This window comes from Lygodium microphyllum, chromosome 3 (assembly GCF_053477565.2).
Source record: "Lygodium microphyllum isolate KBCC chromosome 3, Lygodium_microphyllum_v1.1.10, whole genome shotgun sequence".
Lineage (NCBI taxonomy): Eukaryota > Viridiplantae > Streptophyta > Polypodiopsida > Schizaeales > Lygodiaceae > Lygodium > Lygodium microphyllum.
Window position 1 is genome coordinate 93960855 of NC_141137.1, and position 72089 is coordinate 94032943.

At 40.9% G+C, this 72089-nt stretch overlaps 1 protein-coding gene across 2 annotated transcripts; it reads right to left on the reverse strand.

Moving 5' to 3' along the window:
* Positions 1-12722: 12722 nt before the first annotated feature.
* LOC148038625 (gamma-secretase subunit APH1-like protein) lies at positions 12723-40213 on the reverse strand. 2 transcript variants are annotated; one of them, XM_087673852.1, is made up of 7 exons: positions 40063-40213; positions 39771-39956; positions 24580-24732; positions 24353-24438; positions 13637-13777; positions 13412-13539; positions 12723-13038 (listed from the first exon to the last, which is right to left on the reverse strand). In XM_087673852.1, the coding sequence occupies exons 2-7, from the start codon at positions 39881-39883 to the stop codon at positions 12877-12879; spliced, it is 783 nt and encodes a 260-aa protein (XP_087529978.1). In that variant the 5' UTR covers positions 39884-39956; positions 40063-40213; the 3' UTR covers positions 12723-12876. The 2 variants fall into 2 exon arrangements, with proteins under 2 accessions (XP_087529978.1, XP_087529979.1); XM_087673853.1 differs by having other exon boundaries at positions 13652-13777; positions 40063-40211.
* Positions 40214-72089: the final 31876 nt, after the last annotated feature.

The window sequence follows — 72089 nt, forward strand, 5'->3', positions numbered from 1 at the left end:
CGGTGGCATTTACATTGTATATTTTTGGGAACTCATATCTGCCATAGATGGCAGGGTTGAAGTCCACCCCTACCCTTCTCAAATATGGCATGTATGTGGGGTTGTTTCTCCCAAAGGGTAGTGTGTTGCCATCCCAGATTCTCCTCCTCCACTTTGGTTGGGACTCGTAGCCTTTCAATGTCCTGGGCACCTCCATGACTTTGTTTTCCCAGTAATCAGGTGCTTCCATTTCCCACTACATTGGATTCCTCTCTCTCTCTCTCTCTCTCTCTCTCTCTCTCTCTCTCTCTCTCTCTCTCTCTCTCTCTCTCTCTCTCTCTCTCTCTCTCTCTCTCTCTCTCTCTCTCTCTCTCTCTCTCTCTCTCGGTTCCACGTATCATTGAGCCTACCTCTTACACTTATCACCTCCTCCACCACTTTGGTTGATAGTACTTTGCATAGTGTTTTGGAAAATTTGAAGGTGAATTCAAAGGGTTGCCGACCGTTCTCTTTCTGCTCCCACACTATGAGCTCCACATTCTAATTCACTAGGAAACAATCTTCTTGTGGTGGAATGGGCGCTTCTGGGGCTACGACGACTGGTTGGGCTTTTAATCTTCTCCTTGCCTGCTCCAACATCCTCATTCTCTTCTTCTTAATTTTTTCTTTCCGCTCATAAGTGGTATCCACCTCTTGCTGTGTTTTTGGTTGTGGAGAGGGAGGTTGCATGACTAGCTCCTCGTTTGGCTACCCCATTTTGAATTCTAGCCCTCCTTTTGGAAGTGGCCTTTGCATTTCATCTTCTCTCTTGGCCTCTTGTGGTTCTCCTTCCTTGAAGCCTAGCAGGTCCACATCTTGGACCATTAGCCCTACCTTTAGCAAATAATTTCTTTGATCTTATTGCCTTAGGCTGGTCCCTTCTCCTTGTAGTTGAGCACATAGCCCATGCCTTATGGCCCTGAGGGTGAGATCACTAGCTTTTCCTTTAGTGTCTCAATGGCCTCCTCCTCTTCTGATTGTGTGACGTCCAAGATAGTGTTGAGGAAGGCACGTTGTTGGGCTTCCAATCTTGTCTGTGTGGGCTCTGCCATGCTTTTCGCTAGCACTATGTTCCCTTCTACAAGGGCCAGGTGGTTTGCCGGGTCTTTCACTCTTCGTCACCCATTTTTCAGCTCTATGTCTCATTTCCTCTAAGCTTTTATTCTATCTTTGAGTATGGTTGGTTCTTGCTCTTTCCACTTTTCAGTTATTTTCTCCTTCTCCTTCTTCTTCAAGCATTCGATCTCTCTCTCCAATATCCCTTACTCTTCCATCTCCATCAGTAGTCTACCTGTCATTTCATCCATCCGTCTTTGATGCTCTTCTCCTTCTTGAGCTTTCATTGCTTCTTTTGGTATGAGCCGATCCACGGCTTCTTGGATTTTGTCCATCCACCCTATCAGCTCTTCATTTTGCACAATGAGGAGTTTGTTCTATCTTTGTAGGCCGATCAGCTCCTAATGCTCTTTCTCAAGCCCTTTTCTCCACTTATCTTCTTATCCTTCTTTTGCCTTGAGCTTTACCTTCAACTCACTTATCTCTTTTTGATAGCCCACCACTTGGCATGTTCTCTCGAGTTAGTAGGTTGCTAGTGTCTCGTTCTCAGCCTCCAACTCAGCTACTACTATCTTCTTATCCTCCTTTGCTTTCTCTAGCTATGAGAGAAGCTCTTTGTTCTGTTCATCGTAGTTTATGGAAGGTGGCATGGCGGTGGGGATGGAAGTGGTGGAGGCCTCTATATTTTGCCTTTTGGGGTCTTGTCTCGACTCGGCATCTACAATTGTTGCTAGTCTCTTAAGTCCGGTAGGGTTCTGCACTCATATCCCAGGGTTGTCTCTTGTGCCCTGCCCACTAGGAACTGCACCCACGCCATGAGGTTGCTAGAATCTAACTTGGGCGTAGTGCTCCGGGTAGTTGTGGTAGCTGGGGCAATCGACACAAGAGTCCGTGAGATTAGGTGAAGCAAGCCCTTTCCCTTGCCTTTTTCCACAGAGGGTGGTATGATGTCTAGCACTTGGGCACTAGTTCGTAGGCCTTCTTCTCTAAAAGGGCTCATGGTATCCAACCCCTCCTCCCTAGAGCATTTCTCTACCAACACGCAGATGGCCATGGCCAGGTCCTCATCTACTTTCCTTCTAATCTCCTTGGTCTCTTCATCTGCCTTTGTTTTTCTCTCCTCTTCGGCCTTCTTGGACTCCTTTTTTGTGCCCTAAGCAAGTCAGCTTTTTCTTTCTTCATTCTCTCTTCTTCAGCCTTCTTTTGGGGGGTCTTCTTCTTCTGCTTCTTAGTGCCTCCTTAGCTAAATTTTGCCTCATGCTCTCCTTCATCATTCATAGTTCTCTTGCTAGATTGTTCTCAATCATGGAACGGTGACCTGTCGTGTGTCTCTCCTACTTGTTATTTGCCTTGCACCCTCCTACTGTCTCCTGGATGATGGCCATCAATACCCCACCAAATCCTATGGTTGAGGCCTTGGAGGATGACTTCTTTATTGCCTTGGAGGCTGGGGGCTCTCCACATGCTGGTCTTCCACCTGTGGCCAATGCTTTTGCTAAGGTTTCGATCATTTTTCGCACGAAGCCATTTGGGTTCACTTCATCGAGGGATTTGGCTGCAATGCTTTCTAGCATCGATACGTTGATCCAACTCATTAGCAAATTGTACCTATGATTGGAGAATAAGGCATGCACCATCTTCGCTTGCAACTAGACTTCTGGATCTAGGATGTCGGTGAGGCTGATGCCATCTGGTGTGGATCAAAATCTTGTCCATTCCCAACATGTTATACACATCCATTTTGGGCCATCTCTCGACTTTTTTGGCCAAGCCCAAAACTCTCTCCACCAACTCAAGGCTCAGCTCAACCTCCACCTAGTGGGTGTCCTCTTCTTGCCGCATAGTTACAGTGTCACGGTTCCTGTTAAAGGTTTGAAGGAATTTCAAGCACTTTTCATAGTCCACTACTTGCCTAACTTTCTCCATATGCTTCTGTAGATTGCATTGTTCCACAATCTGTTTCACAGTCTATTCTTCCATGGTTACATTCTCCAAGTTTAGGACATGCCCAAACCTGAACTGGTTGAAGGCCCTTGTCTCTATTGACAGCCCATACTTTGCTTGTTCCTCTTCTGAGAATGGAAGTTTGTTCTTTTCTCCTGACCTGCCATTGTGGTTTCCTGTCATAATACCACAACTCACCATTAGTTTTCTTAAGATAATTAGGAAGATGAGTAGAGAATGATTGTGCACTTTTAGAAACATGAAATGCTAAAGTACGAAAGAGATTTTTTCTTCAAGAAATCCGCAGAATCCAATAAAAAATCTATAAAAATGTTCTTAAAGTATGTTTTTCCAATTTTCCTTAAAGTGTGTTCTTCCACCTTACCCCCTCCTTCCTTGGGAATGAGGAGAATCCTTCCTAGGATAAGAGGGTGAAGGGTTAAGGCAGTTAGCAAGCATTCACATTGCTTTACTTCTACATAAACCGAGTGTAGAATTGCGGGTTGTATTCCAAGTAGGCATGGCAGTCCATGTCAAAAGGTCGAATGTCGACGCATGTTGTGTATTTCAAGTCATCCATTAGAAAGTCACCAGAGGCGATCTGGCTAGTAATATGTAGTTCCTCCTTAGTCAGGACACGGTCTAGGTAGGGATGGGTGAGTTCATGATCATCTAAAGTTTGACACGGTCTAGGTAGGGATGGGTGAGTTCGTGATCATCTAAAGTTTGACTACAAGTGATGGCTAAGACTTTGAATGAGGTAGGAGCTACGTAAGTCAAATCATACTGTAAGGTTTTGATTGCACATCTTTTCTTAGCATTGGTCATGATGTGGCAGCCCTCTTATTCCCATTGGAGTTGGAGAGCATACCATTTACGCAACAATGTAGACTCAGTGCTAGTTAGGGCTTTTAACAGTTCAATTTCTTGAGTCGTGGCAGAGATCGTGCATGTGTCATAAGATGTGATGAGTCATCATTTGCATGCTTGCTCGTAAGAGATTTCATTATCGATTAACTCTTCAACTACCGTCGGAGCCTTAACAAATACAAATTCAGATTCCTCCCAAGAGCAAGGTAGTGCACACACTTCAGTTGCTAAAGGCTTGTCTAAAAGACCTAAGTCTAATCAGTCGTAGCTTTAGCAAGTGTGGCGAACGTAACATCTATGCAAGTGACCAAGTCATCCCTCGTATTCTCAACTAAGTCCAAGGCCAAGGTAAGGATAGATCGTTGCTCGTAAGAGGGTTTAAGGCATGCAAGAGGTTGGGGTTTGACTGGGCTAGATCTCCCGACCGCTGCCGCTGATGTCTATGGCTTATGTGGATTTGGAGAGGTTGGGTTAGATTCTTGTGCGATAGGCATGGTTTGTGATTTTGTTGTTGTGCTGCTAGATGCTTGTGAGGCTCTTGAAATGCTAGCAGTGCTAGGTTGAGGCAATTTGGGAGCAGCAAGTTGCGTGTTCGGTTGATAGACTTGTTGAGGCTTTGTAGGTGTAGTGGGTTTGGGCTCTATGGGCTTTGTAGCTTGAGTCTTTTGTGGTGTCAACTCCCTAACTATTGTGCTATCCTGTTGAGACGAGTTTGAGGGTTGCACTTGAGTAGTGCCCTTGGTAGTTTTGGCTTTAGGCACCCATATCCAGGTATTGACCTCATAATAGTATTGTGCTTGCAATAGGGTTTTGGGAACCCATCAGGCTTAACCATGTGTTGATGCTTACAATGCCTTTTTTGCATTCTAAGGCTTGAGGATGAGCCTTTAGCATTGTGAGATTGTATTTACTTATTTCTAGGTGGCGGTCCTCGGTATTTAGGTATTCATTTGAATTTGGGCTCATTGACTTTGATTGCACTCTCATTCGCATGCTGGCCTGGAGGATTAGTGGGTTATGACACATCATGACCCCCCTCCTTAGACTTGGTTGTAGGTTTCTCTATCGGTGACTTTGCATCCTTTGGTGTGGCTGCACTACCCTTGCTGAAAGCTGTCACTATGCGTACATTGCCGATGGCAAGGTGAATGTGCTGTGACTCGTAATTGACATTGTAATGTGTTTGCTCTTTAAATGCATGTCCTAACAATCTTTTCTTGCTGGCATCCTTTGTGTTTGGCAACACATAAAAGACCATGGGTATGCTCTAAGACTTGATAGAGACTATGACTTTGCACTTTCCCAAAAGTGTATATGATTGATCCCCAAATGGTCTAAGTTTAGCATGCGTGGGTTGTAGTTGCGGTTGACCAATTAGAGTCCAATGATTGTGAGTTAAGATATTAAAATTGGCTCCCTCATCGATCAAGGCATTGAAGGTATGTGTCTGTTGGATAGTGACCATTATGCGTAGATAAGCATATGCTACTGCTTCCTCATCTTCGTCCTCAATCTCTGTGATTGTGGCAACTCGTACATTCACATGGGACTCTAGCATCAAAGGTTCATATGATGGATGCTTGGGAGGGTAATACTTCTTTATGTGGCTATCGTTGAAGAAGTCAATATCCTTGCCATCTAGGGTCTCGAGGTCTACATTGCCGGTTCGGCTGATGGTGTGGACTCTGAAAGGCCCCAATCCCCTAAACTTCATCTCCTATTTATGGCCTTTCACTAAGTATAATAGCACTAGGTCGCCCTAGTCAAAATCTCACTACTTGACATGCTTGTCAAACTAGCTCTTACGTCGTGCCTGTTCACAAATCATTGCATGAGTTGCTAGAAGTCGAGTGGCATTATAGCTCAACTAGGCATTCCATCCATGCCTCCTTTCCATCCCATCTGTCTTGGATGGCCACTCTCAGGCTAGGGACAAAGAATTCTACTAGTAGAATGGCTTCAGTTCCATAGGTCAGCTTAAAGGGGGACTGTCCCAAAACCGTTTAATAGGCTATTTGATAAGCCCACAAAGTTGCCATTAGCTTGTTATCCAAGTCGATGCGAGAAGAAGAGACTCCCTTGGTCAGGACATTGACTAATCTCTTATTTGTGGATTCAGCATGGCTGTTAGCTTGAGGGTTGTAGGGTGAAGATTTTCTATGGATGATCAAGAAGGTAGACATGAGGTGGGCAATCACTTCATTGATGAATTATGTGCCTTGTTTGCTAACTAGTTCAATGGGGCATTCGAATTGTGAGATTACTTGCTCCCAAAGGAACTTGGTCATGATCCAAGTATCGTTTTTCCTAGTGGATCGTGCTTCTGTCCACTTTGTGAGGTAGTCTGTGGCAACTATGATGTACTTGGTCTGTGAGTATTGTGTTGCAAGACTAATCAGCCCAATGAAGTCAATCCCCCATTTTTCGAAGGGCTTGTCTTGTGATGATTGGGGTGAGCTCCATCTTGTCCTTGCAAACAGGGGCCTTGGTCCATTGGTACTCATCACAGTGCTTCACGAATTGTGCTACATCACGAAAAAGTGTGGACCACCATAGTTGAGACTGGAGCACCTTGTGTGCTATCGTATCTCTGCTAAAGTGTGCTCTTGCAATTCCGCCATGTGCCTCCGCAAGTACATCATGCATATCATATTCGCACACACATCGTCGTAGTAAACCATCTTGTCCTAACCTATAGAGTTGACCAGCTATCAACTAATAGGGTTGTATCTTGAGGATAAATCACCTAAACAACATGCCTTCTCAATAGGTCTTTCGGGTTTGTGAGACAACTTGTCACCCTAAGACATCACCACACAACAAAACCATATACTAATTGGGTCCTCAAGTCACCCTAAGACGTCACCGCACAATAAAACCATACATTAACTAAGCCCTCAAGAGTTGACAATACGCCAAGCATGCTTGGAGCTAGACCTATCTCCCAATTACACATGCACAAGTAGAAGCACTATAGAGTAAGGTAAATACACCCCCAAGGGAAGGGTTGTGATTTCTAATTGTTGAAGATCTAAGATTGCTGAAGAATCCTTCAAAGATCCTATGACATGGGTGACCAATCATCTTCTGTATCAATGCTACATGCATAAGCCTTCTTCTTTTTGTTTTTGTATTCAATATATAGAGCCACATCACCATCACATGTGTGTATGTTAGAGAGAGAGAGAATGACGGCCTCTCCTTCTTCTATGTAGGCACTTCAAGCAGCAAAGAGTCTGTCATGACTTCCGTTATGAATGAGGATATGCACCAAGTCCCTTTGGGGGAATTGTCTCAAGGACCTTCCCTTCGACTTACTTATCAATCGCAAGCCATCCGCACCAAGCCTGCTTATGCACGTCATCGTCATGCGTATTTTCAAAGTACTAAATTTAGGCCAAGAAGCAAGCGGCAGGTGAAAGAAGTGACCAATGTGCTCTTTGAAGGTGCAGCAGAGGCCGAGTGCATGCCCATTCGTTTTGCTCTCCTCCCACCACGAACGAATGTAGGAACATAGAATGGGGCAGACCATGAAACGAATGCAGACATGTGGAATGGGACCAGAGGAGAGAGAGAGAGAGAGATGGGAAGGGGACTCGCCTGGGTGGCCGGGTGGGAGAGAGAGACAAAGGGGAGGTTCCGTCGTCACTTTGCTTCGGTGTTATTGTCCCAAGCTCTATAAATGAATTTTCGATAACTTTATCAATAGAGAACATGAGTTAATGATTATATTATTAATTATTAATTATTCACATTTTATTATAATATTAACAGATTATAAATATTTAACATATAACATTTGACTATATAAGATCTAGCTATATGTTAAATATCTAACCATATTATTTAATTATGCAAATAATATACAATTAATAATTAATATATAATATTTAAGTATATAAATAAATATTAAAAAGAGATGCGGATAGAGGGGGAGAGGGGAGAACTAGCGATTACAAGCGGCACACAAAAAGAAAGGCCCGGAGAAGTTTCTTTTTCCAAAGGAGGGGGTTGGTTTTGACTACAAGAGTTTGCCACGTGGCATGCACACACACACACACCTCCCCAAGGGGCAAAGCTTTTGTGTAAAAGATAAATTTGATTTTTTTGTTAAACACTCACAAATTTAAAATCCTTAAAAATTGAACCTATTAAAATTTGATTTTAGAAATTATATATAATATAGTAATATAAATAATAACATTAATAAGAAGGGAGACCACACACACATAGAAAAATAATTAAAAATGAGATACATGTATTCTAAAATTATTGAAAGTAATAATGAGTAAAGATCATTCAAATTATTTAAAATAAAAAAATGATTATGTATTTAAAAATAATACTTTACATGAAAAAAAGTTAGTATATAATGTGTAAAAGTAAATGTTACTATATATTATGTGAGGCAAAAATAATTTTTATTTATTTAAAATTTATTTTTTAAAACATGAGAGAAAGATAGATAAATAGACACACACACACACACACACACACACACACACACACATAACGATAATTAAGAAAAACAAATAATTCTTAAAAATAAAAAATAAGATAAAATAAAAATAAAATGTTATCGCGAAAATACACTATTATGTATTATGTATAAAAATAAATGTTATTACATACTATATAAGAGATACTACATACTATCCATAACTTGATCCACTTAGTAGGAGGTGTAATGCCAAGAATGTCTAGAAAGTAACTTTTGCACATATGCACAATGGACAGCGAATCTGTAAATTGTGACCTTCTACATGCTAAAGCCTAACCATTTTCTCTTGAGCAAGAGAGGCATGCAATCCTTAAAATAATTTATGAGACCAACAGTAAGCAACCTGCAAATTTTTAGCCAAATTTTTCAATTTGGCTTGCTAATACAATCTCAACTAGAATTGTTGAATGAGATTCACACACCTTGTAGCCAATCAAAGCAAAAACGAAACATGTGGAGAATCGAGCAATAAAGAGCATATCAAAGCCAACCTTTTTTCATCATTCTGCCAATGCTACCTATAGAGAGAGGTATGATGATAATTGCCATAGTGCCAGGCAACTCTATGCATATTATGGATCAATTTCTCAAAAGAGTCATTGGCCCCAAAGGGAAAATCAAGTAAAAATCTATCAAATAACTACCCACTATAATCATAAAAAACTAAATGTGTCAAATAAGATGAATTAAAACACAAAGGGAGACGTCTCAAAATTTGCGCAAAAGGAGTGACATGGTCTGCAAGCATTCCAAACTGCAAAGGAAAATGATCAAAGCACGCATACTGTTCCATCACTCACATGTCCAAAATCTCTGGTAAAAAGACATCATCTTGCATAACATATATACGATTCGATCAAGACCATCTGAATCCATGTGCTAGTATATTGTACTAACTAAGAAGTAAAGCTCCAAGTCTAATGGGAGAAGCTAGGACCAAAGGTCCTACTTCAAAACAGCCAACAAAAAACCATGCCACACATGACTCTCAAGGCATCCATCACTGAGTGCTCAAAGGTAGATTACAAGTGATAAATACACATATTAAAATCCCCCATTAACACTCTCGGTCAACCAACCTTTTAGGTGGTCCTACAAATCTCATTTGGACAATGGACCATTCGACACATAGAGCCCAACCAGCCATAGAATATCTCCTTTAAACAAAATTTCCACAATCAAAAAGTGGCCATGCACATCATTCTTAACAAGAACTGATTGAAATTTTGCATGCACAACCATAAGCTCACCTAAATAATAACGCATTGAACCCCATGCATAGAACAAATGGGACTGATGGCAATCCACAATTTTACCTACTTGACAATGGCTCTTATACTCAAGAGCACATAATATACCCCATTGATTATCATACCAGATACGCCGCATGTGCTACTTACTATGTGAGCAAATGCCACGCACATTTCCAAGTTGCAAGTCTCATATATCATGATAGAAGGGATCGATGTTTATGTTGATTTTCCCTAAGTTGCACCTTTTCAACTAGAATATCAAGAGTTCCCTCATCAAGAAAATTGACCAACACTACAAATGAATTTAAATCGCAACACTCTACTTTGGAGGTAATGGCGATCCCAAGGGGTAATCACCTTATACCCCTTGGGATTGTCATCATTCATGGCCCAATCTCCCCCATAAAATATTTTGGAAAAGGCAAATATACTGCAGGATAAGTGTTTCAAATCTACCCACACCAAGCATTCCTATTGAAGCAACCTTTGGAAATTCACCATTGGTCTCCAAGCCACAGGATGGACCAAACATCTATCAAAAAGCAAAGGAACTTTGTCCAAAAGATCATCACAATAGCTTGTTGATAAAAGCCCCGTGGTGCAATAAAAATTTCCCCCACATAATCCCCCTACAATATGGAGTGCAATCATTGAAGGATCCAAGAAAGCACCCAAATGCCTCTTTCATAAAGCCCATTAATGACTCCCCAAATCAATGCCAAAATGGGCTATTACTACCCTAGATTGAGCTTCAATGGCTCAAAGTACTTGCATGACTTAGATCTAGATTGTGATAAGGAGAATAGTACCTCCATAAATGTGCGGACAACAAGCATCACTATCGAAGAAGGTTGAATGTTTGACCTTCGCGATAGCTTCCCTCCTCACTCCAAGCACAAGCTTCCACTAACATTGAACACTACTCTAATACTAGTTGAGAGGGAAGCAATGGTGGAATGCGAGGTAGAAGTTATGGAGTGCACGAACATCAATCTTTGGTGCTACATAGATAAAGTAGGAAAGTTGCATGTGAGGAGCTTGTCGGAGAAGGTAACTTCCATGAGAGCATCACAACCTCCCATAGTAATGGTGTCCATAAAAAGCTCACCACATAGTGGAAAATTCCGTAGTGGGGAGTGAATGGGCTCATGGACTACAAATTTGTTATCCTTTGAATAAAGAAGCTCCAATATGGATTTGTGGTATTACTCCTTATTCCATCTTTACAAGGAGCCCTATACTAATTAGGGAAAGTGTTTTCCATCTATCTATACAGCAGTCTATAAGACAACCATGCAGTCTATACAAATAATCTTATATTGAAAATGCATCATATGTGAAAGTGAGTTATATAAAAGCATGACAATAGCATTACATAGTAATGACAAGGTGATGACATGCAATATACTATATTAAAATGCTTTGCAACTTATGTGCACACCATGGTCAATGACTACTTAGCACAAAATAGTTTATCAACAATAATACTACTCTAACCCTATTGTGCTATAATGTAAATTGTATCCTTCAAAAAGTTGAAATTAAAAGGCTTAATACCCATAAAGTTTATTGCACTAAACTTGAAACAAGTATATCTTACATAACTTTTTCTCATCTATTTCTTGCTTAGCTTGTGTGCATCTCTCATCTTCTACTTGAGATTGTGCACTAGACCAAATTTTTGAACACTTAGTGCTTATTCCAACATCATCGAGGTATTCAAAAAGATAGTGATCAATTCCCAAAACCCCTAGATAGGTACATACTACCTCAAGCTACTTTAAGTTGTTTTAAATGGATACAAAAGATTGGCAACTTACAATTGACATTTCATATGAAGATATTTGTAGAACAACATTTTGTTAAATTAATCAATCTCTGCATCAAAAATTACATTGTCTTTAAAATAAAAGCTTCTTAAGTCGGTTCAATTAAATCCACATATTTGAATTGCACTTAAGTATTTTTCTTCTTTAATCTCAACTAATGTAAGCCATAATTAGCTTTTAGTTAAACTTATAATTACTTGGAAAAGAACCATTTCAAATAACATGGTAAGATCCATTTCCTTTACATTGCTTACGACAATGTTGATAGTCCCTCGTTTTTCTACATGTTTCTTCCCTTAAGCAAAGAAACACTCAAATATTAGTAAAGTATGTGTAAATTGAAATATTCTCCATGCAACTTACACTCAACATAGCAATAATATCTTTTTTGGAACAAACGAGTTTTTTCTACTTGAGACATTATGATTTTTATTTATTTACGTGTGCAAAGAACCCATTATATTCTAACCCATAAAGCACACGTACAGATACAAAAATATGAAACACCATCACATTTATAGAGCATGAGAAGCATGAAAACCCATAATGAACGTGTGAACAACATTTAAAGAAGATCTGGGTGTAAAAGGAATCGAGTAATAGAGATTTGTACACCTTTTAGAAAGCTAAAATGTTACATAAAAACTTTACAACAAAGCAAAACTGAAAGATCAAGGAATCAGAAAGATATGCAAGGATGAACACCAAACATGATAACGAGTGAAGCAACTTGCATCAAGAGAGTTAAGAGAGTTGGGCATGAAAAAGCTTGATAAACGTCACTTCCTTGCATGAACCATGTTTTTATGCAGCAATTTAGATTGCATCCCTCCCTCGGTTGGCTCACAGGATTCCTTGACTCTCATCAGTTACTCAAGAATGTGCTCTAGGTACCAGAATTTCAGATAACCCACACGAACACAAGAAAGAAGAGGCTAAAATATTTCCAAGAAGACCAAACATAACACATACATCATCTCTGCACAAAATATCCTGCTAATATGGTACCCAGGCGCCCGCGCAGTGACCAATGGTCCCTTCAGCAAATCCAATTACATCGACACAATCCAAATCTACCTGGTAGCTGTAGTTGATGTGAGATGTGAGACATTATGTGTGTGTTCTCAATCATGTGAATTGCATGCACCAAATGAGAGCCATGTATTGGAACATAACTTTGAAACTGACCAACCAGCAAAGATGAGCATGATCGATCTGATCAAAAAGTAAGTAGGGAACCTCAAGGGCTAATTCTCTTTTTCCACAGGACCATAAAGGAAACTATTGCAAAATTTGTACACAGAAACTGCACTCCATGCATGAAGTTTTTTTGCTTCTTGCTGGATGATTTTCCATATTATTGTTTACAACAGTAATTCTTATAAAGAATACTGGCATACATGTATCATGACACAATATTTGTTCTCGCTACATTCAAAGCTAGTGTAGAGGCTTGTCCTGTCTTATCCCAAACAACTTTTCCACAATAAATCAGACCAGCAGTTGCACAACATAGAACCAAAGGAATGCCTGCAATGCATCCCCCTGGGAGAAGGTTCACAAGTGTCTACAAAAAGAAATAAGTATCAATAAGCATCCCACTTTCAACTTTCTAGAGATAGATGTTAGTAATTTAAATTTTACAAGACACAGTTAGACTCAAGTGAGAGATGAAATAAGGAGAACCTTTAACAAAGTTTTTTCAAACAGGGTTCTTTGTTCAGAAAATTGATTCATGGCTATTTCCTATTCTGAATATTAACGCACCACTCTCGGATCATCGGGCAAGAGCCACCCTCAAACAATCCTGACAATGACCCACAACTACGCAACCTACTGTTGGCACTTTGTAGCAGTAATTTGCAACTGAACCGACTACCAAAAACAAATGCACAAAACTTTGAAAAATACACAAACAAGGCAAACCTAACCCAACTTACCAAAAAGGAAGCTGTAAAATGCAATCCTGGTACAAAGAGCTGCTGCAGTTTGTGGTCATCCTCGTATCCAGTAAAAGCTATGACCATTGAGAATGTATGAAGGATGAGGAAGGCCAGTGATACCAATGCTGTCATGGCAAAATAAAACCACAGAAATGTAGATTAAAAACATTAACTGTTGAATACCCCTATCAAAGCAAGATATTGTGACAATCAAAAATTCACCAGGAACACCCATACAAGTAGCAAGGAACAAAGGCATTTGACTGCACGAGTCGGTGTAAAATGTGGCAGGTCCAAATGCAGGAGTAAGGAGACTCAAGCAGAAGAAAACTGCATGGGCAACTCCGTGTCCCAGACCACCAGCTGCAGTAGATTAGAGAGCACCAGGGATTCAGTACATCATTACCTGACATTACCTTGGACCAGAATCAGACTCAAAATCTTATTCTCTATCCCAAACTTTATCATAACAAAACTCCAGACATTCTCAGTAATGGACAATGTTAAAGAGGGGTAATATCTACAAGTAGTCCAACCTGGTGTATCATTTGAAGAAGGCTGCCTATACACAATATCATGCCTGTAGGCTATACTACTTTCTAGATATGTTTCACATGAAATCCTGAAGAGGCACCACAACTTTAAACAATCTGTTCAATCAATGATAATCAGCCAGACTTGACCTGGTTAGAATAGGCCTGATGCCAATGAGATTGTCATGGCCCATCCTGCCACTCCCACACCTTTGGGACACCCTCAATGCCTGCATCTCCAAGGGTCAGAGAGCCAATCAAGGAGGAGGCCGAAACTCTTCATGTTCCACTGTCTCAGAATCTGAATCTGGAATGGCCACTGACTTGAAGCCTGTGGCAGTGGATCATCCTCCACTGGAGCCTCGTCCACAGAAGGCTAATAATCAATTGGCAGTTGTGGCCGCTGGATCCCCAAGAATAGGGTGCTCCTCACCATGCTGTGATGCTTTCAGATACATCTTCCCTCTCTCCTCCTCCAGAATGTGAACATATGCATCACACCCAAAGATCCTGAAATCAGAGACATCAGGTCCACTGCCAAATACCCCTCAAAATGTGTCATGCCTGGAACCCCCAAAGTAGAGGACCTGTTTAGGATGTGAAAGGCTGTCACTAGTAACTACAGCCTCTGTCCATAGAGCCTGGGGAACCTGACGATACTCCAGCATGGTCCTCACCATCTCCACTCGATCTGCATAGAATCGAACTGATTTTGTTGAACTGGCCACCTTTGTCAGCTCCAATGGTCTTCAACTTCTACCCGGGTTGTCTTTCTTCAAAGATTAGCCAGTCTCAAAAAAGGAGAATGCATGCGACTTTTAACTCCGAAAAGAAAGCTTATGTCATCCTGCTAAAATTTTCAACAATAAGCATAAAATACCTACTCCCTTTGAGAGACTCTTATCCCATAAGCCCACACAAATCCATGTGTAGCAACTCCAATGGCCTCTTGGCCCTTCGAAATGCCTAGGAGTTCAATCTGGCTGTAACTTCCCTTTGGCTCACCCCAACCTGTGGTAAGCCACGAACAATCCTATTAGGAACCACCTTCCGAAGGTACTCGCAATTGAGGTGACCAAACTGAGCATACCATAACTCGTTCTGGGACTAAGGACGAAAGAGATAGTGATACATAGCAATTGCATTCTTCGTCTTGTAGACGCCACACTCCTCAGAAACTTTGCACGCCATTGCTTTTGTCTGCCCTTTGCTCAACCAACAGCCCTAGGCTGCAGATCTTGCTCATCGACGAGATGTGAAAGCCAAGACCTAAGTGCATAGAGCACCTCTGATGCGAAAGCACCTCCATGTCTATATAGAACGATTGTATCTCTCCTGTGCCACAAACAACGACAAAAGAACTATTGCCAATGAAGACATAGCCTTGCACGGTAAGCAAGTCCTCCATACCTTCCCTCGACATAGTCATGTAGCAAGAAGCACTTTTGTCCACGATACATTGTCGAGCAAGTGACACCAATAACCCCCAAGGAGATGGAGTAGGTTGCAAATGCACCACCAACTCCCTGACTCCTTGCTCACCAAGCAGAGATCCCAAAGTTGATCTCATCTCAGGTACCCAACACCCAACAAGTGGGGGGAAGCTGAGGAGACCAAAGAGAGTGAGGAAGAGGTGGACAACTCAAATGTGTGCTCTAAGGACTTCCCCCCATTACACCCTACAACATAGCTAGCAAAGAGAACACATGAGAGTGTGTATGCTAGGAGGCAGCAAAGACATGCATGGGCTACAAAGCCATGCCTATCTAAGAGACTAAGACAATACTCTCATGGAACATGTGAGGCTTCTAAAGATGATACTTCAGGAAGGGACAGAGCCTCATGAGATAGGATTTGCATAGAGCATTAGTGGAAGGATCAACTTTCTCATGCTATAGGAGCACCATATCTCAGCAAAGAGGATATCCTAATGTTGTGGGGAGTTATTGGCAGACTAGAGTCACACTTACTAGGTAGCAGTGATGGGAGTCACAAAGATACAAGCTAGAGTATGCATATGTGTTGGGGAGCACTGGAATTAGTCGAATCGTTGAGATATCATAATCCCAAGGAGAGCCATGTGGATCTCTATTAGAGTGAAGAAGGCACTTATTGGTTTGTTAGTCATTTATGTCTCAAATGGACAGCAAGGCAAGGGACACTTTGTCACAACTCTATAGAAACAGAATTTGTATCCTTTTTCATTAATTTGTCTATATAATGATTTATTAAATTTATTTCCTTTGCACTAATTAGATATAAAGAAAAGTGCATTGGAGCTGGCCACTGATGAGTGTTCACAGGTTATGGTGGACCCACGCGGTGGGTTAGAGAAAAGATAGTTCACACTTCCACATATATGGCCTGATTGGGCGCCTGTGACTAGAACTCACGCATATCAGGGTTAGACTCGCACACAGAAAGGATTGATGCCTTGAAGTGTGGGCTAGATCCACCAGAACAGACAGTTACAATCAACAAGATGGCATGATCATGAAATGCTTGTATAATGTGCATGTGTGGGCTGAAAGCTTGAAATGCACATTTCTTTGCATAGGAAAGTCACATGAAGATTCTGATACCGTTTTTGCGATGTACACGGAAAAAGCTTTCATATGACACCATATTAGGGGGGTCCCTAAATTTTAGGAGATCCCTAAATTTTAGGAGCCTCGAATTAGCCTAAAAATGCTAGTCCTAAAAAATAGGGATGTCATTCTAAAAATAGTAAGTTCTGTACTCTGACTGTGCTTACTAAATTTGGTTGTTTCTATTCTTGACAGTATTCAACCCAAAAAGGAAGGCCATAGAGAAGAGACAAGTGTCAAGACACTTGTCACACAAGTTTCCAAGTGTCCCACCACTTATCACATCTCATGACATGTGGCTCGACAATTGTCTTGTGCTACTCCACGTTTCCCTTTTGTACTAACTCTTCCCTCTCCTATAAATAAGAGCTCGTTTTTCTTCATTCAACATCATTTTTCTTTGCTGTAAATCATGTACAACACCCACAGAAAGCCAGAAACTGGCCCCATCCATCCCCATCATCATCCCCCACTTCTCCATTATCAAATTCCTCCATATTCCCTCTTCTATCACTGCTGCTTTACAGGACAACAAGCCTGTAAATTCATTACAGCACCTCCTTCTCGAGCTCTTTCTTCCATTTTAGCAACAAGAAGCAAGCCCTATCCATGTACTACTGTTCAACGATGGAGAAGGCTGATTTCCCCTTTTTCTTCTCTCATACTGTAAAGAAATCAGTTTTTATCATTGCATAATAGATAATGCATGTGTGTTTGTACATCTTTGCATGATCTTGTGAGAGTGAGAATTACTTCTTCTCACTCTCAGGTTGATTGTAACTGAGCTCTTCCCTAAGGGACTTGGGTTGAGCAGAAATACATTCCTCCGGGGGGGTTACCCATCTTCAACCCTCAATCTTGTCTCCATTACTTTTACATTTTCATGGCTGTAATTTTGTGAGTAATTTTCATTTTCAGCTTTAAGTGTTCATTCTCTTTTATATTAAATCTCGAAAACAAGCAAATATCATAATTGTTAAGCATACTACGTTGTTCGGGGCGTTTACACACTTCTAGACTAGGTGGCCTAACACGCATCATACCTAGCACAATCCTCTCAAACAACTCACCAATTCAATTACTTCTCTTTGAGAGAATCGAAGGATCCCAATCAAATGTCAGGATTCCAAGGCACCTATTCTACAAGGATGATCTTAGACATTTGCACGAATTTGGAGATCCATACCCCTCTTAGTCAGATGAACTAGTGACTTGGATGAGGGCCTACAAGAGATCAACTCCTTCAAGGACAAGGCCACATGGCACCAGGATAAGAGAGAACCTTCTAGAGAAGGAGAGACCCACTAGAGCATCATTAACAACCTACAAAGCAAGGAGGACAAAGGATTGCTGAGAGGATAGGATGCACATTGCCAAAGAGGAGATAGATGCCATGAATGAAACTAGATCAGAGTATACATTTCAAGAAAGAGCTTCCTTCTAGACTCAATGTGATAATAAGGTTAATAAATATTTTTTTCACACCACAAGGCCAAAGCACTCAAGACAAGGTGTTCTCAAACTTAGGAGAGCTGATGGATCCATTGCATAGAGCCCTTTGGAAGCAAGGCAAGTGGCTACATAGTACTATATAGCTTTGCTAGGTTCCACCACTAGGCCCTAAGCTATGAGAGAGATACAAGGACAATATGGCAAAGCACCAAAAGGGTGGTTACTAACAAGATGAGTAGATATTTGATGGCTCATTTTACAGAGTTGGAGAAGACCCATTTGGCACTACCCTCAAGCGAGTGTCCATGAGAACATAGACTAATATGTCATTTTTGAGCTGCTAGGATCTTAATTAGGCAAAGGTTATGAGTCAAAGGAAAAACGTTTAAGAAAGCTTCATCCACATCTTTGCTACCATCCGCAACCTATATACATGAACAAGGACAACATGTTGTAGACTCATGAAAAGAAAGAACCTAGCTCGAGAATGGAGCTTATCCCATACAGCTGCTTGGTCCATAGTAGAACCAGTGGCAGGATCCTCCACAGGGCAAGGGATAGAGGTCATAACAAAATCCCATAGATCAAAGGTATCAAGGGTGCACTCCACTTTGCATAACCAAAGCGAGTAGTTTGACCCGTCAAGTCAATCTTCTTTGGGTAAGAAAGGTAGAACCAACAAATGTGCAAAGGGTGTCATCATGGCAATACAAGGGACAAAAGGATGGGCCCTATGATATGCAAAGAAATGGGAGAAGGAGAAAGCCAATCTCATTTTCAAGACCTATCAGAATGATGTTTCCTTTCAAAACAAGGCTCTAGTCAATCTTCTTTGGGTAAGAAATGTAGAACCAACAACTTTGCAAAGGGTGTCATCATGGCAATACAAGGGACAAAAGGATGGGCCCTATTTTAGACATGCAAAGAAATGGGAGAAGGAGAAAGCCAATCTCATTTTCAAGACCTATCAAAATGATGTTTCCTTTCAAAACAAGGCTCTAATCTCCATTTTCACATTACTCTTTTGCAACATTTTGACTGATGAGAACACCTATCTTCAAAGTAAAATACGGTTTTCTCATCGGAGTGCATTCAACTAGTGGTACTCCATCTCTCTCTACCCTATTTTAGACATGCAAAGAAGTGGAAGGACGAGTAAGATGGTCTGATTTTCGAGACCTATCAAAATGATGTTCCCTTTCAAAACGAGGCTTTGATCTCCATTTTTCACATTGCTTTTTGCAACGTTTTGACCAATGAGAACGCCTATCTTCAAAGGAAAATATGGTTTCCTCATTGGAGTCATTGAAGTAGTGGTACTCCATCTCTATAATACACCTGCAATCACACTAGAAAATTTGTGTTTTGGTGTCAGGCCCAAACAGAGGGAAAACCAGCTAACCCTCCAAAGGAAGATTATAGATGTCCTACAAGCTTGGTAGAAGGTCCAAAACCAGCAGGATCACATTCTTCAAGACATATCTCCTCCAAACAGCAATCTACATGTGGTCTCCCTTGTGGAAGCCTCTGCATCATCAGTTAGGCAATGATACCATATAAGTGTCCAATGGAAGAGAAACATAAACATGGAGAGAGGAGAGAGACAGCAAGAAAGAAGAGAATGAAGTGATAATCTGCACTAAATTTGAATGGAAGGTTGAATATAATAGTAGACTAATCAATCCCTGCATGTAGCCCAAGGTATTCGTGAGGGAACTGGATCATGCTAATAATGATGGCTATTGTCATAAGGACATGAAATTTTATTGCTTTGCTTAGCATTTGATTAAGTTAATCAAATGTGTAAATGTGACTTGCACATGGTGCAAGTTAATTATTTCACAATGCGGGACCCAGGACCCCGAACTATCGGTTGATGCCAAGGGCACAAGTTGTAATAAGTTGTGTCTAACAAGTACTAGGTAGTACCCCAGTTTTGGCCTAGACCAATTTATTTGCCACTAATGTCAATGGTGACATTAGAGACCGGGCATTAATTAATTAATTAATAATGCAAATCTAAAGACTAATAACTGCTCATGAATACTTGGAAAACAAATTGGCCTAGCCAATTTAATTATTAGCTTATGAAATTATTATTTTTAGCACTAGAATAATTATTAAATTATTTTTAAAAGTAGTATTTTGAAAATTAATTTAATAAGTTGGATAATGTTGGAAAATGGGATTACAAGGCTGTCACTTAGCAAAACTTGCCCATGCAAGTGGAAAAAACGTTTCGGGATTTGTGGAAGCCTATTCCAACCATTGTGAGAGAAAAGAAGGTTGTTGCAGAGCAAGAAGATGCTATTGATGTGATTTGCAACCACCATGAACAAGTCATATAGCATGCAACAATAATTTGGAGCCCTTCACATGCAAGTGACAATAGCCCAAGGTCTTTTTGGTACAGGCGACAGCATGTAGGAGGGGACAACAACCTTTCTAGTGATCCTAAGCTCTAAGTGATAGCTTTCATGGCTATTTAAGCAAGGCAACAGCAATTTTTCGACCTTTCTCACAATGAAACTCTAAAATTTCTCTCTCTACAACATTCTCTTATCCTCCAGCCATTTGAGTCATCAAAGGTAGAGATTTCAGTCACAATCTGCTATAAACCCTAATTTATAGCAAAAATTAGGAATTGATAGGTACCTCACGATACGTGCTCAGAATTGAGAGCCTAAGACTTACTTCCAACAACTAAAACTGAGAAATTTCATGGAGATTTAAGAGGCAAACCAACCAATATTCCCCAAGCAAACCAACAAACAAACTCGTTTGAAGGCTTGCTGGTTCTTTACAAGAGCAAGAGGCAATTGTAGAGCGAAGGAGATTCAAGGAATCTCATTGTATTCCATCCAAATTGCAATAAAAGTTAAAGAAATACCAGAAGGGGCGCCAATTTTGGGTCCAACAAGCTATCCATTGTCCAAGATTGAAGTGGTAAAGTGTGTATTTTAATTTATGTGAATTAATTACTTGCTGTAATTACTGTTAAATCAGGTTATTTCCACCCTATATAAGGAGGAAGGTTGGTTTCAGCTACATCGGAGGCAGAGAATGCCAGGAGTGTGCTGGACCTGCAAAAGAAAGATGAATAAATCCACCAAGTGAGGGCTGGCTATAAATAGCCAAAAAAATACTAGATCTGGCCAGCCTAATTAGTAGGCAAAAAATATGCAGCAGTTGGCCACATTGGATGCTGGTCGACCAGCTGCTTGGCAAAACAAAAATGCTGGTGCAAACTCCAATGCAAGCGACCCACTATCTGACACAAAAATCAGGCTGCCTAGCCACTGAAAAAGAAATGCAAATAGTTAGCACCAATGTGAACATACTCCAAACACACTAGAAAGAAAATGCACACACCTAGACTAGGCTAAAACAGTCAGAGCTCCTCTGTCCCTGTCAAACTCTGACAAAGCTCACAACCAGGAGATTATAGACTAATAAAATACAAGCCAACAATTTCCTCTTGAATAGGCAATATCAAACTGTTGAATGAAAGTGAATGAAAGTCAAAGCTTTTAATCTGTCTTGTGTGCCTAAAACCTCAAGCTTCACACCTTTACTACCCTCATTGTAATCTTTTGCTTCACCCATCAATGCCAAGTTATCATAGGCTTTACCACCCTCATTGTAATCTTTTGCTTCGCCCATCAGTGTCAAGTTATAATAGGTAAGCCAAAAAGGGTACACGTCCTATACCAAAATTTTGACCAGTATTAAATGGTGCATTAACATAACCAGCAGTTGTCCCATGATTCCTGAACATACCAGCTACATCGATGCATTACCGAACTTCCAATAAAACTGGAAATTCTGACTAGTGAGAAGCCCAGCAAGCCAAAAAGAGGGATGCACGACCCTATAGGTATCATGTGAACATTGCTATATATTGGATTCTACACTCCACTAGCCATTCCCAGTTATATTTGGCATTGCATACCCTACATAGGTGGCTACATACCACGTACATTTGGTCCATGCATTCCCATGGCTGAAGTGTTTCAAGCCATTGCTTGGAAAACTGATCCATCTCCAAAGTAGGCCAAATGACCTACATTAGCATCTATGCCTTGCTGTCCATAATGAAATGGATTAGCACTACCAAGTTGGCCTTGCATTTGTATCAATTGCCCCATCAATACCAATTATTTTTGCTCACTGACTACATTGAGAGTGTCATAAGGCCATTTAGGATTTTCCTTTGGTAGATCCTACTATCCCGAAGCTGTAGAGAATGCCTTACTCTTCTTGCCCTTGTTGCCCTTCCTTTAAGGGTTCAAAAATCGAGTGGATTGAGGATCCTTTGCTAATTGAGCAAAGATATCAACTGTTGTCCTCAATCTATCTTTGAACTGATCATCATATCCTTCACTTTCTTGCTAGTTATCAACATCAAGAGGCCTTGAAGGACCCGCATTTTTGTCTACACCAACATTTTCAGCTTGCTGCCCAAACTATGTGCCTTGTCCAAGATCAAGCATTGCGTTTCCTGCTTCATTATGTGTATTTTCAGACTAAGAGACATTATCACTACTTGATCCCATTCCACTATATGAAGACATTCTTGTTGTAATGCTTAGCCAAATCAAAATTTCAACACCAAAGTAATGTTGCTAACTTCCAATCAGGTGCCATAGGCCCAGCAATTCAAGGGGGTCGACAATATACCAACAATGGAGCCATAAAATGAGCCAATCCTTTGGGAATGGGTGGTAACGATCCAATAAACACTACTTATAGCAAGCATAAAATTCAATAAACAAAAATACAAATGTTACCACTTAATCTTGGACACTGGAGACCCAATTGGCCCCAAAAGTTGGCCGCCCTTGCAGTATATCCTTATCTTCTATTATGATTGGAAGAAGTACACCAAGATTGCTCCAATCTCCTTCAATTTCCAATGCCTCTTGCTGTCATAAATGACTAGCAAGCCTTCTTATCAGGTTGCCCCTTAATTCACCCAAGGATTGGCCTTCCATTGACCCTTGGCTGGTCAAATTTAGCCCCAAATCTAATTGGAATAGGCTGACCTCTTGGAAACACTGAAATTGCTCAACTTCCAGCATTTGTTCCAAGTTTAGGTCTTCAATCTTCAAGGAAGGACCCAATGTGACGCTAAACCTTAATTTTTGCTGTGAATTAGGATTTACAACAATAAATGCTCCTACTTTCCACCAAATATGGCTGATTTTTGCTTCAAATGGCCAAGATTTGCTATGATACTTTGGGGAAAGGTTGGAGAATGAGAGAGAAAGCTGACAAGATAGAAAATTCAAAGATCTATCGCCAAAATGGGCTCGAATCTGCTGCTGCCCTGTTGTGTATGCCTAATTAACTGCAACCCAACCCTCATAGGGACCAAGATGTTGTTGTCTGCCCTAGGGAGCGCAAAACTTGCTGGCACCTAATCATCTAGGCTGTCACCAGCTCCTATAGATCTCTGATCAGCTGTCACATGCTGAAAGTGCCCCCTCCAATGGCTAGAACAGCTGCCAATGCGGGCGTCTATAGCTGGATAGTCTCTCCCTTGCTTCCTTCAGCCTCTACCAACTCACAATGGCTGCAATGAGCATTTCCCAACCTCCAATAACCTTTTCTCTACTTGCAGGGGAAAGTTTCGCCAAGTGGCAGCCTTCTAATCCATTTTCAGCAATTTTCAGCCATTTAATTATTTATAGAAATTACTAATTCTGAAAAAAAAAATCAACCCTTATCCCTGCCTAGAAAATTAATTGTGTATATCCACAACTTAATTGGCTAGACCATTTTAACTCCCAAGCTGTCACAAGCATTGATTGACCCCTAAACCGACACTAATCAATTATTTAATGCCTAGATCCTAGCCTCACCATTGACACGTATTAGCCAAATAAATGCCCTAAATTGACACGAGGCACCACCGAGTACATGTCTAATATAACTTGTACAACTTTTGCCTTCGTGATTTTTCCTAACTGAAAGTAATTGTCCATGTCGCTGAGTGTGATGGATTGCCATCAATGAAACATCTTGCAAGTCATTCAAGAAACACTGTGAGATCATCCCAACCAGGGAATTACTACTTTTTCAATGCAGCCAAAGCACCCTTTAACTCCACCAAAACAATAAGATCTCCTTTTCAAATATGTATTCTTCATTTTCCATCTAGTGATTTACCATCTTGAGTCACTTGAAAGCATTGTACAAACACCCACCTCACATCTTCTCATAAGAACACCTTAACGTATCCACATTACCTTGTACTTAGACTTGAAGTAGGCCACAACAGTTAGCTATGATACTGTTGCAAATTGCACACATAAAAGAAATTCTAAATTGCAAAAAATGATAGTAGCATGTTAAAAAAGTACCGAGTGCAATTTGAATTTTGTCCGTGAAGAACAATTGTGGCTTGGACATCTTGTCAGCCAACAAATTCAAGAGTGTTTCAATTTTCCTGCATAAAAGAAGCCCAGAAGGAAAAGACAACAATAAGACCATGTTTACTATACATGGACCAGGCATGCTAGATAGACAAGAAACAAACAAAGTTTGTAAAACTGACCACATAGACTGTAAATGTACCTGCAACACTTACTTGTAAAGTTTCCAGAAAAGTGGCCTTATTGCTTCTTGGAAAGAAACGCAAGTAAATAGCAGAATAAGAGCTCTCCAAGGAGATGATCCAAGTGGAAGGAATGCCCTCCAGAAAGCTGATAGAAAAATGAGACTTACAAGCCATACAAGAGCACTACACATAAGACAAACAAAAAACTACAGAACTTAGTGCACTGCCTTTGCTTTTCCAAAACACTGTTGAACTTGGAAAAAAGCAGTAATCAGCTGACATCTAAAGCAGTGACTAATATAGCAAAGAAGTAAATTTCAAAAATGCAATGATGATTCAACTGAACAAAAGGTATTAAACAAATGACAATGAATCCAAAGCTTCATTGAGGCTTTGAGGGCATTAGAGGCATCCTGCACTTTATAGGTCTCATATGATAGTCATAAATGATAAACTTCCAGCAATAATCCAATAATCCAATGAAGATATGCATAAACACTACAAAAGTATGGCCAATTTCATACATTGAAGATGGGCACTGAAAAAAAGGGCAAAGTACATTTTTCTTTTTACTGATTTGTATGTATTACAAGTCATGTCCAAAGGAATGTAGACCAGATGTATGATATTTTAAGGAACAAAAATAATTCAGAGGAAAAGAGACCTTGAACACATACAAGAACCAAGGCTTTGGATGTCACTCATATTGTAAAGTTTATTTTGGGTTGTCATTGACACTACCTATGCATGTATTTTGGAACCCCGTAATTTATTGCAAGACATATATTTATGCCTACAAGAGGCCAGTCAATTGAAAACTTCTCTCATTGTATATCCTTTGGCAAATACCCCCTATCTTAGGTCCTTGGACATCAAGATGGGCACTAATAGCATTGGTCACAGCCTTGGATCATAAATTGACCTAGTGTGAATGCACTCGAGGCACTTTAGATTAGGGCAGCCCAATCCTATTTATAGGACTCAAACCCCAATTGTGCACATTGTCATGTGATCACCGCTCTTGCACTTTAGGTCTAATAGCCATCACGTTTGCACACTGAGACGATGTGGCTAGGTGGTATGGGGCACCAACTCTTGGGATGCCATTGTGGCCATTGCTAGTCCTAAGCTCAAGGGCGAGATTGTTTTGCTCTACAGTTGGGGGGTGAGTGTGATGTCTTTTCCATCTATGTTTTGTATCATGGGTACAGCTTGCATTGTCTCATGTGTAGCTTGGATCCTAAGGTAACATTTCGATGAATCAAGCATCAACCTACTGCTGAGCACAAGATACAATGACATGCACAAAACCATTGTTCGCTCACAGAACCATGATGGTCCATGCCTAACGAGTATGCTTTCATCTTGATTATGGCAGCATGGAATACTACTAGCAAGAGGGGGGTACATGGGGGCCACCTGTTGTAGGTGATGGGGATGACGAGACATGGTTCTTGTCCAATACTCCAGCTTGAAATAAGTGTTAGGTTAAATAGTCTTTTGGTGATGCTGTTAGAATTGGTCTATTATAGGCAATGCTGCAGCTCTACCTACTGTGGATTGCGCCACCGCCCCTAGTCCAGCTCTTGCCACCTCTACTGCTGCAAGTGCCGTCTCCGTCACCCTATGTGTCTGCGTCACCACCATTGACCTGTGCACTGAGTTGCTCTACCTATCCCTAACCAGCACAGCGCCCTACTGCTGCTGCCTACTGTTGGATGAGCCAACCACCCCACCTACCATCTGCACTCAACAGAACCGTCCCACACAACACCAAAGCCGCAGCTTGTTGCTCCAAGCACCGCTACCTACACCTCCTCTGTTGTGCTAACTTAGCAAACTTCGCACCACCACCAAACGTGCGTGCTGTCCACTGCCACATCTGCCAGTGCTACTATCACCCCCCCCCCCCCCCCAGACAATGCCGCCTAACCAATTCAACCCACCAAAAGGATCAAACTCTGCACAAGGATCCCAAGGCATCCAAAATTTGGGAGTCTTGCTCGATTTGTCTTCCAACACGCAAATGGACGTCAAACAACCTAACATTGAACAATTTCTACTCAATTTGTGCAACAAATTTGGGGCTTTTTTGGCGTGGAAGCTTCAGCACGCATCCTAAAGCAAATTCTTACTCCTTGTTGGTATGCATCTCAAGGTGCAATTCTGCTAAAAATTCGAGCTGTAAGGTAAATTTTTCTTCTTAAGATTTCAATTTCTTTGAAATCTCAAGAAGAAATTTGGAGCTTTTGTCTTGCACACATCCCAAGGCAAAAAATCAGTGGTACATCAACATTTAATTGCTGCTATAGACAAATTGAATAGTAAATTTGGGAGAAATTCAAAAATTTTGGTAAGAATCGGCATTTAATTGCTGGAACTTGTAATTTTGTGGCCATGTATTACAAGACAAATTCTTACAGTAGTATACAGCACATATTTCTGTTATTCTCGAGCTTGAGTGCTATTTCAGGTGACATTTTGCACACTTTGGTATTTGTGTGATAGTTTGACATTTGTTTGATAATCTCAAGGTATTTCTGATACTCTGACGAGTACGCACTATACTTCAACATCATCGAAGTATTTGGCTACAAATTTTTGCTCATTCCTGATAGCATGGCATGTCATGGAAACAATGATCAGAGCAGCATCCTTGGTGTCCTCACTTAGGAGAACAAGCTTGATGGCTCCAACTACCCCTTGTGGAGTTTTATGGTCCACAACCTTCTTGTTGAGAAGAACTTGTGGAACTATGTTACAAGTGACTTGCAGCAACCAAGAGATCTTGCACCTCACACACCTCAAGGTCACGCTCGAGGATAGGTTGCTGGTGCTACCCCTCCTACGAAGGATCTGAGGAAATGGGATTCAAAGGATGCTCAAGCACTTTCTTTGATAGCATTGTCAATAAAAAAGGGCCATCATTCCGCACATTCGGTCTTGCAATACCTCAAAATCAGCATGGGACATACTTGAGCATATGTTTGTTTCCTACAATGCGGCTACGATCTCCTATCTTCGCAGAGAGTTGGCAAATGTAAACATGGATGAGGGTGATAGCATGACGGATCACCTTACTCATATAGAGTATTTACATAAGCAGTTGCTCATTGTTGATGAGATTATTCAAGATGTTGAATTAGTGAACATCACACTGAACTCACTTCTAGAGTAATATCTTAGTTTTCACACCCCTTTGATATTGTCATTTTGGGTGGCGGGGGGGGGGGGGGGCAACAACGCCTTACATGGAGTTGAAAGGCCTCTTGTTACAAGAGGAGCAAACTCAAAAGAATATTGCATTGCATTTAGGTGAAGTAGCCATGCTTTCCAAATTCAAAGGCAAGGGTAAAGCTGGGCAAAATGCAAAAAATCAGCAAAAGGGTGATGCTAAACAGCCATAAAACAAGGCTATCCAAGACTCAAAAAAAGTCTTAAAAGAAGGAAAAATGTCATTATTGCAAGAAGCTAGGTCATTATATTGATGAGTGCCAAAAGAGATTAGCCAAGGAGAAAAAGAAAAACTCTGATTTGGTTGTCCAAGAGGCATCAACTAGCAAATCAGCAGATGGGGATACTTCAACCAACTTGGTAGAGGAGGATTATGCATTTCTTACATGTAGCTATGATTCCTCTATGCCTAATTTAACATTCAATGCTGCTAAAACGCAGCAAACATGGTGTTTTGACGATGGTACTTCAAAGTACATCACTTCCAGTAAGTATTTGTTTACTTCTTTGCATTCAGCCCATGCTAGAAAGTGTGTCACATGTGCGAACAACAGTAGTTATGATGTTTGTGGCATTGGGATAGTCAATATTACTCTTGCAGATGGTTCAGACTTCATGCTTCTAGATGTATTGTTTGTGCCTAGCATTACAAAGAACTTGTCTATTTCTACCTTCAATAAGCATGCCTTTCAAGATGACAAATGTATTGTCAAAGATAGAGAGATGGACTATGCACTCAAGCTCTTTGTCACCCTGTACAAGGGTTTATTCTTGTTCGACACTTGTGACCGACAGTCTCATGATGCTCTAGCAATCATTAGATGCATTACCTCCAATGGAGACTTCACCACCTAATGCGTGCGAGGGATGTATTTTGGGCAATATGCACATGTTTGCCTTCAAAAAGGATAGTGTAGTGCGTGTTGTCCAAAAAATACAACTTATTCACTCTGATGTTTGTGGTCCCATGAGGACATATGCACTTGGGATTCATCTTTATTTTTTTACATTTATTAATGACTACTCCAAGTATACATGGGTGTATGGGCTGAAGGATAAATCTTATGTATTCATGCATTTTAAACATCTTGTGGCAAACCTTGAGACTAAATGCTAAATCTTATGTATTCATGCATTTTAAACATCTTGTAGCAAACCTTGAGACTGAAACTAGTTTAAAAGTGCAAACACTTCGCATAGATAGAAGGGGGGAGTACAAGTCTCGTACATTTGAGACATATTTGATGGATCGTAGCATTACAGATTGACCACTGTTAGAATGACTCCTCAGTAAAACGGAGTTACTGAAAGGAAGAATCGCACTCTCATGGAAATAACTCATTGTATATTGAAAAGCAAGAGACTGCCACATAAATTTTAGTTAGAAGGGCTTCAATGTGTCAACCATATATTGAATCAGGCACCTACAAAGGCTTGGAAGATGCTACACCGTTCGAAGCTTGGCATGGCAAGAAACCCAAAGTTGACTACTTTTGGGTGTTTGGTTGCTAGCCTACACGCATGTTCCAAAAGAGCTTTGTGGAAAGCTTGATGATAAGGCTGTAAAATGCATTTTTATTGGCTATAGTTCAGAAAAAAAAGGCTATTGCATGTATGACCTTCACATGAAGAAGGCATTTGTCAGTAGGGATGTCATATTTGCTGAAAATGCAGCATTTTCGCATGACCAATTTCAAATGCCAACCACACATGACATTGGTAATGTTTTTGAATGCCTCTTACCACTTTCTTTGGATTCCATGCCTGCTGTAAATGGTAGGACAGATCTATTACAGCAAGCTCTTGCTGCCCCATATGCTCCCAAACAGCAAGGCATTGATGAGGGTTTGCCACATGCAATGGAGGCAATAGTTCAACATGAAAAGGCTGCTGTAAATGCAGCAAAAGCAGTCCTGAGATAGTTGTTACAAACTCTCAAAGGCAAAAAATGGATGCCCCAAACCTCAACGTACTAGAAGGGCTACCAAGCATGCAGCACATGATGGCGGGGGGCACATTTGGCTGATAAAATGGAAGTAGATGATTGTGATAAGCATGTGTTTATGAGCTCACTCTTGGATAATAATGACTAACCTACTTCATTGGACAAAGCTTAGCAAGATGTGCATTCGATGCAGGCCACGCAAAAGGAGTTAGACTCCATTGCCACTAACTCTACATAAGCGTGGATCTACCACTTGGTAAGAAGGCCATTTTGGCACTAAGTGGATTTTCAAACTCCAATGTAAAGCTGATAGTATAGTTGACAGGTACAAGGCACAGTCGGCGTTGTTTGTAGCAAAAGGCTATGCGCAGAAGAAAGGCATAGATTATGAGGAAACCTTTGCTCCTACGTCCCGTATGGAATACGGTGAGATGTGTGATTGTGATGGCTGCACACTATGGTTGGAAAGTACATCAATTGGATATTAAAACAGCATTCTTGAATGGGGATTTGCATGAGGATATTCATGTGTCCCAACCTCCAAAGTTTGAGATTAAAGGGAAAGAGCACATGGTATGCAAGCTGCATAAAGCTCTTTATGGTCTTGAACAAGTTTTATGCATGGTACTCAAAATTGATGCATATTTGGCCAACAAAGGGTTCAAAAATAGTCCAACTGCTCCCAATCTATACATTAAGAATGAAGGTGGAGACTTGCTAATTATCATTCTTTATGTGGATGACATGCTGCTCACTAGACCTACAAAGGGAAAAATTGCAGATTTTAAGGTTGATTTAAAACATGCATTTGCTACATCAGACATGGGTTATTTACACTACTATTTGGGGATTCACTTCACCCAAAATTAGTATGGTATCATCATGTGACAATCACAGTATGTGGATAAGCTATTACACATGTTTAAATTGCAAACCTACGTGCACTCCTATGGAGCCAGGTTTAAGGCTATCTATGCATGATAGTGAAGAGATGCAATGATATTGCAATTTACAGCCACCAGACTATTGGCTGCCTTACTTTGCAACACATGTCCTAACATTCAATATGCAATATCTCAGGTGAGCAGACATACACACAGCCCACAGACCACACATTAACAAGTTGTTAAGCGGATATTCAAATACTTGCAACATACTCAGTTACATGCATAATATTTTCCACCGGGGGGGTGGACTTACACTTATAGGCTTACAGTGATTCAGACTAGGCTGATGATGTAGACACTAGGTAGTCTACTAGTGGACACAGTTTCTTTCTAAAACCAATCTTCCTTCATGAAAAGGGTGGTAATTCCGTGATCAAGTACTTAACTACAACAATCAACAAATAAACATAAATTGAAATGCACAATTTACCTTAATAATCTTGAACAGTAAGACACCCTCTTGGCCTCAAAAGTGACGCCCCTTTCAGTAGTTCTTTAACTTCAATTGCCAAAGGATGTATTACAAGCTGAGATTCTACAATCTTCTTGGCTAATTATAAAGCCCCTTGCTGATCCAACAATCAATAAATAAATTAGGCAATATGCCCCTTGATTTTCACCCAGAACTTACTCTAACTGGACCCCAACTCATATAAATGCTGCCCCAAATTTACAATTGATGGTTGGGCATTTGAAATCCCCGACAATACAACAAATTGTAGGTGTTGATTTCAGTGTACAATGCCTTATCTTGTTGGTACGGATCCCAAGGTGGTTGCTATACCCTAATTTCTACAAAAATTTAGGATTTATAGCAGAGATCCCTCTACTGTGTACCAAATTTGGCTAAGATATGCTCAAAGTGATTGAGAAATATTGACACCTCCTCAAAATGGGTTGGAGAAGGTGAGAGAAAGCCAAGATGAGAGAGAAATCTGATTTTCTTCGCGAGAAAACCCTAAAATCTACTTGCTGCCTACTCTAGCCAAAATTTAATGCAATCACCTACAACCAAGCACCTCCAAACTACTGTCACCTAATTAGCAAAGCTATTGTCAGCCCCCCAAAAAGTGTATCCTTGCTTTTTCCAACCTACTACGGCCCCCAAATGGCTATCTTCTACAGCAAATCGTTGTTCTTTGATCAGAAAATGGACCAGCAGTTCCCTCTCTCTTTCTCTCCTAGGTTATAAAACTGACTGAATGGCTAAGACCCAACCCCCAAAAACGTTTTCTCATTTTACATGGGCATTTTTGCCAAGTGACAACCTTCTAAACCCACTTTTCAGTATTATCCAGTCATTTAATTAATTTTCAAAATTAGATAATCTCAAAAACTAATTTCAACCCTTCTGGCCTTGCCCAAAATTAAGTATGTCCATCCATAATAAAATTGGCTAGGCGTAGTCCCCAATCTCTATTAACTCTTAGACTTACATGGCTAGGCCATTTGCAACCTAGAGTGGTCCCCAACCTTTGTTGACCCTTAAACTGGCATTTATTAATTGATTAATGCTAGTCCCTAGTATCACCACTAACACTTATTGGCCAAACAATTATCCTAGGGTCAAAATTGCAACTAGCACCAAAACACAATTGGCATGACTTATCACAACTTTTGCCTTTAACACCCACTGCATTCTCAAGGTCATTGGTGGCTTGTTACCATGAAATAACTGCCATGTGCATTACATGTGCTAAACAACCTTGCACATTTGTCAAATGTTATCAGTAAAGTTAGAGCATATCAAAATTTCACATCCCCATGACAAACCTCCCCCTTGGAATCCCTTCAATCGTCCTTGATTGCACTACATTGTGTCAAAGGAAAAGCATATTGCACTGGATTTTCCATACAGCATCACAATCACAACATTGGCCACTATTGCCTAACCATACTACATACCCCAAACCTGCTAAAAATATTCAACCAGCATTAACATGATATAAATCTTATTGCTACAAACCCATTGGATGCATTCATAACTCATGTTTCTCAACTGTTCTGACTTCACAACCTCCATATATCTCACAGTGACTAGTACACTGAGTAGTGACCCATGGGAGACATATTGTCAGCATAGTATCTTAAATGCATACTAAATACATCTGAGATCCACTATATACGAGAGCTATCCACAACTGAACGAGTGGAAGTGCTACCTCCCCCTTGAGCATTAGGTAATACTCCAAACCCCTGCTCTATTGAACCTGACTGAGCCCAAACTAAAGTCAACTCTAACTAAAAGGCATCTAGGTAAAGCTGCAACAACTAAGGATGGTCTACCAAGCCATCCTCTTCTATCCATTTTGCATCCATTAGTGAATAATTCTAAAACTTCACCAAATATCTTCTCGAAACTTTACCTTTAGCCGTTCTTTTCTTATATGCCAAGATCTACTTAAGTTATCTCATCCAAATCCTCAGTCTCAAGCTGAATTTCAACAAATATATTCTCTAGCACATCACCACAACAAGGCCTCAACAAACTGACATGAAAGGCATTGTGCATCCGCCAATGTGGAGGTAATTTTAATCAATATGCCACATCGCTAAACTTTTCCAACACTTGGAAGAGCCCATAGTACCTCATACTCAACTGTCAGTAGTCATGTTTGTCATGCCTTGTCATCTCCTACCTATGAGCCTCACTCTAAGTCAGATGAGGACTTTAAGAGCTCTAGCCTGTCTATCACTTGTTTTGACGGAAGAGGTAGCTCATTCTAGACCACTTAGTTTATTGGATTTCAGTGCATTTTCTCCTTTAGTCGAGATTTTATGTGCATTTTTTGTATTTTTTACCAGCATTAAATGCTTGTCGGCCATATTTTTTCTTTGCATTTTTGGCATTTTTTACCAGCATTAAATGCTAGTCGGCCATATTTTTTGCCCCAAATTCAGATTGGCCAGTTTTTGGGATTTTTGGCTATTTATAGCCATTTCCCACTTGGTAATTAGTTAGATTATCATCTTTTCTCCTTCCTCGGCAAGTGCACTCTCTGGCTCTGTCATCTTCCTCTGTCTCCAATGCTGTAGTCATTACCAGCCTAATCTAGTGCCCTGACAAACGTTGTGGGCAACGTGCAGGGGCTGATCAGTCCTCCTACTGTATTCAGCATTTGTTCCTTGTTCAGTGCAGGTTCCTTTTATTTATTCTTCTCTTGTAGATTGTCTCTCTCTCTTCCTCTGTGTTCAAGTTTCTTCTTCCGTTGCGCACTCACATGATATCTTTGTCTAAGAGAGACACAAAGTTGACTTCTAGCAAAGACCACCCCAGACTAGCAAGCAGCCTTGCCACATCAGTGTTTTGCTGAAAACGCAACTTTCTACTTGGAGATGTCCGCTTTTCTTGTGCTAGATACCCATTTTGGTGCCCACTTCCTCTCCTGTTGGAGGCAACAAGCTTCCTAAAACATGCAACAATCTTCTACTACAAACGCAATGTTCTTTAGTTAGGCGATGACTCTCCTCAGTAAACACACATAGTGCTCGTGCAGGCGATAGTCTATTTTCCCAAGCAAACCCTCTACATTGACTTACTTGTGATCCTGTAGCCGTTTTCTCTTGTGCAAGCAACAGTCTATTTCCCCCAGGTGTCAGACCCTCTACATTGACTTTCTTGTGATCCTGTAGCCGTTTCCCCCAAGCAGACCCTCTACATTGACTTTCTTGTGATCCTGTAGCCGTTTTCTCATGCAAGCAACAGTCTATTTCCCCTAGGCATCGGACCCTCTACATTGACTTCTTGTGATCCTGCAGCCATTTCCTCTTGTTTTAGGGCTATCTACCACCCAAAAGCAGATTTTTTGTGGGTGTCTTGCAAGATATTGAAGATGTCTTATCACTAGTAATTTGCTAACTCAAAGAATGAGGTCTATGTTCCTTCCTTTGAGAGACGGAGAGATTTTCCTGCTAGTTCACGCAATGACCGCACGTCATCTAGCCCATTTGTACAAGATCCCTCTCCTCCCCATTCTCTCCATGTTTCACAGAAGGCCCATTCTATTGGCCTTCATATGCCATTCATGGAACCCTCAATATAAGTGCCCGTATTCCCTTCTTTGCCCAAAGAAGACCAGTTTGATGGTTCCAACTACTCACTTTGGTCATGTAAGGCGGAGTATATCCTTGATACCTTCGATCTTTGGGAGTTTATTACCCACCCTCTTCCCCACCGTCCAGTGGAGGATCCCACCATTGGATCATGGATGGATTGTGCAGCCTTATGGGATCAGCTCAACTCTAGAGCCCAACCTTTCCTCTTTATGAGCTTACAGGATTCTGTCCTAGTGCATGTACGCAAGTTGCGAAAAGCAACGGAAGTGTGGATTCTTTGTACCATCAGAAGACATTTGCCCACCGGATTACTCTCAAGAACAGATTACGGATACTCGGTCCTTCCATGAAGGCTCATATCAACAGGTTGGAGGACATGAGGGATGAGCTTGCGTCCCTTGGCAAGATGATCTCTTCAAAGGATATGGCTATGATTCTTTTGACTCAACTACCATCTCCCCGGTTTGATGTCTTCTACACCAGTCTTTTTACATCAAGGACCCATGAAAAGCTTCTATGGGAGGAGCTTACCCTGCTTGTTTTGGAGTATGACGAGCGCACCCAAGAGGTAGCCAGTGGATCCACCTCCACGAAGGCTTTTGTTGCAAGTTTGGGAGGGGGAAAGAAGAAGAAAGGGAAGTCAAAGGCTAAAAGATAGGAGAGTTCTTCAGGCTTGGATTCCGACTCGGAGGAGCCTAAATGCCCATACTGTGAGAAGGGGACACATCTAGAGGAGACATGTTGAAAGAAGTACCCTCACCTTCGTCCAGGAGCAAAGGATGAAGCTAACATATCCGAGCATTCTACCTCTACTCCAGCAGTTATCCATGAATCAGTGCTCCTCCATATTGTTGAGAAGCTTCTTCAATGGTTGCCTCATCTTCTGAGAGGCCTTGGCTAGTTGATAGTGGAGATTCTAGTCATATGACTCCACGAGGTGACTTATTGTAGGATTTATACCCTTCCGAGGGTTCAGTCACTGTTGGTGACATTGTTTCAATGCCTATTTGTGGTGTTGGCACTTTGCCTTTATTTCTCAACCGCGCGTCGAGCTCCCTTTCACAGGTCCTTTATATTCCGGACTTGGGCTTTCTACTCCTCTCAATTTATGGCCTTACTAGGCTTAGTACCTGAGTTGTCTTCAGTTAGCACACCATTTATATTGAGGATTCTTCTACAGGAGCTGTTATTGCGACAGGTTGGAAGGAAAGAGAGCTTTATAGGTTCCATTCCCCTTCTCTTATGCAAGGTCCTCTGAGGTAGTTTTCTATTGCTACACCTATTCCTGCTTGTGCACCCTCTTTTCCACAGGTTCCTTCCCATCCCCCACCCTCTCCTCTGATGGTTTCCTCATACCCCCCATCCCTTTCAGAGGGGGATGATCCTGGACCCTAGTGTTTCGGAGGGGGTTTCCCAAAATCTTGAGGAGCTTCTTCATTGGCAATCTTCATCGACGAACTTCATCGACATTAGCATTCCTCTTGCCACCCCAAGATCCATTTTTCCCTTGGCCTTCTACCACATCCAAGATCTGAGAGATGGTGTTAGGAGTCATATATGTCATGCCTTGTCATCTCCTACCTGTGAACCTCAATCTAAGTTGAACAAGGACTTTAGAAGCTTTGACCTAACTATTACTTGTTTTGACAAAGGAAGTAGCTCATTCTAGAGCAATCATTTTAGTGCATTTTCTCCTCCAATCGAGATTTTATGTGCATTTCTTAGGCAATTTTTGCATTCTTTAGCCTGTCTCACTTGCTAGATATTGTCCACCCTTTTCGGGACTTTTTTTAGCATTTCTAACATCTTTACCAGCATTAAATACTAGTTGGGCGAGCATTAAATACTCATTGGGCCAGTATTAAATACTAGTCAAACTAGCATTAAATGCTGGTAGGCCATTTTTTTGCCCCAAATTTCAAGTTGGCCAGCTTTAGGGATTTTTGGCTATTTATAGTCATTTTTCACTTAGCAGACAGTCAGATTATCATCTTCCCTCCTTCCTTAGCAGGAGCACTCTCCAACTCCATCATCTTCCTCCGTCTCCGAAGTTGCAATCATCATCAACCTGATCTGGTGCCCTCACTGACACTATGGGCTGCATGCAAGGACTGATCAATGCTCCTATATTCGGCATTTGTTCCTTGTTCAGTGCGGGTTTCTCTTCTTTTCTTCTACTCTTGCAGATTCTCTCTTTCTCTTCCTCTATGTTTGAGTTCCTTCTTCCGTTACACACTCTCACATCAACTTCGAATACAACCTCTCTCCCTTTCATCTTGTTTTAGCCTTGCCTTTTCAAAACGCAACAATACATAATCACCCTTTGTAAACTGCAAAGTGCATCTATGGCAATCAACTGCCTTCTTTTGCTTTTCTTGTGATCTCTGAAGTGCATATTTTATCTTTGCATAGGCTGGATTCAAGTTTTCCACAAAATGATCAACCTCAAAGAGCTTATCCTTAGTCTGCAAGATAGGTGGTACCTCCTTATCACCCTCAACCACCTCAAATGAAGCTTTGCCAGTGGAACTATACATTGTATTGTTATATGCAAACTCAACTAATGGCAAATATTTCTCCCACTGTTTACAGACCAGGCAGCAGAGCTGGGAGGAGGAGAGAGCACTCTGGTAAGACCTAGCAGTCACTCAGAGACTACTCCAAGAGACACCAGGGGATCCTACTCTCCACACACAGGAGGTGCACGCACGGGCAGCCCTCGCCAATCTCGAGGATAAACACTCAGAGTTATCCTTCCGTATCTAGGCAGCCTTTTGGGTGCGGAAGGGGGACACGATGTGCAGGGAGTTTTTCCAGGTGCATCAGTCTCACGCCTCAGGAGATCAGATTCGCAACCTCCATGATCAGTACAAGAGGATTTGCTCCAGCATAGATGAGATGATGGAGATTGCCACTAACTACTACAGACAGCTTTTTCAGCAGAAGGCAGTCTCAACTAGAGGACAGTGTTGTAGATAGCAAGTCTACAAGTCTAGGACTGCATTCCGTCCCTCGTTACAGAGGAGATGGGACACTCCCTTCTAGACCCCTTCACAGAGAAGGAATTAGCGGAGGCTCTCCATGCACAGGATGGGCAGAAATGCTTGGGTGAGGATGGTCTTTCTAAGGCCTTCTTCACTACCTATTAGAAGGTGGTAAAGGACCCCCTACTGTTGGCCTTTCACAAGATTTTCAACTACATGGCCTTCGACTTCCGGTGAGGGAGGAGACGGAGTTACTAGACTCAGAGTATACATATGATACTGCCCTTTATATAGAAGATGATGAGCTAATGTTGAAGAGAGTGAGACTAGCTCTGGAGGTATTTTACACTACAGCTGGAGTGAAAATCAACTGGCGAAAGTCAGTTGGTTTTCTTACAGACCCGAACTCTAGTACGGAGTGGGGCATCCACTTAGGGTTCAGATGGGTGTGCAAGGGACAAACCGTCCGATACCTAGGGTTCCAGGTGGGGCTCAGCATCAATCCTGCCCAACAGTTTCTTTCAGTTCTCAACTCTATCAGGTGAAAGCTGACCTACTAGAGCACTATCTGCCTTTCCTTAGTGGGCCAAGCCCTAGTGGTCAACCAAGTCCTCCTAGCGATGCCTTGGTACATAACCTCGTGTTAGTGCTTCTCCTCGTCTTGTGTGGTTCGGCTTCGCCGCCTAGTGCAGAATTTTCTCTGGGTCAATTCAGATAGTTCCAAGGATTCTCGGGCCAAGGTGGTGTAGGCGACCATCATCCAGCATCGGTTTGAGGGAGGGCTTGGGATCATCAACCGAGAGTTCCAAAGCCTGGCCCTTTTGGGCAAGCTAGTGGTCCATGGTCTCACACCAGGAGGACAAAAACCTGGAAGGTCCTTTTGCAAGAGGGTCTCCAAGAGTGCAAACCGAGGCTTGGTGGTGGTGATGACAAGGACACACTCCTAACCCTCTAAACCAAAAGTGGAGATTGGGATCATGATCTAAGTGGAAAAAGCCATTCTCAAGAAAGAAGCAGTCTATCCACTCAGCCAAGCTGATAGACTCAACCAAGCTCGGTGGTGGTGATGACAAGGACACACTCCTAACCCTCTAAACCAAAAGTGGAGATTGGGGTCATGATCTAATTGGAAAAAGTCATTCTCAAGAAAGAAGCAGTCTATCCACTCAGCCAAGCTGATAGACTCAACCAAGCTGTGGGAAGGAATACCACTCATACCAAGCTCTTGGAGCTTCCTTCACGCCATAGAGAGCCTTCTCCAAGCGATAGACATAAGCCTCCTTATCAAGCACATTGAAACTTGGAGACTAATCAACATAGATGTCCTCCTAAAGATCATCATTCAAGAGTACGAAATTCACATCCATCTGATACACGGGCTAGTGATGGTAGGCTACAAGAGCTAGAGCAATCCCAATGGTAGACATACATACTGTCAAAGAAAAGGTCTCTAAGTAGTCTAAACCTGTTTTCTACGCATAACCCTTGGCAAGAGGCCTTGCCTTATGCTTGTCCAAGGTGCCATTACACAACTACTAGGTCTCGTGGACCCACTTCATACCGATCACCTTCTACCTTGCGGGATGCGCAACCAGCACCCATGTCTCATTCCGCTCCATAGAATTGAGCTCATCCTACACAACACGATGTCATGTCTCCTATGCCAAAGCCTAGAGAAGAGTGGTATGCTCTATGTCCTCCAAGATTGTCACATGTTTATCAACGTCCATAGAGATAGTCCTGAAACTCGCAGGAAGGAGGGAAAACAACTTCGAGGCGACCATTTCTACAACGCAACATTTTCAGATCACGAGGCCTTGTCAAAGCGGGGATCTCCATTTGTGAAGGCCAGCGTATGCAATTACTATAACAGGGCTGTGATTTGGAGGAGTCTGGATTTTGAAGCTCAATATTTGATGTCATTTTGAGGTAGAACACATAAAGCCGTGACAAATAAAGCCGTCATGGCGGACAGAGAGAGAGAGAGAGAGAGAGAGAGCGAGAGAGCGAGAGAGAGAGAGAGAGAGAGAGAGAGAGAGAGAGAGAGAAAGGCACCTGCAAAGAACCGTGAGGACGAGGAATGGCTTGAACGCAATGACAGAGACGAAGAGAGACAGAGCAGGGCCAAGGGCCAGCAAGGTGTAGCCGATGCCAGCTACAACAGGCATGGCTCTGTCTTTTCCTGTGCAATTCAGTACCGTCTCTACTGGAGCAATTGAAGTGAATCGAACTGAATTACACCTTCATCAAAAGAAGTTGAATCGAATCATCGCTTGGATTCATAAATCGATATCAAGAAAAAAAATCATTTAGGCGGCAGTATTTAATTTATCAAGATTAAACCAACCAGTAATTACGACATCTTCAAAGAGATGTAATCAGCTACTTTCTCGAGATGTGATGAGCTTCTTGAGTATGCGGTTAACAACTTTCGAAGACATGGGATTGGCTACTTTCTCAAGATGAGATCAGCTTCTTGAGCATGCGCTCTCTAATCTAAGGGAACTATCTAAGTTAAGGAAACTCTACAAGAAGTATGCTCTAAGGCCCTTGAAAAAGCTTACGGCGGTTGGCCTCTTTTGAAGATGTATCTACTTTATCAATATACTATTATAATTGACACATCCATCGAGGCAAACCCCAAGCATCCATGCCAATTCTATGGTGCTCCTCCCAAACCTATTTTGGAGGGCCAAGGCACATGCAAAGGCAACGGCTCATAAACTCTCTCTAACCCTAAAATGGTTGTGGATGATAGTAGGTGACATGCAAATAAGTGAAAGCCCCACATCCTCTCTCACATACCTAATCCTACAATTTTCATAAAAACAAATCCAACATCCAATTTTACTATATATAAATATGCACCACTGAATTTGATGTTATTGATAACTCATTCTTCTTTTTTGAGAATGGGCATTTTATATCTCTCTCTACACATTTTCTCAACATGGAATTATCTTGCAACAACGGAATCGCTGTCATAAAAACCTATGACAAAAAGAAAAAACTCTCTTTTGATTGCAATAGATACATCCATCGTGCAAGCAATAGCCCTAAAAGATGGGCACACAAAGTCATTATCTCATAAATTGGCCCAATATTGTACTCAAATAATCACATGGATACGGCTCTCTACAACGTCATGCTACTCGTGAATAACTTTGCAAAGAAATGGATTTTGCAAATCTAAGCTATGGAATCTTGTATTAGACACACTAGCACAAGGCTTTCCACTTCTCAAACTTGAGAAGGAGGAACTTCTTTCCATGATTAAGGAACCGGTGTGTACCTGGGGTTCCAAAAATGACATATGGGTGGGCCATAAGTACCACCCATTATGTCATAAGACCCCAAAAAATGGTACCAGTAAGGGCGGGCACTCTTCATACTCTTGATGGATTCTTGCAACTTCGAGCAATTGGGTTATGGTATACAAGACAAGTGCAATAATCTCCCCCAATCCATGGTTCCATTTACACCAAATAAACTTTGATTATCATTTAGTGTGTTAATACATCACATGGTCAAAATATTTTAAAACTAAGGATGTTACTCATATTGATTGACTAGCTATAATACCATAACTCCTTGTCATCCAACTATCTCACGCCTTTTACATTCATAATCAATGTACACACACACACATACCTACTCACATAAACAAGCACACGCAATATATCCCTCTCTCTTTTACTATAGCCCTTTCTCTTGCTTGCCCATACACCTCATCTAGGCTTTTTCAAAAGAATACTTGTTTCCAACATACTAAGAAAATAGATTCCACCCTTAGCATATTCATGTTTCTTTACTCCATAGACTATAGCACTACATGTCATTCCTTTTGACTCTTAGGCACTCTCACCCACACTCATGGGCACACACTACATTGAAGCCAAGAGGATAGCTAATCACTATATCAATGAACCACATATTACCACAACTTAGTTATAGTAAAGCTAAATCTATAAAAGCCCCCTCCACCCATGCTTGACAAGGAGTGTTCACTCAAATATTACATTCGATGGAGCACGCACACACACACACACACACACACACACATTCTACATGATCTATCTCTTAGCTATATATTGAGATACATATATGGGTACACACACATACACAAAGACGCATTCTATACATGCTCTATTCTACATGTGTGCTTGTTGAGACATAAACACACACACACACACGTGTTTACTACATGCACAAGGTTCCTTTTTTTCTTTTTCTTCTTTTTACTTCTTGTAGTCACGTACACACACACATTCTTCTTATGAAAGCCTTTTTTGGGCATTCATACTCCCACTACTCAAAATTAGTGTATGGTAACACATATATGCTTGTCTAGATACCAACATCATACAAATGCATCTATTATCAGTTTCTTAGATAAAGTTGCAGTCAAAGTATGGATCCTTGAATGCATACATAGTATTGAGAATACTATATGTTAGCTAGAAACTCTAACAACCTTGCTAGAAACATATCTCTATCTATTCTAACAAAAGAACTATAATGACCATAAAGGACATTTACACTCATGGATACTATACTCCTAAGGGACCTTTAGGCTTGTGACGACTATACCTAGGCGCCTCCCCTTTTAAGCTATACATTTTTTACTCTCGTATGCTTACTAGTTTTCATTCCTAATTTATCTATAGATACACACATACTAAGCTTCCTGTCTCACTTGTGTGTATTTTCATAGACACACACACACACACACACACACATCTCTCTCTCTCTCTCTCTCTCTCTCTCTCTCTCTCTCTCTCTCTCTCTCTCTCTCTCTCTCTCTCTCTCTCTCTCTCTCTCTCTCTCTCTCTCTCTCTCTCTCTCTCTCTCTCTCTCTCTCTCTCTCTCTCTCTATCTATCTATCTCTCTCTCTCTATCTCTCTCTCTCTCTCTCTCTCTCTCCCAATAACCATATGGATATAGCCTATGAAAATATTTGCTCTCTAGTAAAGAGTTTCACAATGAATGGATTTACTAAGTCCTCCCTTTGGTACCTCATCTATGAAGCAATCATGAAGGAATACCCCCCATTAAACTTGACAAGAAAAATTCCTCACCTTAGTTGGCAACAATGGTGGAAACTATGGGTCTTATACCCATACAAGCAACTGATTCGTAGCATACTCACACCCAGTCCTATCCCTCGAATGTATGAGGATAGGTGGGTCTCAACAAGTGGCATGCAAATGTATGTGGAAAGCTATACAAAGATATGATGTTAAGGGGATCTCTTGCAAGGTATGTTTACCTCCTAAATAGCTCATCATATAGCTCTCCTTGTTACATTTATAGTAGAATTGTTATATAAGGGTTTCCTCTTGTACCTATCCAACGCTAGGTATTGACCTTAGTTGTTATTGATTGTTTCTTCCACTTCCTAGCCCTTTTTTAATTTTCTAAATAAACCAAAGAAAATTTCCCCCTAGTGAGCCTTCATATACAAGCACATAAGCTTACACATAAACATGTCCCTTACTGGTTCTATTAGGGCACTAAAACTAAATTAAGGCTACCCCATAGTAGGGCTCCTATTCACACTTGTATATAGTAAGACCTTTGCACACTAATACCTATTTGGAAGATATCTAATGGATTTAGACTTAGGCATCCTTGTTTTCAACACATTAAATAGCTAGGGTACTAGAAAACTAGCTAGGATCAGACTTACATAACTATGGCCAACCATTTTTTAGAGTACTCTTGGATTCGAGTTAGTTTCAACAATCTTTTATGGATAACTACCTAGATTTCCTAGCATTGGTGGCAATAAACCTCTCCTACACTACTAAACTAAACATATTGATAAAGGTTAGTAGTTTTCATATTTTCGTTAATGCAACTCCTACATAGCTCATTCCTATGGTCCTCCCTATTACATTTACAATCGAATTGTTAAATAAGGATTCCCTCTTGAGCCTATCCAACGTTAGGTATGGTTGACCATAGTCGGTATGGAATGTTTCTTCCACTTCCTAACCCATTCAAATTTTTTGAACCGAAGTTTTTCCCCCTGGTGAACCTTCATTTACAATCACATAAGTTAACACATAAACATGTCCCTTATTTCATTGATTCTATAACTAAATCAAGGCTACCACATAGTGGTGCTACCATTTCGCAATAGTATATAATAAGATCTTCACATACTAATACCTATTTGGTAGATAACTAACAGATCCATATTCCTTCTTGGACTTAGGCACCCTTGTTTTTGGCACATTAACTAGCTAGGATTGGACTTTCATAACTATGTCATCATCCTATCTTCCTTAATTCCACCATCCATGCAAGAAGACAACGAGTAGCTAGTGTTCTTCTTGTGCATCTCCTAAGCTAGCCATATAGGTCATCTTTGAAAGGATTTGCCGTCAAATTTTTTGGAGAAATGTATATAAACTAGGTGCTCACTGTATAACAACAATAATCTTAGAAAGGCACACCCTATTTCAACCCACCTATATGAGCACAACATTAATAGTAAATATGCATCTCACTGTTAACCTCAGTGCAGGACAAGAGAAAAAAAAGCAAAAATAAATCCAAGAAATTTTTGAAATGCGGACCCAATGAAGTCAACAAGAAGGAGAAGAGGTTAAAGGCATAAAGGCAACCTCATAAAAATGCAAAAGATGGAAAGCGCATTTTTTGAAAGACACCCGTAAAATTTTGTAAAAAAGCGCAAGGCTCCCTCTTGTGCAAATTGTAAAATCTAGACATGCATAGGTGAAGGGATAAGGTAAATAGAAGGGAATCGGAAAAGAGGACCTAGCAAGATGCCTGATCATGTAAAAAAGGGGATGGGTTCCCAAAGGATTTAGGGCTTCTATATAAGCTCATTCCTTGGTGTGTGGCAAAAGTAGCTCTCTTCTTCTTCTCTTCTCTTCCTCTTGCTTGTGCTTGAGAGAGGGAGTGTAAGAGTGTGAGCAAGTGAGTGTGTAAGGGCGAGGGACCGTGGTGGAGAAGCTCTCCATCTTCTCCTCTCTTCTTCTTGTCTCTTCTCTTGTCTCGCGTGCATGGCTATGGTGGATGGAGCTTGAGTGTAGAGGGTTGAGCTTGCTTGAGCTCGCATCACGAATCGTGGCGCCATCGGAGTGCTCGAGGGAGGAGGCTACTCATTCGGGAATTAAGGTAAGCTCACTACACTCATGGGATCAGAAGCGCGTCGACTAGGTGAGAGATAGCCATTAGAGCTCGCTTGAAACGCTTGAAACAATAAGCAGTCCATGGGTCTTGGCGGTTGAGTGTGAGTTCCCACTTCATTTTGGTTCCATTGTTGGGACGATAGATTCAAGCTTGAGCATTGTGCCCTTCAAATTGAGCATCGAAGTAGGGTTTTATCCCCAAACCAGTGCTTGATGTAGGTAGGATATTTGGGAGTTTAATTGTCAAAATAAGTAAGTATTTTGAGTTTTTGATGATTAAGCAAGTAGGATAAATCATTCCAATACTTGAGCTTTGATTATTGTTGCATTTAGAGTAGGATAGGATCAAGAAATCGAAGCAAATCATTTTAGGGTTGTTGCTGTAAACATGCCCAAAATAGGGCAAAAACAAGGTAAAAAAGGGGTTGAAATCCATTGACAAGGCAAGAGCACAAATGGGGCAACACTCGGGTACTACAATGAGGGGTTAAAACCGAAGGAAGAGGGGGTGAAGTCTCAATTTCAGTCTCAACAGTATGAGTGAAAGAGAGAGAGAGAAGAGAGAGTCCTAGGCCAAGCACATGATCATCGCGTTTGGGTGTTTTCTAGCCACTCAATAGTATGAGTGAGAGAGTGAGAGAGAGAGAGAAGAGAGAGAAGAGAGAGTTCGAGGCCAAGCATGGATCGATCATTGCGTTTGGGTGTTTTCTAGCCACGCCAAGTATATACGAACCTTGCTCCTTGTTTATTCTTGCATTTTGGAAGTTTGTGTAGCCTTGCATACCCCAAAATCGTGCCGTTGATTAGATTTTTGTCTTGCCTAGAACCACGACTGTCGGAATCGGACATGCCTCTAACAGAGTCTGATTCCCAAAATCAAACTTGGACATTCGATTTCGCATAATTGGATGGTTCGATTTTGGGAATCGAACCACTTGGACACCACTCGACCTTTTCGATCAGACATGTGACTCACCCGATTCGGACAATTGGATCATCCAAAATTGGACATTCATAATCAGACACATCAGGATCAGACCACCCACAATTGGACCACAACCAAAATCGGACACATCAAAATCAGACAATTGAACCGTCCAAAATTGGACGGTCCGATTCTGATAATGGGATGCTTGCAAATTGGACACCTGCAAATTAGAACAAAAGATGATAGGAGAAATTTGCTAGATCCAGCACATCTTAGGCTGGGTCGAGCACCTCTCTTAGTAGGGAAATCTTCCGACAGACTTTCAGATGCATTGGACGACTCATAGAGCCTCTTGACTACCGGAAGTGCAACCTGATGGTTTAAAAGGATAGCTAGTGAACTTGTTAGCTATCCGCTTATTTAGAGCCCTAAATTGACTTGCAGACCACCCTGATTATACCTTGACCAAGTTAAGGGACGTAGTAGGAGGCCCTATGAACCCATAAGAGCGGCCAGCAATTGTGCTTAGAGCCATATTTGGCCAAAAATGGAATGAGGGGAGAGTGAGAACTGCATTCATCATCTTGCATTCGCACTCCACATTGTTTGTCACTTGAAAGCTAAAACCCTTATTTCGCACCTTGCACAAAAAGATCACAATGCACACGTTGAGTGGACGTAAGTTGAGGGCAGTTCGTGATAAGAAGGAACACACTCAGACATAAAAAGCGAAACGAACCCACTAATAGGAGACGACCCTAAGACTTAGACAGATGATCGAGAACCCCAACCAGTAGGACCAAGAGAGAGCCAATATAGAATGTTAGAGGCATCAAAGGACTGACACCATTGGAGGCGCAACACTGTCCAACCTAATCAGCCTCATCAACAGCCTAGTGGAGCAAGAAGTTGCAGACATAGCTACAGACATGTTAAGATCTAGCTTCAACCGCGAGAACGACAAGCTCGACTTGGGAGGTTTCCCAGTCGACATCCAACAGATAGTGAACAAATACGTCTTACAAACCAGGATGGACCACCATGTTAGGCTATCTAAAGGCATCATAGTAGTCCTCGAGGAGGAAAGGAGATTAGCATGGCAAGTGCTACAAAAGATAGCATGTTACAACCATGAGCAACCAACTAGGAAGTTGTAGTAAGACATTGAGATGTGAGAAGTTCAGCGCGTTTTAGCTCTAGCTAATAGAAATCGTACAGGACCTAACACGGAAAGGGAGAGAGTGCTAGAGGTGGGGGACTTGATATTGAGCGAGCTTCTCTCACGAAGCAGCTCATAGACAATACGTCTGTAGAGCAAAGTGTAGCAGCCCTAGCAACCTTGTTGCTCGCAGGGTTAGGAGTCATCCAGGGCTCTAAGAGCTAGTCGAAAATCCCCAGTACCTTTAGGATCAAGAGAGGAATCATGCGAATGGAGTGCGATCGCACGTGGTTGGAGCACACAAGAGTGATTGACTACGAATGGGCAAGGCTCACCCAACCAAGTGCCGCACCACTACTTAGGACGGGATCACCTTTGGAGCTATGACCACCTAGAGAGACTCCCTCTTCTAGGGAAGACAGGGAGATCCTGAATCGGAAGTAAGCTTAGATAGCAACCCTGAAATACCCCGACTGCCTAAGACCAAACATCTACAGAGCAAAGTGCAGCAGCCCTAGCAACCTCATTGCTCACAGGGTTAGGAGTCATCCAAGGCTCTATGAGCTAGTTGAAAATCCCCAGTACCTTTAGAATCAAGAGAGGAATCATGCGAATGGAGTGCGATCGCACGTGGTTGGAGCATACAGGAGTGATTGACTACGAATGGGCAGGGCTCACCCAACCAAGTGCTGCACCACTACTTCGAAGCTACGACCACCTAGAGAGACTCCCTCTTCTAGCAAAGACGGGGAGATCCTGAATTGGAAGTAAGCTTAGATAGCGACCCCGAAATACCCCGACCGCCTAAGACCAACTGCCTAAGACCAAATGCACAAAGGGGGACCTCTCAGTCCACCTAAGGCATAGACGGTTGAAGGAGGAAAGAAAGAGGAAATCTAAGGAGTCGAATGCCTGAGGAGTGAAAAAAACCGTGAGATCTACCAAAGCAATTCACGAAATTTAAGAAAGGTGATAGAGTAGTGATCTTGTTGGGTTCCAGGAGGCAAGGATAAGCAAATGAACTCGTGGAAGGGCTTGCCAAGGTCAAGGAAGTCAACCTGGCTAGAGAAGGGGAAAAGCCCCTACCTATCTTCATAGCTGATGACTTGACCGAGTGGAAAGAAGTAGATCTCATTGCACTGCTATGAGAGTACATAGACATCTTCGCTTGGTCCCTTAACAAGAGCTGAAAGGAGTAGATCCGAGTGTAGTGACTCATAAAATTCCCATGATACTAGATGCAACACTGGTCAAGCAATGACCATACCCTATGAATCCCAAGCATTCTCATGCAGTCAAGGAGGAGATAGACAAGCTATTAAGAGCAGGATTCATCCATGAAATTGAGCACACATATAATTATGACATGATCAAGATTAATTGATTAGCACCACACAAGATATGAGCCCCACTAATAGTAGTAGATTTCCTCTTACACACCATCACTTTCATACATAGGTTATGGAGCCTCCGTAGATACATATACTCTAGATTTGTACCATAGTCATTATTGGAAGCTTACAACAGAGGGTGGTGTGAAGTGTTGGTATGCCCAAACTAGCACATGGCTAATTTAACTATATAGTGTAAAAATGAGCTAGTTCTCACCCCTTAGAGTATTATATCTTAGACCATCATTTCCTATAGTTGAGCCAAAGTGAGCTCAAAAAGATCATTTAGATGGATATAATTCAACTACACATGTTGAACACACATAACACCAACTGAGCCATGCCCTATACAAAGACTCATCTTCTCACTTGAGGTGTGTAGGCACACCTATCTATCCCATATAGTTAGATGTTCTATCTATGAGATCCACATGTCTTCAAAGCACCTAAGAGGAGAGACAAACCAATTTGGGGCTAATCCCTTACTCTTGATGTTCAATCTTTCCACCTAAGTTAGTTGGAGTGAGAGACTAAAGATCACTACATATGTTGTTGTGCCCAATGTACTATTAGATTGAAGACAGTTTCATTACCTCTTTCAAGATGGTTTTGGCCCCCTGTCTAGAGTGATTAACACTTATATCAACACTGCCATTTTTCTCATCACGTCACACATACATCTAAAATTGCATGCTACAATTGAGACAAGGGGACAAACCCAATACACTGGCTAGTGCACTCTCATAGACTTGTTCACAATAGAGTTTTGGTTCCAAAAATAGATGATTAGTAGTAGGTACTTTGACTCACTTACCACCAAATTGAACTAGCAAGGGTAATGCATGACTTGAAGCATTCATTGCCTTATTGGCCAAACATTGAATGTGTGTATTGTAAGGAAACCACCTCCCATCAGAGTATTTTGAACCTCCACAAGTATGTGTGAACTTTGGACATATGAGATATAATGCAACTTCTTCTCAAGCTCTTAGATGCTTACCCTATACAAATACATTTAATAATAATTCATATCCATAGAAGAACAAGGCACCATATTATGCTAGGCTATGGAGTTAGCTTTGCTAGCTCCCAACAAGAAAAAGCTAGAATCACAACGAGCAGAGATCAACCCATCACGAATATCTTGACCCCTAGCTCCTATAGTCACTCACCTTCCAAGCGATGCTTTGCCTACTATCTTGAGGAGCCAATCGACGAAGAGGAATATTCAAATCCATATGTGACTTATGACAAGGAGAGTAACATAATTCCTATGGATTACCGACCCATACTAGTCATGGTGTCAAGGTGAGGGAGAGGAAGAGCACCAACTCAACATAAAGATCCCATCAACCAAGTGGTAGAACTATGGGTAACTAGGACATGCATCCTCTACATGTCTCGAGAAAATCAAACCTCGTAAGGATAGTCAATTGGATCAACAATTCCTAGAATGTGGGGTACCCCATATGTATCCTAATTATCCTAGGAGAAAGGCCAGCATGAGCAAGGCCATTGTCTCGTTAGTGTCTCTTGTGCTCTTTGGGGTAGAGATGATTCATGATGAGGAAATGATACCCATATCTATCAATGTCATCACAAGGTCTTAAAGCAAGTAAGTTGGTGTTAGTATTCCAGGTCTGTCCATCGCTAATGGATTCACGATAGGGAAAGAAGAGTGCCAAGAAGAGAGCAACTAAAAAGCCCTTGTCATGAAGCGAAGGGAGTACGACTGAATTGATTAACAAAATCATATCTACTGTTGAGAGTGCTACCACTACTCCTCGCATCAAAAGGGTGGAAACATCTAAGACAAGGGAATATCCTAATGCAGAGTGACAGTTGGAAATAATTGATAAGGTCAAGAAGTGGGTGCAAGAAGCTCAAGAAGTTGAGCAATCACTGAATTCTACATTTCAAAATGAGTAACATAGGGCTATCAATCACCACCTCACGACTATCTTATCCAAGACAAGGACCTAAAACAAAAAGTTAGCCTCCAATCCACATGAGGCTAGAATGAGGCAAAGCCTCATAATCCTGAAACAAACTAGCAACCAACCAAAGTCAATAGTTTCACAATAAGGATATGGAACCCATCCTTGATGTGGAGCCCATCCTTGTTCCCAAACTAGCCTCAACTTGTGTAGCAATACTGCTTGCATTGCTTTAAACATTGATAAAAAATCAAGATGAAACCATAGGAATCACTACTCCATGTGACCAATACATGTGTGGAAGCAATTGGCAACTCCCCAAGAGCTCTTGGAGTCAACATCTTTTTGGGAAGGAGCTGAGCATCATGCCATCCTTCCCATGGAGGTTGTACTTGCCGAGACAAGTTATCATAGATATGGGTGCCAAAGTTAGACTAGTCAGTTGGTGCTAGAGGCATGGGAAAATCCTCCCATTAGAAACATGTATTTTAATTTGATAGTGGACCTAATGGCCATAAAGTTTGATTGCTAGATGTACTAAAGGATTAGCTTACCAAAATTGCAAGGATTAATTGCACAATAAACTTTATAGTGATAAAGGGAGTGCATTACAATTTTCTTTTAGGCCTCCTTGGATGTGAAATGCCCAACTCAATGAGAATTGGAGTAACAAACTAGTTTTCTTAGACAATCGGTGGGTATAATAAAGGATAGATATGAAAAGTTGGGAAGCCATGCCCGTTGATCTTGATGCTATATCCAATGTGCTTAAAGGAGATACAAAGTATATAGCCACGTCAAAGTCCCTTAATAAGTATATCCCCTAATTGGATGATAGATAAGATTGGATGCACATTCTTACTACACTTGAGTTATTGTTGATGAAAGAAGAAGAGTACAAAAAAGTGAATGAAACACTAAGTCAAGTTAGTGAAGATGAGCTTACTGCACATGTAGTCTAGCCTAGCACCTTTAACTTGATGAATTGGAATGGTTAGAATGTTTGGAGGTTCTTGATGACAAGCCACTTGATTTTGCACTATCTGAGTGCCATATGATTTTTGGCCTTTATTAAAAACTTTAAAAAATAGAAAATTGATAAAATACATCAAAATTGTCCTAAATAGAGTTCTAAAACTTTATAGTAAGAGAAGACATTCATTTTAATTAAAATTTACATTGTTAGGCGTTTGTTACACTATGGAAAATCTTTGTAATTTTCTTGGGAGTTTTTAGAATATATTTACTATTTAAAAAAATCAAAATCTAACCTTTTTAAAACAAAAACATGGCTTCTACTATATAAAAAGCATGAGAAAAATTCATAAAAATTTGGAAAATTGTGAGAATGACAAGCAATTGTGCTTATGATTTTTCATAAGTTTATTATATTTTTTTGAAACTAGAAACAATTAGAATTAAATTTCTAAGGCAAAATGAATAAAGAGAACTTTGGAATAAGGACAAAAAAATAATCTTAATGTAATTATTATGTGTCAAAATAAGGAAATTTAGGGGTTAGAAAAGTTTGAATTTAGTTTTACATTCTCCTAGATGATCTTCTTTATAAATGAATAATAATAAAATATTCTAGTGTTAAAGCATTCTTATATTTTTATTTAACAATTATTAGCAAGAGATAAAGTGTGGTATAAGAGCAAGCATTAATTCCAATTTTGAATATTAAATATCAATTCAATCATGATAATTAAACTCTATTGTTTAAAAGAAAATAGAGCAGAGGGTCCACAAGCTTAAATTTATAATTTAAGGGGCCTAATGTGGGGTTATAAAATGAATTATGTATGTATATGAACATGAGTGTAAAGAAAATTGATTTAACTTCTTTTTTTCATCTAGTTAAATGGAAGAAAATGGAATGATGTTATTTGCAAAATCTTAAAATAAATTAATTTTAAATCACTTAATGAGTAGTGATGCAAAATGTTTTACAAAGAAGAGTTTATTATCTAAGAAGTGATTAATTTATGGGTTTTATTGGATGCTAGGTTTGTTTCTTTTTAATGTTTGTTAATTAGCTCCATAAAATGAATTAATTTATTTTAATGGAGGAAAGGAAATTTAACAAGGAACGTAAACTACAAAACTTGTAGATTAGACAAACTCTGAAAAGTTTAACAAAACAAAATCTTGGATAAATCATTGATATAAGTGATAAGAGTAATTTATGAGGAGCATCCATTAAGAGATGGGGAGAATCCATAAATGAACCTAGGTTAGATTTCTAATGCCTAGTTAGTGACCTAACTATGATCAACTCATCAAAGCAATGGTTTGATCTTACAGTACTAGTTGAACAATGGAGGTTTAGCCAATGGAGCAAAAATTATATGTGTATTGTTGGTTGATTATGATCAAAGTCCTTAGAAAAAGCTTGGAAGGTTAGTCAAAGTGAGCAATCCAAACATTAAATCCCACCTATCTAATGGAATAGCTCACACAAGTTGGCTTGTAAACTCAACTAAAAGTGGCTTAGCCTAGGGCAAGTTATTTTTTGTTACATTTGCCAAGAGCAAAGCACACTTAAAGGTTTACTACCATCTCCACACAAGCACAAAGATCTTCATTGTAAGTACAAATACAAAGTAATATGAAAGCAACATATTGTTTGATCTTGGTGGAACCTCTCTCAAGTAGCTTGACCAATGAAGTCATGTCTACATCTGCAATTTTCTATGCTAACTGCCCTTCTAATGAAGCCCATGATCACTGTAACCAATGGAGGTGTGCAAGTGACCATGGTTTACTCATTAGCATGAATCTCTGTAATAAGAAAGGAGAGTAATACCACTACATATTCTAATCATTGTTGAGATGATATGTTTAGTAATGATATAAGCAAATATACTATATCCCTAGCTTGAAAAGACTACAGAAGAGTATTGATGTTGTAAAAGTACCTCGATGTCGTAGAGTTCACGCAAGGGCTGCAGAACATGGGGTTCAAGATACAGCAATGAAAGAGACTAACAAGAAGAAAAATTGAATTTTTGATGCCAAAGTACACTATAATCCTTGTCAAGGGAGTTACATGAAGTTCATGTTCAGAAAAATCTGAACATATTCAGTTTTACATTCAGATGCTTGAGTTCAGTTTTTCCATTGGCACTTGATAAATTCTGCTAGGTAATAATTCCTGTGAACAAATTTTCAGGAATCCATTCAAAGTAGGAGTTTAGTAGTCAACAAAAGATGTATGCTCAGGTAAGCACAAAATGAGGAACAATCTGATTGTATCTCCAAATCCAAAGCAGGGTATTAAATTGTCTTCATAAAAAGGTGAGAGTATTCATTTTTGAGAGAGGATAGGCAGGCACTTCTCTTAAGCCACAAACATGTTACTACTCTGTTGGTCTTTTTGGCCTTGTGTTGTGGCCATGCAGCCACCCATTCCATCAGACATGTTGCAAGGATTTCCAAGACCTGCTGTATCCTGTTTCATAGATTTCAACAGTTTCTTTTGAGAGAGTCCACCAGGGGCTTCTTGTGTTTCCTGATTAGTACCAGGGTTCTGAAAGGCAGGCTGTAAGGAGGGCTTCCTCTGTGTCTTGCCTGTCCTTGCCCTGCGTATAGCAGCACATGCTGCTAGTATTGAGCAATACCTTGCTGCTTTGTAAGCTTCACACTGACAGAATTTGGTTTTGAAGTATCCTCCTCTTGTTCATCATTCTGTGGTTCTTGTTTTCCTACCAGTTGGTTGGTCCTCATTTCCCACTAATGCACTGCACAGAATGTACTTGGACTCCACAAGTGGAATGTAGTAGGGTGAATTGGAGATAATCTTCAAAACCTCCACCCTAGGCACAATGCCACCTTCATGTAGGCCAGGAAGTCCTTTTTGCTTTGAATAATTGTCATCTCTTGGCAAAGAACCACCACAACCTACAACACCCTGTCTGTTACGACACTTTCACAAGCGGTATCCATCATGCAATCACTGGAATTCAGCAATCTGTTACGACACTTTCACAAGCGGCATCCATCATGCAACCACTGGAACTCAAACCTCCTAAGGATAGGCTGTGTCACACATTGCTGCCATTGTTGTTGTGATACGGCTTGTGTATTTGTCAGATGACTTTTCAGTACTGATCATCTGTTGCTCTGAAACGATGATTCAATAACTCTGTTGTGCGCGATCTTACGGTGAAGGCCGCCTATACTGAACCAGAATGTTACCCATACATCTCAACGCTAAATTCCAGGTATGATGCATTCAAGCTATTATGCATTGGAATTCCCTTATCAACAAGCTATCCAGCACTGGCATCATAGATGAAAGATTTAGCCTCTATCCTGTACAGCCTATCCAGAAGGGGAAGCCAGGTTCCAAGACATGGCAATCCTCCCAGAATCTCGATTCCTCCTCTCTTCATTCCCCCGTTTGATCTGCGTCTTCTTTTTCACCATCTCAATCATAGCAACATCCGTCCGGCGTCCACATCAGGTTGATTCTTTTCCCCCTCCATTTCGTTGTCGACATGTTCTTCTTCTGCCACCTTTTTATTCTTCTCAACAGTGCGGTGTTCTCCTTCTGCAGTGTACAAGCTCAGACCAGCAGGGCCTTTCGGAGCTCACAAACTCTTGGATTTGTTGACGTTGGCAACCTCGTCGTTGTTCAACACTCGTTGATGCTTCATGTTTGCTAAAGAAAAACGAAGCCTCGGCTGTCACCTCTTCTTCATCATCCTCCTTCCGTCCTCACGGAGAGATCCTCTTTCCCCAAAGGCGCTTGAAAAATCCCTTGCTTTTTTTAACCAAAAGATGCTTTTTCCCTCCAAAAACGGTTGTTGAAACCAAATTAGTCTCCCCTTCTCCTCTTTTAGTTGAGCAGGGATTAAAAAAAACCTCCTCTTTGACAAGATAGTTTCTGTACACCCTTACAAGATCTAAGCACCAACATTGAATTTGACTTTGAGGTTTATCTTTGAAGTCATGCATTGCCCCTTTGTCAGTCAGCTTTACAATGAGTAATCTGCACATAAACTTCAACTTCGGCCTTGAAAATTGGATGGCAAAATACTCCCTCGGTGCTTCACTAGTGCTTTGCTTGCTTAAGCAGCTTTTGAGAGACTTCCTTCAACTCTATGTCATGGGAACTTTTGAACTTAGATGATCGCTTCCACAAACCTTCCTTTGATTCCATAATTCCCTGCACTTTTCTTAGAGATCATCATTGAAATTATTAGCTTGATAATGTCCTTTGGCATCAGTTTTTCATATTTTTCTAACACACACACATCATGCATCCAAACAAAATCATACACACACACTAACGGAATATATACATCGGATGCGGATTATAACAATGCATCTCACACACAATGAATCATACGCAAAAAATAACATAAATGCACAACAAAAGAAATGGAGGTGTATACGACTCGGATGCGCAGCAGCACGACATCCATGATGCCATTAAGTCAGCTTGAACCTCTAGATTGACCATGGTTAGTAGTCCAACCAACATTCTTTTGGCTTCCACATTACCTATATATCCTTGGAAATGTTAAGATGTCGAGCTCTGCATGAGCTGGCATCTACTATGTGCCTTGGTGATGTAGCAGAATATTACTCACTAGCGTATTAGGTGACTAACATGAGGATATGCTAGTGAGTCTATAGCTGGACTATACCCACATAGTCCATCCTTGGTAATAGCACATTCATAGTGCCACCTCTTGTTTCCTTAACATGTTTACACTCAGTAATCACGCGTATATATGTTGTGGTACTTTCATATTAGTCTTTTATCATTTTGAAGACACAGCTCTATTGTGTGGAAGAAGAAGAAAAAAGAATAAGAAGATTTCAACCTTATCTCTCCATGTTCTTAATCTCCATTACTTTTGTGTGTTTGCTCATGGGTTCTTCACCTCTCTCCACTCTCGTCTATTTTCATGGTATCAGGGCCATTCCATGATTACCTCAAGCTTGATTGTAGGCTAAGGTGAAGGCGTTGTACCACGAAAGTACGCAATCAAGCAAACAATGGGTAAGAAGCTCTTTCACCTTGCTTGATTTGCGTTGGATTATAGTTGCATGAGGCTCATGAGGTTAGCAGGGCTGCAGTCTCCGATTGCAATGAAACTTGGTAAGCAAGAACAACAATATATGTAATGTAGATAAGTAGTGATTTTTGGCATCTGAGGTCATTTTGGCCTCCGTTATGGACCTACAAGTGTTCTTGATAGCAATTTTAGATATAGTATAGTTTTGATTGTGTCGGCCATTTATAGGTGCATAGGTTGCAAATTTCGAATATGTAAGGTTCTAGGTGTTTGCTAGGTTATAGATATAAAATGCATCTACATATAGATTACAGATTGCAGTTATTATTGTGCAGTCTATGAAAAAAGTCGCATGTTTAGTTGTGGTGCACAATATTAGCTTGCTTATAGTTGTGGATGAGCCAACTATCCAGGATCATTCAAATCCACAAACAGGTCGAGTCCATCTTCTGTTTCTAGTAGACCTGTTTCTCCATCAGCTTCATCATCCATATTCTTTGCTTCTTCTACTTGACTTTCTTCTACTTGCTCTTCTTCTGTCAACGCTTCAAGTGCATATTCTTCATCTTCTCTTCTCTTGAAAATCTTGACTCGTTTTCCAGCAATGGGCACCCTCAATACTGTTCCATCTAATTCAGCCAACTCATAGGTACCATTGTCAAAAACCTGTTTCACCTCATACGGTCCAAACCATCTTTGAACCATTTTTCTCATGCTGCTATGCTGATTCTCTAGATTACTGTCGTAGACTAGAACCCAATCTCCTTCTTTTATGGCTCTAGGCCTCAAGCGATGCCTTAAATCAAACCTGTCCTTGTTTCTGAGTCGGGCTGCCTTCAAGCGATCAACTGCTAGCTGCACATCTTCTGTTCTTCTCTCTAGTTGACGAATCCGAAGAGCTAGAAGCTCCTCCCTTGATAAATTCTCATGCCACGAAAGAACACTCCAAGTGAGAGCACAAATTTCTATAGGCATGATAGGTTTTTGCCCATACATCAACTCTGCAGGCATGTATCCAGTAGTCACACTATGTGTAGAGCGATCAGCCCACAACGCAAAAGGTAGTAATCTCGGCCAATCCCCAATCCGACCTCTACAAGATTTTGTCAATGCTTTAACTATCGGCGGATGTCCTCTTTCACTCTTGCCATTTCCCTTTGGATTATAAGCAGTAGTAAGAGCCAATTTAATCCCAAGCCATGAGAAAAATTCTCTAGCTTCATCTGCATCTAGCTCTCCACGATCAGCTGTAATCTTGCCTATACATCCATACCTGCAAAATATTTCTTCCAACAAGAATTTACATACTGTAGTGGTGGTCTTTGTCCGCAAAGATCTGCCTTCAACATAGTTTGTAAGATCCTCCCTAGCCAAGACAAGATATCTCATCTGCCAAAGTCCCACTGGCAAAGTAACCAAGTCTACCACCCACTTATAATGCATACATAGTGGATAAGTCGGATGCAACTCATCACGATGTCGCATTAAAGAGTAAAGCTGGCAGTCCCTGCAAGTCTCCACAAAGTGAGAAACATCTTTATACATTCCTTTCCACCAGTATCTTTCTTTGATTTTCTCATAGGTAGCCCACACACCTCTATGTCCAGCCCATGAGCTCTCATGAAACTCTCGCATAATCTGTATTTGCATTGCCACATCACAAACTACTCTCAAGGGCAAGCCGCCTCTCTTCTTTGGATGCTTCCAAAGAAAACCATCTTTCAAGAAATACCCATAAGCCTTCCTTCTGATTTTCTTGAATTCATCATCTGTCCAATCAGCTCTTCGAGTCAATGAACTTAGATACTGTCCAATTTGCAGCCACTCATCAACATAAAGCTCTTCAATAAAGGCTTCAACAGTAGATACATGACAATCATGAACAAGAACAGAAGCTGCAAGCTCTGTCTCATCATCTTCTGCAAGCATTGACTCCTCATCCTCATATCTCGCTGTAGATAGCATGTCAGCAACTGGATTATCTTTCCCTGCTATGTGTCGAAATTCTGGATTCAATGATTTGATATAGGCAATCCACCGAAGCATCGCTATATCTGGAGTCGAGCAACTAGTAATCATGCCAAGCAAAGGCAAACAATCTGTTTCCACAACAACTGAAGCTCCAATGAAATACCCTTTATCACACTTCAGTGTAGTAACTACTCACCACAACTCTCTTTTGATCTGCGGATATCTCCTCTGTCGCTCATTAAGAACTTTAGCTCCAAAGCGGATTGCATATCTATTTCCATCAGCATCATCCTATCCCACTGCCCAACCTATGCCAATAGGGCTAGTATCAACTGTCAACATGATCGGCCGTCCACACTGATAATCCGCCTTGCGAAGAGTAGGAGCTGACTGTAACAGCTTCTTGAGTTTACGCATGGCTTTCGAATGCTTCTCATCCCAATGAAATTTCTGCCCCTTTCGAAGCAGCTGATAGAGAACATCTGCTATATGAGCAAAATGAGGAATCCAAATCATGTAAAATACACAAGCTCCCACAAATCTCTGCATCTCTGAAGTAGTCGAGCAATACTCTGCAATCCTGCTTATGGCATCCACCTTTGCAGGTGAAGGCTTCTTGCCATAATATCCAACCATATGCCCAACTATGATGACTTCATTAACACCAAAGATAGATTTCAGCCCTGAAAGAGTCAAGTTTACCTCCTCTAATCGTGTCAATATTTGCTCACAAGCAACCAAGTGGTCAACCACAAACTGTCTACATCCACACAAATCAAGACTTTTATTCTTTTCTTCTTCTGCACAACCCTTAATAGGCACATCATCTAGGAAAGGCATGGTATACTGTGGAATATAGTCTCGTAGAACTCTATGCATAGCATTCATCATATGAGCAACTGAGTTTGTGGCACCTTGAGGCAAGGTACACATCCTCACAAGACCAATAGGTGTCCGCATATTAGTAATATCCCTGCTTTCCAAGGCAAGCTGAAACTGATCATAACCTGAATACAAGTCACCTAGAGAATAGATGGCTCGTCCTGCAAAAGCCTCAGCAAATTCATCCACAACTAGACCTGTTCCCACATTCCTGATTGTCACTTTGTTCACGGGCTGCATATCTTGAATAAATCTCAAAGTACCATTCTTCTTTGGTACAGTAAACCACCTGTTAGAATAGGGTGCAGAAGAGGGTTCCAAAATCCCCATCTTAATCTTCTCATTTAGCAACTCTATCAGCTTTGGCAAGTGTGCTTTAGGCACAAGTATAGGACGTATATTCCATGGTATATGAGGAACAGTGAAGATGACCATAGGTGCAACCAATTCGGGACTAATGCAGCCAATTTCATGTGGAAAGAAAGCAAATGCCTTACCATGACGTCCAAGCATCTCTCTAAAACATTCTTTTTCCACTGGAAGCAAGAAATCATCATTTCCAATCTTCAATTCTGCAAGAGTTTCAGCTGTAAATTTATGTCCAATATTTGCAGGATCTCTCAACATAGGTTGCTTCATAGCTTTTTCAATCTGCTCATCACTATCAGGAGGAAGCGGCCTTGCAACTGGCTTAACCTTCTTATCAACTGTTTTATACTTCGTGTCAACCTTGGCATCATTCAAGCACTCTTTTCTTTGCTGCAATTTCTGCAAATTTTCAACAACTCTCAACTCTGTTGACTGAAAAATTTCAGCCCTTTGCTCTATGGACTGCATGGGTGCAGCCTCATACTCCATATGCTGAATTTTTCCAGCATTTAACTCTGTTGGTTGAAAGGTTTCAGCCCTCTGCAACTCTGTTAGCTGATCAAGATCAGCCATAAATTCGGTTCAGCCTCTAACTCTGTTTTCAACATAAAACCAGAAATTTCTTGAAACATATCCAAGGTTTGCACATGTATGATCTTTGAACCCTTACATACATCAGTTTTCAGCATTGCTCCCATCTCAAACAATGTATTTGCATAAGACATCCCTTCATATAATCCATCTACATGCTCTTCTGCTTGCAAAATACCTGCATTCTTCAACTCTTTCTCCTTACGACCAATGTACTGCATGGCAGCTCTAGCAAATCTGAAATTTTCAGATAACTCACTGAACTATCTGAAGAAAAACCAACAAAATTATTGGAGAAAGACTAGCTGCCAGGAGGCGAGATCTCCTCTTTTCTCCGCTCCATTCCACTGGCGTCTCGCAAGACAGTGGTACCTAATGAAAATCCAACTCCTTCATAGGTAGTGGTGCCTCACGCAAGGAGTCCCTGTTTCTCGGATGATTTACCCCAACAGTCATAAACTGAACAACTCGCATACCATCTTTACTGCGTATCCGCGCATAAGCTGACCCGTCATCCATCACTTTCGTTTCCATTCTTGCTTCTGTAATGAAAGGCTGTCCAAGAATAATCGGATAAGAGCAAGAATCCTGAACAAAGCAATGATAATCCTCTTCAACATTACCAATAGAAATTCTGATACTCGGACAAGCAGCATACATATCACCAGAAGTATTATTGGCGGCTCTCATGCGCCAGCCATGCTCTGCATCCATAGACCACTTGCCACTCTCATAAACACCTCGAGCAATAAGATTAATCTCGGAACCATGATCGACTAAAGCGACCAAAGGAATTTGTTTCTCTCCAATCCTTACCACCGTATCAGTGGTTGCTCTAGCCCAATGACTTCGTGAAAAATGGCTACGAGGAATGAGAATAGGGGTATCATCATCTTCATAACTATTTTCTCCAATTGTGGATTAACAGAAGCATTCTCAACCATCACTGCATCATCATGCTCTTCCCCAAGAGCTCCATGCCACAATCCCTGTAAAGCAGGTCCTTCCATCGCATGTCGTTTCCTCCGCAAAAGATCCTGCATCTGATCCTGTATTTCTCTTCTAGCAATCCCAAGAGCTTCTCCAACAGTAAAAGTGACTTCACTATTCAAAATTCTTTCATGAAAAATCTTACTCATATCCGTCTGCATATCAAGGTCTGACAAGAGCTTGAATCCTGGCTCCTTTCTTGGTTGCCTCTTCTCTTTCATCTGCTTGTCTCCCATAGGTTGTTCAGGACTTGATTGAGCTGGAGAACTTGACAGAGGTGGAGCTGTAATAGGTGGTGAAACAAAGTCACCCCCTCTAGTCTTTTTGGAGGTGATGGGACCCTCCTCATCTCTTCTTCTCTTTTCCTCAACCATGGCATCTAAACCCTGTGTTTTAGCCATATAAGCAAAAATAGAATACTTGTCAATAGGAGAATCCCATCCCATTTCTCCTCGGATGCTCGAGCCCACACAAGTCATAGTAGATGCCTGAACTTTCCCTCTTCTCGCTATCTCCAAGGCAGAGGACCATAAAGCAGAGTCTCCATCTGATTTCTGCTCAAACTGGACTCCATAAGCTGAAGCATCTCCTCTAACACTCACATAAGCTGATCGCGCAGCCATATCATCAACAAGCTTCTTCATGCCTCCCTTACCAAAGTTCGTGTCAAGAGGAGCGCCAGTCTCTGTCAGCCATATCTTCCCATCTTGTCCCCAGAACACTACATTCTTCTTACACGCTTCCTGAAAAGCATCACAATCTCTGCAGTGTTGGTGCTCTGTACTATTGCAACAAATACATCGTCTCCCTTTTCTTTGACTAGCTGAAAAAGCAGTCGCTAGAGCAGGTGCTACAGCAGATACTGACATAAGTTACTCTTTTTACTTACCAACTTCAGCTTTGACTGCTTCAATCATCAAATTTGCCAAGCCTTTAATAACATCATCTACAGATAAGGGCACTGGAGCAGTAGGAACTGGTGGATTCACAACAGGAGGAGTAGGCTTAGGCAAAGAAGTTGCAGCATGGGTAGAAGAAGAAGTCTCCAAGGATTTTTCAGAAACTGATCCTGTATTACGATGCAATCGTACTCTCCTGCGCTGCTTCTTAACAAGAGCATTCACAGCATCAATGACATGTCTCCACTCGGTCTTTAAACCTGAATCAATAGCTTGATCTTCCAAAAGATCATCCAACTTTTCCTGTAAATCAGCATCAGCAGCTTGTAAAAATAACTCCACTTTTTGCATCTCCAAAGCTTGCTGCTCAGTTCCATCCAACTGATCATAGCGGCTCTCAAACTCTCGCAGAAGAGCGGTAATTGAAAGTCCCTTATTAGGCATAGAAACCCATACTAAGAAATTCCTGCGATTCATAAGACCTGTATCCTCCAGGAAATATTCATCTTTTAATGCCTTCTTAAACTCTGCCCAACCTACATGTGTTTCTTGAATTTTTGAAATTCGGACTTCAAGAGCACGCACCACGATCCGCAAAAAGTAGCGGCTCCAAACATCTTGAGAAACCCCAAAAAACTTCATCTTTTCTTCATACAAATGCAAGTAAGTTGACACTTGCTGGCCATTAAACTGCTTCATCTCCTGTTGGACAACTTTCAAGGCATCCATGGCATCACTATCACGTTTCGCGTGAGCTTGTTGCTGTATATAAGTGGTAAATGACTGAAACAGGTTCTTCATGACATTATCATCTGTCATCTCTTCTTGCGAGTCTCCCATCTTGCTGAAAAGTGACGCAACACTTTCACGTCGGGTTCACCAGAAATGTCGTAGAGTTCACGCAAGGGCTGCAGAACACGGGGTTCAAGATACAGCAATGAAAGAGACTAACAAGAAGAAAAAATGAATTTTTGATACCAAAGTATACTATAATCCTTGTCAAGGGAGTTACATGAAGTTCATGTTCAGAAAAATCTGAACATATTTAGTTTTACATTCAGATGCTTGAGTTCAGTTTTTCCATTGGCACTTGATAAATTCTGCTGGGTAATAATTCCTGTGAACAAATTTTCAGGAATCCATTCAAAGTAGGAGTTTAGTAGTCAACAAAAGATGTATGCTCAGGTAAGCACAAAATGAAGAACAATCTGATTGTATCTCCAAAGCCAAAGCAGGGTATTAAATTGTCTTCATAAAAAGGTGAGAGTATTCATTTCTGAGAGAGGATAGGCAGGCACTTCTCTTAAGCCGCAAACATGTTACTACTCTACTGGTCTTTCTGGCCTTGTGTTGTGGCCATGCAGCCACCCATTCCATTAGACCTGTTGCAAGGATTTCCAAGACCTGCTGTATCCTGTTTCATAGATTTCAATAGTTTCTTTTGAGAGAGTCCGCCAGGGGCTTCTTGTGTTTCCTGATTAGTACCAGGGTTCTGAAAGGTAGGCTGTAAGGAGGGCTTCCTCAATGTCTTGCCTGTCCTTTCCCTGCGTATAGCAACACATGCTGCTAGTATTGAGCAATACCTTGCTGCTTTGTAAGCTTCACACTGACAGAATTTGGTTTTGAAGTATCCTCCTCTTGTTCATCATTCAGCGGTTCTTGTTTCCTACCAGTTGGTTGGTCCTCATTTCCCACTAATGCACTGCACAGAATGTACCTGGACTCCACAAGTGGAATGTAGTAGGGTGAATTGGAGATAATCTTCAAAACCTCCACCCTAGGCACAACGCCACCTTCATGCAGGCTAGGAAGTCCTTTTTGCTTTGAATGATTGTCATTCCTTGGCAAAGAACCACCACAACCTACAACACCCTTTCTGTTACGGCACTTTCACAAGCGGTATCCATCATGCAATCACTGGAATTCAGCAATCTGTTACGGGACTTTCACAAGCGGCATCCATCGTGCAACCACTGGAACTCAAACCTCCTAAGCATAGGCTGTGTCACACATTGCTGCCATTGTTGTTGTGATACGGCTTGTGTATTTGTTAGATGACTTTTCAGTACTGACCGTCTGTTGCTCTGAAATGATGATTTAGTAACTCTGTTGTGCGCGATCTTACGGTGAAGGCCGCCTATACTGAACCAGAATGTTACCCATACATCTCAACGCTAAATTCCAGGTATGATGCAATCAAGCTATTATGCATTGGAATTCCCTTATCAACAAGCTATCCAGCACTGGCATCATAGATGAAAGATTTAGCCTCTATCCTGTACAGCCTATCCAGAAGGGGAAGCTAGGTTCCAGGACATGGCAATCCTCCCAGAATCTCGATTCCTCCTCTCTTCGTTCCCCTGTTTGATCTGCGTCTTCTTTTTCGCCATCTCAATCACAGCAACATCTGTCCGGCGTCCACATCAGGTTGATTCTTTTCCCCCTCCATTTCGTTGTCGATGTGTTCTTCTTCTGCCACCTTTTTATTCTTCTCAGCAGTGCGGTGTTCTCCTTCCGCAGTGTACAAGCTCAGACCAGCAGGGCCTTTCGGAGCTCACAAACTCTTGGATTTGTTGACGTTGGCAACCTCGTCGTTCTTCAACACTCGTTGATGCTTCATGTTTGCTAAAGAAAAACGAAGCCTTGGCTGTCACCTCTTCTTCATCATCCTCCTTCCATCCTCACAGAGAGATCCTCTTTCCCCAAAGGCGCCTGAAAATCCCTTGATTTTTTTTACCAAAAGATGCTTTTTCCCTCCAAAAACGGTTTTTGAAACCAAATTAGTCTCCCCTTCTCCTCTTTTAGTTGAGCAGGGATAAAAAAAAACCTCCTCTTTGACAAGATAGTTTTTGTACACCCTTACAAGATCTAAGCACCAACATTGAATTTGACTTTGAGGTTTATCTTTGAAGTCATGCATTGCCCCTTTGTCAGTCAGCTTTACAATGAGTAATCTGCGCATAAACTTTGACTTCGGCCTTGAAAATTGGATGGCAAAATACTCCCTCGGTGCTTCACTAGTGCTTTGCTCACTTAAGCAGCTTTTGAGAGACTTCCTTCAACTCTATGTCATGGGAACTTTTGAACTTAGATGATCGCTTCCACAAACCTTCCTTTGATTCCATAATTCCCTGCACTTTTCTTAGAGATCATCATTGAAATTATCATCAGCTTGATAATGTCATTTGGCATCAGTTTTTCATATTTTTCTAACACACACACATCATGCATCCAAACAAAATCATACACACACACTAATGGAATATATACATTGGATGTGGATTATCATAATGCATCTCACACACAATGAATCACATGCAGAAAATAACACAAATGCACAACAGAAGAAATGGAGGTGTATACGACTCGGATGCACAGCAGCACGACATCCATGATGCCATTAAGTCAGCTTGAACCTCTAGATTGACCATGGTTAGTAGTCCAACCAACATTCTTTTGGCTTCCACATTACCTATATATCCTTGGAAATGTTAAGATGTCGAGCTCTGCATGAGCTGGCATCTACTATGTGCCTTGGTGATGTAGCAGAATATTACTCACTAGCGTATTAGGTGACTAACATGAGGATATGCTAGTGAGTCTATAGCTGGACTATACCCACATAGTCCATCCTTGGTAATAGCACATTCATAGTGCCACCTCTTGTTTCCTTAACATGTTTACACTCAGTAATCACGCGTATATATGTTGTGGTACTTTCATATTAGTCTTTTATCATTTTGAAGACACAGCTCTATTGTGTGGAAGAAGAAGAAAAAAGAATAAGAAGATTTCAACCTTATCTCTCCATGTTCTTAATCTCCATTGCTTTTGTGTGTTTGCTCATGGGTTCTTCACCTCTCTCCACTCTCGTCTATTTTCATGGTATCAGGGCCATTCCATGATTACCTCAAGCTTGATTGTAGGCTAAGGTGAAGGCGTTGGACCACGAAAGTACGCAATCAAGCAAACAATGGGTAAGAAGCTCTTTCACCTTGCTTGATTTGCGTTGGATTATAGTTGCATGAGGCTCATGAGGTTAGCAAGGCTGCAGTCTCCGATTGCAATGAAACTTGGTAAGCAAGAACAACAATATATGTAATGTAGATAAGTAGTGATTTTTGGCATCTGAGGTCATTTTGGCCTCCGTTATGGACCTACAAGTGTTCTTGATAGCAATTTTAGATATAGTATAGTTTTGATTGTGTCGGCCATTTATAGGTGCATAGGTTGCAAATTTCGAATATGTAAGGTTCTAGGTGTTTGCTAGGTTATAGATATAAAATGCATCTACATATAGATTACAGATTGCAGTTATTATTGTGCAGTCTATGAAAAAAGTCGCATGTTTAGTTGTGGTGCACAATATTAGCTTGCTTACAGATTGCAATTTTTTGTAAGGTTTTTTGTTTTGTCAAAATATCTAACAATTTCAATCAGATTGTTAAATAGAACCTTGATAATAACAATTACCATGCATGGAAGTTTAAGATGATAAATTTCTTGAAGGGAAAAGGTGTTTGGAATTACATTGAAGGAGACATGTCAGTAGTACTTGAAGTTCTTGCCCAAAATGCTATTGTAGAACATGTAAAGGCTCAGAAAGATTGAGAGCAAACATAGAGTAAAGTTATGTATTGGTTGTTTGTCAGCATCACAAATAACGCAACGAGCTATTTGTAGGAATTTGAAACCTGTGCTATTGCATGGAAGAACTTAGCAAGGCTTTTGAAATAAATACAAGGGACAAAAAGTTGTAGCCCAAGTCAAAGTTGAACCAAGTGAAAAGAGGAAACCTATCAATTAATGATTATGCCTTGAAGATTAAGAGTATTATGGAAGCTCTTGGCTTTATCTGTGTAGTAGTTTATGATGATGATGATATTGCATGCATGCTAAGATGGACTTCGAGATGAATACAAGAGCTTCAGGTCATCTATGAATATGAGGGATGATATCCCTGATTTTCTAGGCTTTGATTTCTATATTGATACTTGAGGAGAAAAACCTTGACTTGGATTTTCTAGGCTTGATTTCTATATTTATACTTGAGGAGAAAAACCTTGGCTTGAATTTCTCTTCTTTTCAAAGTAAGAATAAATTCTAATAGGTATTTTACTCTACTTACAGAGATAGAGGTTGTGCCAAAGGCCAAGGTGGTAGTTGTGGTCAATGTTATGATACACATCAAAATAGAGGAGGATAGTCTCGAGGAAGGGGAAGTCAAAGAGGGCAAGTTGAAGATTCTAGTAGGCAATTGAATTTTGGTGATAGTAGAGAATGCTGACATTGTGGTAAAAAAGGCAACATTTTTAAAAACTACTTCAAAAGAAGGTTGAAATTAGAAATGGGAAAAAGCAATGAGGCAAATATGGATCCAATAGAAGAAATAATGATGAAAGAAGTGAACAGTTGTACAACACTTTATGAATACTATGTTGACTAGTGATGGTTCATCAAAGAATAATGTATGGTATGTAGACTCATGTGCCTCTAACCACATGCCTTCTTATGGAGAGTGGTTTAGAGAGATGCGCAGTCCAAAGTCTCTATGAGAGCGGATGATACAACTCATCCCATTACTCTTGTTGAAACTCTTCCTTTGAGTATATAGGATGGAAAAATTAAGACATGACTCATGTGTTACATGTACCAAATATTATAAAAGACTTGGTTTTTGTTGGTCAGATGCTAGAGCAGGAATTGCAATTTCAATTTACATATGATGGTTGTTATGTACAAGATCTAAAAAATGATTGTAGGTTGATTGCAAAAGTGAAGCGTATTAGCAGATTGCTTACCCTTGATGCAAGTCTACCTAAAATGGATGCTGCCATGTTTGCACAAGTTTTAGGTATTGTGGATGATATTGAAATTTAGCATAAGAGAATACCTGGCCGAAAGGCATGTAGTCAAAATAGGATTTGGGTGGTTTGCCCAAGTTTCAACTTGATGGGATACATAAAATATGTGAAGCATTTTAATTTGGAAAGTAAGCAAGGTATGCATTTTCACATAAAAAAGCATGTATGCAAGAAGCCACTTGAATTGATACATTTTGATGTGTGGGCTTCTATAAAAAAGTCTATAACTTTGAGTGGTTGCAAGTATTATGTTTCCTTCATTGATGATCATACTTGCAAAGTATAACTTTGAGTGGTTTCAAGTATTATGTTTCCTTCATTGATGATCATACTTGCAAGGTATGGGTTTACTTTATGTGTGAGAAAAGTAAGGTGTTCACTCATTTTAAAAGCTTTAAGGCTTTGGCTGAGAAGGAGACAGTGTTGCATATTAAATACCTAAGGTTAGATGGAGGGGGAGAATATATCTCTAATGAGTTTTCTTATTATTTATAGAAAATGATAGATAGAGACAGTATACATGTAGATATACTCCACAGCAAAATGGAGTTGCTAAGTAAAAGAAACATGCATATTGCAGAGGTGGCTTATGCATTGATTTTAGAAAGAAGCTTGCCTTATTACTATTGGGCTGAAGCAACTGCTACTAATGTATACATTATGAAAAGGACACCCACTGCTACTGTACATAGTATGATACTTGAGTAGAAGTTTATGGGTCAAAAGCAAAATCTGTCCCATCTAAAAGTATTTGTATATATGACTTATGAGCATATTCCTAGTGAGTTGCACAGTAAGTTGGATCCCAAAGCAGAAGAATGTATATCTGTTGGATATTCTCTTGAGCAGAAGGGATATAGAAATTATAACCTTGTTACACGTGAGCTAAGAGTTAACATGGATATTGTTCTTGATGAAATGAGTAGTTGGTACAATAATGTGCAGAATGCAATTGGGTGGTTGATGAGCATAAGAGTATGGTTGTACAGAAAGTAGATTAGCAGTCACAGACATTGAGTGGACTACAAGAGTCTCCTAGTCATGGTTTTGTTGATAGACCTTGAAGTGGCAAATTGAGGTCATAGGTTAATCCACTAAGTACATCACAAATGTCAAGAAAAGGTAAAGAGAAAGTTAGGGACTCACCTATTGTGACACATGTATCATCAGGTGTCTCTCATATTGATATATTGATTCAGATGGCTCTAAGTAGAACTTGCATGAGGAGTTTGGAATTGCATCTATTAAAACACCTAGTGTGTGGAAGGCACAAGAGGATGCTAAGGAACTTTTGGTAGTGACTCAGGTTCATGAAAGTCAATTAAAGTAAGAAAGCCAATGCAAATGATTGACATATGATAGCTATATAGCTCATCACTATGCATACATGGCTAAGGTTGTGTGAGATATAGAACCCAATTCTTTTGGAAATGCAATGGGTATTGGAATTGTGCTATAGATGAAGAAGTGGCTACAGTTATGGATAATGACACATGGGAGTTAGTACCTTTACTTGAAGGCAAGAATGCTATTGGTTGCAAATGAGTTTACAATGTTAATGTTAACCCTTAGAATAAGATGGAAAATCCAAAAAATCTAAAGTAGAAGACAAGGCCAAGGAAAAAGTGAAACGGAAGATATGGCATGCCAATAAAAATCTGAAAACAAAAGAAGTACAAAAAATTCCTAAATCAAGGAGAGAGGCACATGAGAAAAAGCGCCACAGTCAATACTTTTATAAAAGAGCGCAAGGTGCACCACGTTTTATTTTATAAAAGAGCACCGGGCTCTCACCTACCGTGCAAATTGTAAATGGTTAGAGGCATGGATTGAGGCCATGCCAATAGGAAAGAGGAAGAGAAGGGTTGGAGAAATGGGTCGAGTCGACCGCAGAGAAGTAGGGTTAGGATTTTGTATATAAAGTTGAAAAGTGAACATTGAGGAGCTCATTCTTATGTATGGCCAAAAGTAGCTCTCCTCCTCCTCCTCTTCTTCTTGTTCTTGCTTTCTTGAGCTTGTTCTTGAGAGAGGGAGTGTGAGAGTGTGAGGGAGTGAGTGTGTGAGGGCGAGGGACTGGGTGAGGAACCATGGTGGAGAAGCTCTCCATCTTCTCCTCTCTTCTTTTCTTCTCTTCTCTCCTCTTGTCTTGCTCACGAAAATGGAGCTTGGAGCGTGGAGCTTGAGGATCGAGCTTGCTTGAAGCTTACACTTGGATCTAGGGCTACCAAAGTGCTCGGGAAAGAAGGTAGCTGGATCGGGCATGGAGGTAAGCTCACTACACTTATAGAGAGAGATAGCACATCGGCTATGTGAGAGGTAGCCATTAGTGCTGGGCTTGAAATTCTTGAACGATAAGCGGTCCGTGGGTCTTGGCAGTTGAGCATGAGCTTTTGCCTCTATATTTTGGTTTCGTTGTCAGGACCAACGGATTTAAACCTTGAATACTTGCACACTCCAAATCGAGCATTGAAGTAGGGTTTTTTCCGAACCAGTGCTGCTTGAGGTAGATAGGTAGGAAGTGAGGGAGTTTGAAGAGGTATTTGATCTCCTTAACAACTAAGTTTTTGGTTTTTTGGATTTGGAAAAGTAGGTTGGTGTAGTGTAGTGTTTTCTTTGTGATTTGGATGCATTAGGGTAGGAAAAAACAAAGAAAAAAAAAACAAGCATTGGGTTTTCTGTTTTCATAACAGGGCAAGAGGGTTTGAATTGTTATCAATTCGTATTTTTGAGTTTATTTGCTATTCCAAGTATATACAATCCTTCATTAGGGTCTATTCTTACATTTTGGAAGTTTATGTGATCTCTTATAACCAAAATCATTAGAATCGAGTCAATTTTCGTCATTCTTGGAAACTCGTCCACAGGAGTTGGATACTGTTACTAGAGTCTAACTCCCAGAATTGTACTCAGACGGTCCAAATCCTAGAATTGGACTCTAATCGCGGACTCCAGTCAACCAACCTCAATTGCCAGTCCGACGGACCAGGCCTAATCAACAATCGGACGAGTCAGTCATCCAATTGGACCACCTTATGTCTAGTTGGACAACCCTAACTGAACCACCTTGATCTGATCGGACATGCCCAATCGGACTCGGACCAAATAATTGTCAAAGTCGAACAAGTGAACAACATACAAATTTGACACATCTAACTCCTGAAATGGACCTAGAGATCGTATGGAGCCGAAACCACATCATAGATCTATCACTCGGCCAAAATCTAGAGCAAATGGTTCAAAACTTAGCTACGAATGGGGCCCTTCAAATCGTGCATGGTATTTAGCATAACGGCCATGCAGGCCAAGGGGGACTAGCCCCTCGCATCGGACCCCCCCCCCCCCCCCCCCCCCCCCCCCCAAGTAGGCTAGAGAGAAAACGTGCACTGTGACAGGTCGTCCAAATTAGATCCTAGTGTAGTAATGGCTCTGCACAAGCATAGATTCTCACTTGCAAAATAGCAACCAAAAGCCCATTCTCAAAAAAAGACAAACAGAGACCCTAGAACCTCAATGGGCCAATCTAGCCAACAAGGGCAAAAAGGCCACACCACAAAAACATGTATATGTTGCATTTGGGATGCATCTAGTCAAAGCGGAATGCAACAACATCAAGATACAGCAACGAGGATGATAGACATGACAATCCTGAGATGATAGATGCACCTTCAATGGCACTACATAGATGACCCAAGACATCAGTAGAGAATCCATATCTAGTTGTGTAGTTGGAGACTCAAAGGCATGTATCCGAAGGCTTGAACTTATAAGCCAAGATCCATAACATGAAGACATAGTACCACCTACTTATCTTGGGGTTAAAGTCATCGCAAAAAGAGAGCATAGTGTTGATGCTCTCATCGATGAATGAGCAGATTTTAATATCTTGACTTATGAAGCATGGACTCGACTAGGCCAACCAGAGCTCACATCCACTAATGCAACTCTTAATCCTTACAGGGGACACCCACAAGCACTTATAGGGAAGTGCAGGATCCTTATAACTATTGAAATTGAAAGCTTGCCTATCCTATTCCATGTTCCTCCAAACAGTGCAAATTTTGAAAAGGAAACCCTCCTAGGAAGACCCTTTGAAAGGGCGATGAAGTGTGAGGCCAATTATGTAGAATAGAGGATACACTTGACACTACTAGGTGTGAGGATAATCACAACCTTTAGCAAGGGTGACCTCATCAAACCT

Coding starts and splice junctions, on each gene's coding strand:
- LOC148038625 (XM_087673852.1), bottom strand. CDS start 39,883: ATGCCTGTTGTAGCTGGCATCGGCTACACCTTGCTGGCCCTTGGCCCT. Junction 24,733..39,770: donor GTCCTCACGGTTCTTTGCAG/GTGCCTTTCTCT, acceptor TCTTATGTGTAG/TGCTCTTGTATGGCTTGTAA. Junction 13,540..13,636: donor TACTTGTATGGGTGTTCCTG/GTGAATTTTTGA, acceptor TTGCCATGACAG/CATTGGTATCACTGGCCTTC.